We start from the raw sequence: 72,089 nt of genomic DNA on the forward strand, positions 1-72,089 counted from the left end.
ATTTGAGTCAGGAAGGAATTTATTTTTTTCTTCTTATGAGACATTATTGGATAATGTTTGACTGGGGTTTTGTGTTTGCCTTCCTCTGGATCTATATACTGTAAATACAATTAGATTGTAAGCTCTTCGGAGCAGGGACTCCTCTTCCTAAATGTTACTTTTATGTCTGAAGCACTTATTCCCATTATCTGTTATTTGTATTATTTGTTATTTATAAGGCAGTCACGTCTATTACTACTGTGAAATGCTGTGTACATTAAAGGTGCTATATAAATAAAGACATACAATATAGGAAAAGTATCTGTCATCTAAATTTAGCATAGGTTCAATTCAATGGACGTATATCTTTTTTCAACCTCATCTACTATTTAACTCTGTGTACCGCTTTATAACTCTATGTAACTATGTAATAATATCTAACTATGTAATAATATCTAACTATGTAATACTAGTATAACTATGTACCCTTTGGTCCCATGAAAATAGTTACACTTTATTTGCTACGTCACTGCGACGGAGGAGCTTCTAAGCAAACAACGCTGCGGGCTGTAATATAGTGCGCGCACTTACGAGCGTCAATGGTAAGTAGCTGTGTAAGTCAGACGTTTGTATACTTGGGACGCGCGTGAGCATGGCCGTGAGTGGTGGCGCGGCAGACCAGAGAAAATGCAAGAAAATTTTATTTTCACGTTTTTGCCGCGCCATGTGACGCTATGAACCAATCACAGTGCGGCCTATTGCTGTGATGTCATAGCCACGCCCCCTAGCTGTGCGCATCACAGCTTGTCCTATACAAACCAAACGCCCGCGCCACGAGCACGCGCGGCCAGCGTCTACCATATAACAAGCCTTAGGCTGGGGCCATGGTGCCGCAGACCGTGCGGAGGCGTCCGCACGCTGAGCGATCAGATTGCCTTAAGGCAGTGATCGCATCCATGCGGCGTGCGGGCGTGTGCGGAAGCAGAAGCGGGCGCGCGTTACGCAAGAAATCAGTTGAAACTGATTTTTTGGCGCGACAGGCCGGTCACGTGAGCGGTTCGCCCAATGAGGGCGGAGCAGATCCGTGACGCCCCTAGGCACGTTCCCCACGGCCCGTCCACCATGGCCGGTGAAAGCGCCCTCTTCACGCGGGTCACATTACAGCCTCCGCGCGCTCGAAGGCACCATGGCCCCAGCGTAAGGAGACTCCGTAACACGTCATTTACTCTATGCAAAGAACACATTACAGATGGAGGATGTGTTCGTGTAGAAGTAATTTATAAGGACAGGAATACACTTGGTGTTATTATAGGGCCCCAGTGCTCTCCGCCCATCAGTGCTGTGCAGATCATGAGCCAGCGCCCTCTATCTGCAGCGAGGGAAGCTGCACTATGCCTCACGTGCCATGCCTTCCCTCGCCGCCTCAGGCGTCACGTGCTGGACGCGTCACGTGACCCGGGCTCCGTCTCACGTGATCCGGGCTCCTAGTCCCTCTCACGTGACTTGGCGCTGAGAATGGCGGAGGGAGAGGAGCGGGAGGCGCTGCTGGCCGGGGCCGGGGACAGCAGCGGCGGGCCCGACCGCACCGAGAAAAGGAAAATGGCGGCCATCTGCGACCCAAGCAAGTTCGCGCACAGGGTTGTGGTGCTGATGCTCATGTGCTTTCTGGGCTTTGGTAAGTGCGGCAGGGGCCGGGGGGGGGAGTCACAGTGTGAGGGGGGACCGGGGAGAGAGTCTTCCTGCACTGTGTAAGGTGGGGGGCCGGGGAGAGAGTCTTCCTGCACTGTGTGAGGGGGGGACCGGGGAGAGAGTCTTCCTGCACAGTGTGAGGGGGGCCGGGGACAGAGTCTCCCTGCACAGTTTAGGGGGGGCGCGGGGAGAGAGCAATGTTGTTGCTGTTTTGGATACACATGGACAAGTTTGTCCGGTATCGTGAGCGCCAAGGCTTTTTGTGTTTTACCTCTGTGTTCTTTTAGGTGAGGTGGCGTTCATTGTAGTATAATGTTGTTCTGCGTCTAAACCACAGCTTTTTGCTTAGCTCCTTAAACACATTTTATCTGCGTTGCTGTTCTAGAAGTTGTTTGCCATGAAGCAACATAAAGCTTGCTAAGCCCTGTCAGTACATAGATGACTCAACTTTGGCAGGAGATAATCGATTGTATTGATAACATATATCAGCAAGGTTCAGTATGACCTAGCAGCTGAAAGTTCAACACTAGGATTTTTTTTTCTTGTATCTTTCCTGAAATGAAAGTGCAGTAAATAAGCATTGTTTTGTTGCATGTTTTGTTAATACATCTTTTTGAATTCTCTTGTAGGCAGCTATTTTTGCTATGACAACCCAGCAGCACTGCAAACTCAGGTTCAAGGGGTAAGAGTCTGTGTAAATTGTATTTTCCTATCTGTTTTCAATTCCTGTGTTTGAAGGATTTGGAAAATGTATTTTTTTGCAGTACAACCCTAAATAAACAAAACTTAAAGGAGCAAATCTGCATGGAAAACATAAATGTACTTGTCCATGAAAAAGGTTCTCAATCATTTTAAATACATTTTTCTATTGTTGAATGTTTTGCTGCTTTGCAAGTTTTAGACCCAAAAGGCAAACTTGAAAAAGCGCAGTGAAAACCACAAAAAATCGACCGCATGCACTGATTTAGCAAATATCTAACAGGAAGTCAAGTTTCTGTGGTTTTCAAAACTGCAGTGCCCAGTCCTAAGTTATAACACCCTTTTGTAGAAGAGCATAATGGCAACTGCTTTCTTTCCAAAAAGTATTTTACATTCTTTTTTTTCTAAACACAAAACTCGGGTGAATTTCACAATAAAGTTAATTTCTGGCATTAAAATGAGACTTCACCTTTATTAGATTTGACTTAATGCTGTGATTTATTTCTCCATACCGGTTATCTAATACCTCACTATATCACATTTTGTAATGTTGGGTTAATTCAAAGCTTCTTTTGTGTGTGGACAAAAATCATAGGTGTTAAACAGTGTATTTTGGAAGGTTCCTCTCAGTAAGGGTTTAATACCAATTCCTCATCAATGGAATTTAAATTAAATTGGCATACAATAGACTAGTATTTCCTATATATTACAGTCTCACGTGAGATATTGATAAATGGCCATTACATGTCATACAGGAACAAAGGCACGAAACAAACATGACATTTTTATTGAGCCATGAATTCAAAGTGCACCGCTGAAATCCAAACCATTCCGGTTGGATAAATGGTTTCCTGAAATGCGTTTTGAGTCATTTAAGATTTGGACCGAATATATTTCATGATCAGACCGGTTTTGAGGTTCGTATCTTAAGACAGGGGTTCTAGACACCAGTCCTCAAGACCCTTCCCCACCGGCCCCCAGCAGGTCAGGTTTTAAGGATATCCCAGCATCAGCACAGGTGACTCAATCGACTGAGCCACTGATTGAGCCACCTGTGCTGAAGCTCGGATATCCTTAAAATCTGACTTGTTGTGGGGGGAGTCTTTTCCATTTTTGTGTTTTGAAAGGAAGTATAACGCCATCACACCTATTAGCGGAGGGCAGAGAATAGGTAGGAATTACAGCAGGAGCCCCTGAACCGAGAGGACCAGCTGGGTTACCTGGGGAAACAATATGCCTTCTGGGGTCAGTGCTTTCTCCAGCACCCAACGGAAAAGCAGCAACTGCGGCTTTCTATTAGTAATCGCGGTGGCCCTGTTTTGTGTTCTGCTGCCGTATTTGTGTCATCCGGCACAAAAAAATTACAAATCTCTGAAACCAGGGATTCCCCGTACACCGGGCGACAAACTCAACAAACCTTCCAGTTCAGGTAAAATAAAAGACAGCTGGGAGTGATTTAATTTCACAAGACGTTAATTTTTTAAAAACAGGACGCACAACTAAAGTTTTTGCTTCATGGGTTATTGAATCTTCCATGACCATAGTGCAGGCGTCGGACGCACCTGCTGCAGAGGTGATCTGTGGGATGGGGAGGTGTGCCCGTGATGTCATGCGAGCGTTTCACCCTCATTGGCTGAACTGCTCACGTGACCCAGCCGTCGCCCGACAAAACCACATATTTTTGTCTGCCCGAGAATCGTGTGGTCGCGCTCTCTATGGCCTTCCTCATTGAGGTACGGCCTTTTGTTCATGGCGTGCGGTTGCACGGAATATGGACGTGGTCTAAGGGAGAAAATTTGGGGAGAGATTTTTTTTTTGTTTTCTTGACCATTTTTTAAATCATTTGGCTGCTGAAAGAAATGTTATAAAACGAAGAACCATTCTTACCGTCAATGAAATCTGTGCTTTCAATGAGAGCTACGGGAAACACTAGCGTGAACCATGGCTTATTTTAACTTTTTTCTTAACAGGACATGAAGGTGAACACTGCAACATTCATGCAGTTATATGCATGGTATTCTTGGCCTAATGTGGTCCTCTGCTTCTTTGGAGGTTTTCTGATTGACCGGGTATTTGGAATACGGTAAGTTTTATATACTGAAAGCATATATACAATATATATTGTGTATGTAAAAGAAGATTTAGATCAGAGGTGGCCAACTCCAGTCCTCAAAGGCCACCAACAAGTCAGGTTTTCAGAATATTCCTACTTCAGCACACGAGTGTGCCACTGATTGAGCCACCTGTGCTGGAGCAGCGATATCCTCAAAACCTGTCACTTGTCACCCGTGAGCAAGTTTGCAGCGTATGAGAGTCTGGTTAAGTCCTAATGACTGAGCACATCCTGATCCTCCAACCCCAAAACAATGTCAGGTTTAATCCAATGATGTTTACTCCTACAAGATACATTTTCTGAATGTTCATGATCTGTTTTGTAGGGGATACAAATCCTGGACGTGAACTTTTATATCTGTTTTGGGATACATTGGTTAATGCAGTAAATTGTTACAAACAGGCACTGTGTAATTTGCTGGTGATTCTGACCTAATTGTCAGTAGCTTGTTTGAACACGTAATGTGGTTTCGTAGTTAGGACATTGAGTGGAGGTTGAAAAGGGAAAAACATACATAAAAGAACATAAAGCAATGGGGTTTAGAGCCAGAACCATAAAAATCTGAATTATCTAGGTACATACACTTAAATGTAATTGTTTGCTAATTTTTATATCCACAGGTTGGGCACAGTAATATTTAGCCTGTTTGTTTGTGTTGGACAGGTAAGAATTACTTCATGTTTGAAAGTGCAGATAAGTCACGTCTTACCTCTTTAATTGTTGTATGGCACAGGAGCGATGGACGCCAGCTTCTATACATGTAACACGTTTTTACAATCTGTAGCTCCTGCACAGATATTACCTCTCAGTAACTGGATTACTGTAATGTAACATTCTGAATGTGAGCAAGCCGTGCTCGTATAAACTTAAGGCCATATGTCGTGCTCGTCTGTTCAGAGATCTTAAATGGACAAGCTCTGTAATGCTGGCTGAGAAGCTGTTAAAATGGCTACCGGATTCTTACACTGGGCGAAGAGCAATAGAGGATTAAGAAAAGCAAAAATGGTGCCAGGGACTTTTAGAAACAAAAGTTCTTTATTACAAAATCTTCAACAAAAAGCACTAGTAATCCATCTTCATAAAAATAAGTGCAGTCCAATTAACATCCATGATTATTCTGCAACAAAAGTAATTGTAAGCATATAACTTCCAGATCCCCCAAATTCTCAGAACTCTGCCGAGGCTTGATAAGGTGATCCTATGAGTGGCTCACAAGACCTCTTCTCTGACTTCAAGCACAAGTTCCTGTATACCCATATTTAGTTTGTCTTTTGTCTTTTCTACCTCATTGGCTCAATCCCTTGGCTTCCTGCTCCATCCAGTTGCAAATCATAAAATCCTGGCTCGGGACCCGTTCAGATTCTTTCTACTCTTCTAACTCTCTGCTTACTCTAATTCAGTTCTTACTTTTGGCTCTCTTAGCAAAAGCAAAGGGACTTTCCCCTAATAGTTACCCACTCAGTGTTGCACAACTCCCTTACTAAAAAATAAATCCAACGTTTTATACACTTACATAGCCATTCACACTTATTATACTCCACGCAGGAGAAGTGAAGGCTTAAACGTCATAGATTAATCCTTTAAATACCATACAGATGCTACACTGTCAATAGCATATTTACCATATACAAAGTAATGAACCATACTCCGTAGTATAGTACAGTACATTTGAATATTGGAAAATTCTTTACAGCAGCTGCTAGAACAGAGTATTCATTTATTAACTGAATAATGCGCACTTTTAAAGAAAAGCAGTGTCTTCCATTTTGAACTTCAGTTAGTAAAACAATGAAAAAGCACAATACTGTATAAAACAATTACAACTTAAAGCTGGTATTGTCTGTGCCTTGTCCCTTGCTTTGTCCCCTATCTATACTGTCATTATTAAACATTACGTTGTAAGCGCTTCTAGTTGTTATCCTCCACATTATATTTTTTTAGAAGTGCGTATTATTAATTTTCCTGTATTTTACAAAATATTTATTTTCTTCTCAGGTTATATTTGCAATGGGAGCTTTCTTTAATGCCTTTTGGTTGATGGAAGCTGGCAGACTGGTATTTGGGTAAGTGGACAGAATGAGGATTGTACCATTTCTCCCTTAACACTGCTATCAGGCCTGTTTCTTTGCTGGAGCTGCTGTGTTAGGAGGTGCATAGCAGATTGTAGCAAGATCCACTCACATGGAATCATTAACCTTTACAGTATCGGGGGCTCTAGTGGCACCAAAACTCTGGCACTTCTGCGTTATGTGATCGCTCCTCAGGCGATCAGATGACGTGCCTGGATGCCGGTAACAGAACAGGAGCTGACTGCACTTCTGTTTTGATCGAGCTGGCCGCTCCATTGGCGAGTTCAGATCTTTCTGCCCCATGAAAACTAAAAGGTGCCCGTGAGGTACCGGGTATGTCATAAGCGCATTGCAAGGGTTAAATAGCAACAATACCCAGTGCTGAATCAACCACAGTCTGTTCCTTTGTTTTTATGTGCACTGTGATATTTGTTATTTCTACTTTAGCATTGGAGGCGAGTCGCTTGCTGTCGCCCAAAATACCTACGCAGTCAGTTGGTTCAAAGGGAAGGAACTGAACCTGGTGTTTGGATTGCAGCTGAGCATGGCCAGAGTGGTGAGTTCTGCGTGTGCAGGCTGTAATCGTGTGCTCGCACTAGTACAACAGAACAATAACATTACCATATCAGAAAAATGTCTGTTTCCCAAGAACATGTACCAAAGTGACACAAGTGTGATTTCATTTTTCTGTTGAAATAAAGATTAGTGACACTAGCATTGTAGCAGCAAAAGTTAGCTTCGAGCATAGGGTTAATTGTTATAAATCTGCATATAAAAAACGCGAAATACAGATCCTTGTCTGGAAAGATAGTTGCATGTGACTGAATCTCATGGTGTTTTTTTCTACACAACATTAATTTACCTTTTACAAAACCAGAGCCAAAATAAATAGTTTGTCTTCCTTTTCAGGGCAGCACAGTGAACATGAATGTCATGGGATTGGTTTACTCGCAAGTTCAAGCTCTTATGGGCTCTGCTGGTTACAGTACACTTGGCTTAACGCTCCTGATAGGTTTGTAACTCCATTTCTTGCGATTTAGTGATGGGCAAAGTGAACACATCCAGATAATTTGACCGCTGAGAGAGAAGAAAAAGTAGAGGTTTAATTCACATTACATTTTTAATTTTTTTTTTTTTTTACTTCACCTACTCTAATGAGGTGTTTTCTGTATGGTAACTTTTCAGAAGGTATTGCTTCATACGGTTGAAACGTAAATAATCTCTGTAATAGGTCTGCTTCGGCATAAGATGAATGGCACACGTGTGCATGCTCGTCAAAATACTCATACATATGTTCTCTTCCAAAAAATCAGTTAAAATGTTTATGTATTCTTAACCTTCACCATTTGGGATAATTGTGCTCAATCAGTCCCTGCATGAGCACAGGTGGCTCAGTCTTTGACTGAGCCACTGATTGAGCCACCTGTGTTGAAGCTGGGATATCCTTGAAACCTGACCGGAGGGGGAGGGAGGGGTGGGGGTGTGTTGGTGGTCTTGAGGACTGGAGTTGTGCATCACTGCTTTACAGTGTTGCTCACAGATTTTATAAAGCGCTGCTTCCATTGTCTGTGCACTGGGAACTTACCAGCTGTGAGGACACTGAGCAAAGTGTCTCCCGGTCCTGCATAATAGCCTAGGATCGCATTCTAATTGGCCTGATGTAGTCTGGAGAATGCCAGTCTACTGCATTTCTATGCAGATGTTCACATGCCATGTTTTGTGAGGTGGCAAAAACACAAGATGCCAATGTAAATGCGCACATACATTTTTGTATACGGGTTTTGCATATGGTGAGTTAGTAAATCATTCCTTCCATTTTGGGCTGTACTGTGCTATATATTGTTTGCCACAATGTTGCATTTTCTTAATCTTTTCGGCATAGTGCGACCCTGGAGTTGCGATTGGTACACTTTTCAGATTGTGTAAATAAGTGTACAGTACTTTGCTTTTTCATGTGCAGGGTCAGTAACGTGCGTGTTCTCCCTGATCTGCGCACTAGTGCTCGGCTATCTGGATAAGCGAGCAGAAAAAATACTAGACAAAGAACAGGGGAAAACAGGTCAGTACATGTCTACGTCCATGTCTGCTTCCTGTACTGCAGGGAATAGGTTGTCCATGTCTGCTTCCTGTACTGCAGGGAATACATTAACAGATGTCTGTATTTGTGTGCACAGGGTTGGAATGTAAACAATTTAGATGTACTGTATTATGGCTGTAATCCAGGTTTTTAATTGTCTCTAGTTTTGCATAGAATATAGTGTTATTTATTCCTTGGAAGATTCTGTTTCTATACAATACATGGGGAAAGCCTTTTATTAAAACCCATTGGTTTTCTTCATAATCCTTTTTCTTGTACATAGAATTTTGCAGGCACAGTGAGGACCTAACACCAATCTAATTTTTGAGGCACAGGTAGATAAAAGTGACTTGGCCAAGGTCCCAAGGAGCAAACACCAGGATTTGAACCAGGCCGCCCTGCTTCAAACTCAATGTCATTTATTTTAGTTAGTGCCTTTACTCCTTCAGCCCACTCCATGTTATGCTGCTCATACCACCTACGTATACACTAACCTAAAGCCAAATGCATGCCACTAAAGCATTATTTGGTTGACATCTCTGTGGCTATAGATTTGCAGAAGCAAGATACAGTGTACATGGTAAAGCCATTTTGGGTGAATGGGAAGGCTAGCAGAATGATCATTTGTATTGTTGAAACATGACGTTTTTACACACGGATACACAAATCATACAACGCTGTGTGTTTATTTCTCAGGTGAAGTTATCAAGCTGACTGATGTCAAGGACTTCTCTCTGTCCCTGTGGCTGATTTTTATGGTCTGTGTGTGTTACTATGTTGCTGTGTTTCCTTTTATTGGACTTGGAAAGTAAGTGTGTTTTTTTTTTTTTTTTTTTTCAACATTCTGTTTATTGTGTTTTTCAAAGTGTATAACATACAGTTGTCACATTGTCAAAATAAAAAGCTTTCCATGGGACAAACAACATACATACCGCCATTCATACCAACCTGGGAGAAGGGAGACAGGAGGGTGTGGGGGTAGGAAGGGGGGGTGAGGGGGAGGGGAAGGGGGGGGGCAGAGGAATCCTTTCTGATGTACGATGTTCTCCGCTCCTGGTCCGTAGGTCAGGTGTTACGTCCAACTGATTCGGTGAGGCACCGGGTAGTGAATATAGGGGGTAATGGATCCGTGTTAGCGTCCTCCCGTGGCGGGCATACTGTCTCTCTCGTATATGGCTGATTGCAGCTTCTGCTCGCCATCCAAGGAGAACTCACCTGCCGCTATTAAAGCCAGATGGAGGCATTGCTCACCCCTGGGATGTCTGTCTGTGCCAGCCAAGGCAACCAGACTTTTTGAAACTTTGGGCCAGTGTCGTTGACCAGACTTGTCAATTTTTCCATCTGGCAAACAAACCAAATTCTATTCCGAATTTTATCTAATGATGGAATTGCATTCTGTTTCCACAATGCTGCAGTCTCGCATCTCATAGCCGTAGCAAAGTGTGCGATCAATTTGTTCCCTGATCTAGATACGTCTGTCGTGGGTTTGCCTAGAAGGAACACCCACGGATCTAGTTGAATTTTGAGGCCCAGAAAGAGCCTCTGTAGCCAATCTCTAATTTGGATCCATACGGGTCTAATTCGTGGACAAGACCACAGCATGTGTAACAGGTCCCCCTGTTCCCCGCACTGCCTGGGGCAGAGCGGGGAAGCTCCCGGCGCGAATTTTGCCAATCTAACTGGGGTGAGGTACCACCGCATTAGTACTTTATATGAGTTCTCCTTTAATGTTGTACAGATCGAACTGCTGGCTGCCGCCTTAAAAATTTCAGCCCAGTCATCGTCCTCCAGTGGCTCCGTCAGATCCGTTTCCCATTGAGTCATGAACCTGGGTTTGTGTGAACCGTCACTGTCAGAACCGACCACCACCCCGTACAGAGCAGATATAAGTCCCCGTGTGTCGGTGCCTCGACCACAGAGCTTCTCAAAATTAGTTAACGGCGGTCTAATAGTGTGTTTGGTGTAAAATGCCCTGACCTGGAGGTATGTAAGAAATTCTGTGTTGGAGATGCCAGTTTCTGACTGTATTAGATCAAACGGTTTAATGGTGTCGCGTCCCTCCAGGTCTTTTAGTTTGTGGAACCCCCTGTTTTGCCAATGTGTGAAGTTTTTGCCAACTAAACCCGGAGCAAAATCTGGATTCCCGTATAATGGGGCCATTAAGGTGTGTTTAGAGGTTAATGAGTGATTAGTTTTGGCCGCTTCCCAGACCGACAGTGAGTTGAGCACGGAGGACAGAGGATCCTTTAGGTCTTTCAGTCTAGCTTTTGGGTACCAAATCAGGTTTTCGATTGCAAGCGGGGCGCAGACCTCCTTCTCTAATGCCACCCAGCGTCTCAGCTCTGGATTCCCATGCCACTGTGTAATTTGGCATAATTGGGCCGCTTTATAGTATGCCAACAAACTCGGCACTGCCAAGCCTCCTGTCTCCCTGGATCGTTGCATAATTGTCATTTTTACCCGTGGTGTTTTATTTTGCCAAATAAATTTTGTGACTGAATTTTGTAGTTCTTTAATCTCTGATCGTACCACTGGTATCGGAAGAGTTTGAAAGAGATATAGTAAACGTGGGAGAAGGTTCATCTTAACACAGTAGATTCTACCAATCCAGGAAATTCCGTAAGTGGACCATATTTTGAGCTCCTTTGTTAAAGCCCGTAGGAGCTGTGGATAATTTGCCTGATAGAGAGTGGAGCTCTGTTTAGTAATATGTACCCCTAGATACTTTATCTTTTTCGGCTGCCATTGAAATTTAAAATTAATTTCTATTAATTTCTCCATGTCTCTCGGCAAATTCAGACTGAGCGCCTCTGATTTAGCCTGATTGATCTTAAAACCCGATATGCTACTAAATTTTTCCAGTAGGGCGAACAGATTGGGTAGCGAGGTGAGTGGCTTTGTCAGTGTCAGAATAATGTCATCTGCGTATAGCGCCACCTTGTGTTCTTGCGACCTAATTTGGATTCCGGAGATGTCCGGGTTGCTACGAATGTGCGCTGCTAGCGGTTCCACGCATAAGGCGAACAACAGGGGCGAAAGTGGGCAGCCCTGTCTGGTTCCGCTTTTGATATTAAACAGCTCCGATGGGAAGCCTTGGTGTACTACCTTAGCTGCCGGGGTTGTGTATAATGCTTTAATTGCCCCTAATATTCTCCCTCTGAACCCAAATGCTCCAAGCGTAGACTCCATGTATGGCCAGTCAATCCTGTCGAAGGCTTTCTCCGCGTCTAAGCTTAGTGCTATGCCACGGAGCCCGTTGGTATTGATGAAATCAATAATATCTATTATCCTTCTGGTATTATCGGCCGCTTGTCTATCCCTAATAAATCCAACCTGGTCTGGGTGAATAAGCCTTGGCAGGATCGCACTCAATCTGTTAGCAAGTAGTTTAGAATAAATTTTGATGTCTGAGTTGATTAATGATATCGGCCTGTAACTTTGGCAATTTGTGGGATCTTTGTCCTTCTTATGTATTAAAGATATCAACGCCTGGAGCATGTGGGCCGCGAAGGGTTCCCCCGACAATACCCCATTGAACATTTTGAGCATGTGCGGTGCTAAAATCCCTACAAATTTTTTATAGTATAAATTGGAAAATCCATCTGGGCCTGGGGCCTTGGAGGGTTTTAGGTTCTTAATAACCCCTACCAACTCCTCTAATGAAAAGTCCCTCTGGATTGCCTCGTGCTCCAATCTGCTCAGCCTAGGGAGATCCGCCTCTCTCAGGAAAGACTGGAGTGTGGCGCTAGTTTTTGTGCTATGTGCAACCTTCTCCCCGTTATATAACTGCTCATAAAAAAGTCTAAACTCTTCCACTATTCGTTTAGGGTTGGAGGACATATCTCCTGTTTTGGTCTTGATTGCCTGGATGTTATAGTTTGGCTGCTTATTGCGGATCCGGTTAGCTAGCATGGTGTCCGGCTTGTTGGCTTTTTCAAAAAATTTCCTCTTTGTCCAACTCATGTCCCTCTCGGCCCGGGAAGTAAGGAGGAGGTTAAGTTCAATCCTTACATCTTTCAACTCCTTTAAGATATCCCCTCCACCTGATCGGCTATGGAGTATGGAGAGCTCATGTAGCCTCTTATATAGTTGGGTCAATTTGGCCTCCCTTAGTTTCTTTCGTCTTGCTGCAAGACTGATCAATGTTCCCCTCAGCGTGGCTTTGTGGGCTTCCCATAACGTTATTTGAGAATCCACTGTACCCATGTTCAGTGAGAAAAACTGTCTGATCTCATCTTTAATTGTCTGCTCAATTTCTGGGATCTTAATCAGGGATTCATTTAGTTTCCAATTTGCTCCGGGACTAATTGGTCTAATTTGTGTGCATCGTAGCTCTATTGATGCATGGTCCGACCATGTAATGTCATGAATTATAGTGTCGGATATTTGGGGGACCATTCTGCCCGAGACAAAGAAGTGGTCGATCCTACTATAACTGTCGTGGGGGTGTGAGTAAAACGAGTAACTACGTTCGCCGGGATGCTGCTCCCTCCAGATGTCAACCAGACAACCTCTCCGTAGTCCTTCCAGCAGTGCTGTGACTCCTGCCTGTCTGTCTCGCTCTTGTCTAGGGGATCTATCAATGCGGGGGTCCAGAACTTTGTTAAAGTCTCCCGCTACTATAACGTTTCCGACTGCCCATCTTTGAAGTTTGAGGAAAAATGCGTCAAAGAACTGCGGGTCACGCTCACATGGGGCGTAAACGCATGCTAGGGTCACCCTGCAATGCTGCAGAAGACCCACTATAATGAGATATCGACCCTCTGGGTCACGCTTTATTCGTTCAACCTCAAACGGGACTCGGTTGTGAAATAGTATAGCGACACCTTTTTTCTTTTCTTTAGCTGAAGCTAGGTAAAATCGTCTGAAGTTTTTGTCTATGAACCCTGGATTTTTACTTGAACTATAGTGTGTCTCTTGAAGGAAGAGAACATCCGCTTTCCGGCGTTTAAATTCTGCGAAGGCGATTCTACGCTTTTGTGGCGAATTAAAGCCCTTAACATTTTGTGATATAAACGTCAGTGCCATGGGTGTGTGTATATGAAGTCTAGGTCTGTAGCAGAAGGAAATAACCTACCCGGGCCTCGTGTCTGCGGGTACCGCCGGTGACGGCTGGGTTGAATCCATCTTGTCTTTGCCTTTGCTTTTCCTCTGGGGAGGTCTGAAGGTGGGGGGGGGAGACAACGGGGGGGGAAACAAAAAACACAGAACCACACAACATTCACACATAAAACCAAATTGATCCTAAACGACCTATGGTTTTCTGCCTGGGAATAGCAGTCACGCCTTGGACTCTCCCTCCCTCCTTTCCAGGCTCGTGGGGGGTAGTTCTCCCCACGCCTTCCCAGGTCTTTGACTGAGCCGCGGTGTAGGACCGCAGCCCCGTCAGAAAGGCACATGCCAACAGGCGGGGACAAGGGCCTCCATCTGCCCCCCCGCCGGCGATGCAACAGTATCTGCATAATCAGTAAGCTAACTATAGTGTTAGCCAAAACTTAACCCATACTTAACCATTGAGTAATCCCTTGTTAACGCAGCTGTATAGTTAACTGCCCTATACTGCCTAAAGTGACACTCACTTGCTACCCCCTTGACTGTGTAAAGGTGTCAGCCTAAACTGCAGTTGACCCTGTCTCTCTTTCCAGTTTCAATATCTAACATTCTATTTATATATTTAACCATATATAACATTTTTTAAAACTTTTCGAACAGCTCCCCGAGCCCCCCCCTCTTATCTAAAGAGCTGCCGAGCTTAAACCCGGCCATAAGACCTCAGCCAGCCACGTTGTTATGTCCCTTCAGGGGTCTTGTCCCATTCTCCAGCTTCTTCGCGGGGGAGTGCGCGTACCCCCTAAGAGCCTTCTCCGTCGCCTTCCATGGCTGTCCGTGGGACTCATCCGCTTCCGCGGCTGTCACTTCCGGGTCGTCCATGGACCGGGCGGGTCCGCCTCCTGACGTCATCGCGGCAGCGTCCTCATATCCGCCCGTGAGCAGCAGAGAGGGAAGGCGTGCCCTGCAGGTGGAGCCGAGCAGAGCTCCCAGACTTCGCGCCAAAACCGCTCCTCCATTGCTCCTTCGCGCTTCTTCATCACCCTGACCCTCGTGTGTTGCTGGTCCGCCATCTTGGTGAGTGGAAATGCTTATCTGTTCGGATTTTTAATTTTTTTCCCTCTGTTGTCCTGTGGCGGGTCCAGCTTTTGTTAAGCTGATCGGGTCATCGGGTGCCCCGCAGGCGGGACGGGGGGGGGACGGAGCCGAGCCGAGGGGCAGGGGGGGGGGGGGGGGAAGGGGAACCGGAGGCGGCAGAGGGAAGCCATTCAACGTGGCCCTCCCCTCCTCACCCCCACCTTCAATGGCCAACAGGGGGGCAGGCCAGGGCCCGGGGCAGGCAACACCCTGCAACTGTGATTATTGTCCTGAACCTCAGACTGGTCTCGACGGACCTGCTTTGTCTCTCCGCTGTCCGCTTGCTGCTCCCACCTTCTTCCACTCAGCGGGACGGGGAGGGTATGTCTCTGGTGCCACTGGCAGCTGCAGCGTGTCCGGGAGCCCCAACCTCTTCAGGAACTCTGGCCCATCAGCTAGATATTTCAGTGCCTGGGTCCGGCCGTTCTGCACTACGACCAGCGCGAAGGGGAAGGCCCACCTGTATCTGATCTCCTTGTCTCGGAGGAGTTTTGTGATGGGTTGGAGGGCCCTCCTTCGCGCCAGTGTGACTGGGGAAATGTCCTGAAAGATGGCCATTTCTATCCCCTCGAATGGCACCAGTGGGGTAGCCCTGGTCAGACGGCAGATTTCCTCCTTAGTGGTGAAATGATGCAGGCGGAGTATGATATCTCTGGGAGGGTTATTGGGCAATGGGCGGCCTCGCAGTGCGCGGTGACACCGGTCCATAACTAATTCGGCCTCAGATTTCCCTGGCATTATAGATGTCATCCACCTGTTAATCAGCCGCTCAGGGTCTAGGATTTCCTCCGGTATGCCCCTGACCCGAAGGTTGTTCCGCCTGTCCCGGTTTTCGCTGTCTTCGTGGCGTTCCTCCAGCTCGGCCACCCTCCGTTCCAGCCTAGCAATTTGGGCTCCCATCTCTCCTTGGCACTTGGAGGTCTCCTCCACCCTCTCCTCCAGTGTGCTCGTGCGGTTACCGATGCCCAGTATGTCCTTTCTCAGCTGGTCCACCTCCCCTCGGAAGAAGGTCTTTAAGTCGGAGAGTAACTGTGCAATCTCCTGTTTGAGGGAACCCGTGGGCTCCTCCGTAGTCATCTCTAACTCCGGTGCGGAGTCAGATTCAGATGCCGCCATATTAGCCGTCTCTCTGGGCTTTTTTGCGCCGGTGAAGTAGGTGCGCACATCTACCCTCTGCTTAGGCTTTTTGCGAGTCGCTGCCATCCTTTTGTGTCCAGCGCTGTTAGCTGAGTCAGGGGTGATATTTTATTTTGAGTTTTATTGGGTTTTTATCACTGTATCGTGCTAAATATCGCCGGCGGGAAACGGAGCACCCAGATCAAGCCTCCATCTCCGATCCCGTCGCGCATGCGCCTAGTAAGTGTGTTTTTTAAACCTTTTATCCTGCTAACATAAGACATGCATACTTGTATATATTCTACCCATATACATATTTATGTTTGACATCTACAGTACCAACTAAATACAATTTATCACCTTTTTATAGCTTATATGTGATCATTTTAATGCTGTAGCCTATGACTTTTGGGTTAGCCGTAGGCACCTCCACCAATCGCTGTTAATATCTCCATACTCCTCTCCCCCCATTGCTGTTTGTGTCCTCCACCCTTCTCCCATTTCTACAATCTCTAACCCAGTGGGGCCTCTTTCAGGCCTAACCTATATTTAGGCCCAGGCCAAAGTCTATTCCTGTTCAGATCGTGCTCAGTCTGCTGTAGGTCGCACACACAATGAGTATTACACACTTTGTATACATTGCTTGCATTCCCTTGGTGTTCCTTAGGCCATATACAGTACTGTAAGGTGCTTTTTATTATTTTTTTGCCAGAATCCCAAGTCCCACTGTCTGTCTGGTTTTCTTCACAGTTGTCCTAATTGGATTAAAAAAAAATGGAATTTACGAGCATTATAGGTTTTAAAAAATACATAAAAATGGTCAGCTAAATGGAACTGCACTTTTAAATGTTTTGTATTTTTTGCATTTGTTTCCAGGGTTTTCTTCATTGAGAAATTCAATTTTTCCCCTCTGCAAGCGGGTGCAATAAACAGGTAGATTTGTAACATTGATACTGTATTGTGTGCGGGGCTATAACCTATCTACCATGAAATTACACCCTTCTTAGATTAAAACCATTGCCAATTTTTAAATGCATTTGTTTCTGTTTGTAGTGTGGTGTATATCATCTCTGCCCCAATGTCACCGGTGTTTGGCCTTTTAGTTGATCGAGTTGGTAAGAACATTATCTGGGTAATGTGCGCTGTGGTAACCACACTTATTGCTCACATCATGCTGGCCTTCACCTTCTGGAACCCCTGGATTGCTATGGTAAGTTGTCATTATTTTAAAGAAATTGGATTTATGTCGTTGTGAAAGATAGATATATGTATATTTGTAAATAGGTCTGAGACATGCAAATGTACCCCAAGTTATATTTTTGTTTGCTGTACATTGGAAGGGTTTTGTAACTTTTTTTTTATCCACCATAACTTATTTAATGTGCGGTTGAAACCTTTTCTAGCTTCATGTTGCAAAGTGAACCAGCCTCTCACTGATGAGACCCAAAATGTCGAAACTGCTGTCTGTGAGTAGGGTTACTGGCTATGCACTTTAACCCAGGCTGTGCTGAAAAGCTGTGTAATGCGGCAGGCATACGCTTATAGGGCTCCCATGTTAAAATGGATGAGAAGTAATGAGTGACACTGCTCATTTGCATGTGATTACCCAGAATCCCTGGCTGCAGAGGAAGCATTGTTTGCTAAGCGTTAGTGGGGAGAGACAGGATTGCGGACCTGTGTGAGACATGCAAATGCACCACAAGTGGTATTTCTATTTACTGTAAATAGGTCGTGTATGAGATTTCAGCTCCGGGGACCCCTTGGTTTTCGAGATGCTTATCAGGGAAGGTCTCGCTGTCCCCTCCAGGGGAAACAAAATGGAAGTTTAAACCTCCATGAAGTACGGGAGGCATTTTCTCCAGTAAGTATCTCGGGAAGCAGGTGGTCCCCGCAGCTGAGATTAATGCAACTCAGGAGACCCTCTGCTTCATATACGTGTAAAAAACAATAAAAGGGGGGCCCAGAGGGAACTGTTGCTTTAATTACTACATGAATTGTCTCTTCTCATTAATTAAATTTATCAAACTTGTATTTGATTTTTGGTGTGGCCTTCATAACAAAATATATTGTGTGGGTAAATTAAATGCGTCCTTTCAATTTCACTGGAGCTAGAGGCCAACATATTCTGTCAGTGGTGGCCAACTCCAGTCCTCAAGGGCCACCAACAGGTCGGGTTTTCAGGATATCCCTGCTTCAGCACTGTCGAAGACTGAGCCACCTGTGCTGAAGCAGGGATATTCTGAAACCCCGACCTGTTGGTGGCCCTTGAGGATTAGAGTTGACCACCCCTGGTCTATGATTTTGTTCAATGCATAATAGGTGTATCACCTGAAACTTTAAAGTTACTGTTTCAAAAGCAGAGGAAACAGAATATTCATTTTGACAGAAGTGCAGCGACTCGGTCTCATGATATTTGCTGAAATTACACATGCATTTTCTCTCTTTAGAGCTTACTGGGTATCTCCTATTCTCTCTTGGCCTGTGCTTTGTGGCCTATGGTTGCTTTTGTGGTTCCCGAACATCAGCTGGGTACAGCATATGGATTGTAAGTATAGGCTGCTCTCTTTAGGTAAACGGTTTAGTCCTGGAGATACCAGATGTGCCTAATATACTTACCTGAAGAAAATAAAACGTAAAGATATAAAAATATATATCAAATCTGTCCAATCTTTCTCATTGACACTGGGAATGATTGAAATAACCTTACAACTTCAGTTGGTTTGTGTGTGTATATGCACATATGTCATATACACGTTTCAAACCCACCACACCATATATACGTGTCAAAATGTGTGCTACTGGGATTGTGACTGTGGGTGTGTGTGTCTCACCAATCTGGTTCACTGAATATATCTTCTTTTTAAAGCATGCAGTCGATCCAAAATCTGGGTCTTGCTATCATTGCCATCGTCGCTGGGACCATACTGGACTCTCGGGGATACCTATTTTTGGAAGTCTTCTTCTGTGCGTGTCTCTGCAGTAAGTATCTTCTTGCACTCAGTACAGTATATGCTTTTCTACAAGCAGGGTAAAAAGTGGCTAAAGCTACAAGCACATGTGAATTCTTCCAGATCTGTTTGACTCTTTGCAAACCGCTGGAATGTTTCTTTAATCTTGTGCTGCTTGAGGGCCAAACATTGATTCCTGTACTGCATGTCTCTCAACTGCGAGAGGATTTTAATTTTTTTCCTGCATATGCTGGCTCTTTCTAACAGGTTTTCTTCTTTTCCCCAGTGTGCCTTATATCGGTTGTTATGCTGTATTTTGTGGACAACATCAGAGGTAAGGGAGCAATGCTATGTTGCTTATTCATTTCATGTTGAGTCGCAATGGGTGGTTTTGTAGTTCTCTGGGTGTGTTCGTGTTTTTGGAACTGCTCTGTATTTGGGGAGAGGAAGGGGTTCACAGGAGTAATGTGTCCTTTTCCAAGTATAACAATAACTGGGAACATTGGGGAGCTACTGGTTTAATAATAATAATAATAATATTTCATATAGAGCTTTTCTCCCAATGGGGCTAAAGAGCGGCACAATTACAGTATAGTGCGTGTTACACAGCACACAGGAATATTTAAAGACACATGTTCATCGTCTTCCCCCGCCCCTCGTTTATTCCTCCAAGGAAGTATCTGCTGGCACCACTTAAATTCAAAGGAAGTGTAGACATTAGTGTTCCTTCTCTCATTTTTGTTTTCTTTTAGTAAATATTCCAAGCATATGAGTTTTTTTGCCTCTGTCATCTAAAATTCCTTTCAGATTTATGGTGACACTTTCAGTATGGCACAGGTGGCCAAAGCCTGATGCTGCTGCCATGTACGTTATTGCTGCATTTCTGTAAGGTGTATTATGTATCATATGGACAATACATGTGAAGATCAAATGTACACATTTGAAGAAATATAATTAAAGTTCATTTATTGGTGCTAGGTGGTGAACTTAATTTATCTGCGAGTAAGAGGGACAAACTGCAAAAACTGTCCGTCACGGAGTAAGTATTGTCTTAATTTTATTTTAGTTAAGGCAAATCTTTATACTACAAACTTTTGTTAAGTCTATGTGTAGATAATTTCATTTGTTAGGTTAGCATTTCATTGTGTGCAGCATATGAGATTCTTGATTTTGCACTGTAGAACTGCTGACCTGTCTAACATGTCTTTCAAAATATATATTTTTATTTATTTATTGCAACACCTAATCTCCATAATCCATTTAGCATAGAGTAAAAGGTTCTACCCCCCCCCCCCCCAAGTTTTGATAAAATAATGTGCCGAAATTGCAGCATAATCAACACTCGGTGTATTGGGTTAACTGGTGTTTTGCACATGTCCCTCTGTAATTTGATGAAGCACTACTGTAGCTAAGTAGTAAAGATTGACTTAAAGGGGCAATCTCGGCTGCTGAGTTAATTTTCTTTACACAGATGGCAGTGGTGAGTGTTCTGACTCATGCACACTGTGGCTAGTGAGTAGAGGCAGACCGCTCAACTCAATCACTTTACCTACCAAGGGAGGCTTCTATTTTCTGAAATGTTTACTGGGGGAACAAAACAGAAATAAAAGGCGGATAAAGGCAGGGGAAGGACTGCACCAAATGGCAAGGGGAGGAGCAGCAGCCCAACTCAGAAGAAAAAGGGGGGTTTCCAAGGCAACAGGGGAGAAACCAGGAAGTAACTAGAACTTTAGACATAACAGTGATGTTTATAGCGCTTAAAGTAGCACGGTTCAGCTCCAGGGAACCCACCGGTCCCCAACCTGAAAAGAGGAGGTAAAAACGTCAGGATTGCTACTTTAAGCAATGAAGCAAACATTCAGCGGCAGGGAAGTGGTGATATGGCTGTGGGCATTCACTTTGTTACAACACTAATATATCTTGGTATATGGCACGTCTCTGTGAATAATACATTAGTTTCACACTTCAAAGTAAAAGGATAAATTACAAGAATGGAGCCAACTCGCACGAGCCGAGGATTACTTTGAACCTCATTTCATTGCATTTCTAAACATCGAAGTATTGTCTTTCAGATACTTGGCTTTGACATTTAAGATCTTTCATTACAAAGTGCAACCAATCACTCCAGCTCCTATGCCATTTTCTTGGATAATAATGAGCATAATATCAAGTTTGTGCCAAACTGTGTGTTTGTGCTGAACTCTGCAATGAAGACACATTGTACACATATTTAACTCATCACCTGAATGTACCTCAGGTGAAGTTGTCCACTTCTAGCCTCAAATGCTGGCAAATCACTCAATTATTAAACAGTGGGGATTTGTAGAGTTTTTCCTGGCTTGTGATTTCTACAAAAATGTTTACATGATACAAAAGCAGCACAATCTTAGGCCTCGGCCAGGCTCCCCGCTGGCGTGCTGAGGATCAGGGAAAGCGGGTGCTTTCCCTGGCCTTGCGGGTGCTTTCCCTGCGCGCCGTCAGGGGGCGGGCCAGTGGTGTCACGGAGCTGGTTCGCCCTCATTGGGCGAACTGCTCACGTGACCGGCCCTGTGCGTCGGCATGCTAGGAAATTTTTTAATTCCCTAAGACCTACGCTTCCGCACGCTTGCGTAGGCGAGCCCGTACTAAAGCCGCTCTAATTGCGGCTGTAGGGGCTCAGTGCTGAGCGGGAGTGTGCCTCAGCGCGCCTCGCCAGCAAGCAGTAAGCATGGCCGAGGCTTTATTCTTCTCTCTTCCCTAGGACTGGGCATCAAAAGATTTCAATATGTAAATACCCTGAGCTTGTTGGTGTTCCACAGGTGTTATATTAAAATAGCACTTTTTTAAAAAGCTGCATTTCATTAAAAAAAAAAAAAATATATATATATATATATATATATATATATATATATATATATATATATATATATAGACATGTACATAGACATATACATAGACATATACATAGACATATACATATACATATACACACTCACACTCACTATTTGACAAACCTATACATTTGCACGCCCCGGGCGAGTGGATTTAACATCGTGGCGAGCTCCTATTGGCCCAAGCAGCACACGTTTGGTACTCGGTGGCGAGTAGATTTTTTTTTGTTCGGCGAGTAGATTTTTTTGGTGATTTGTCGACCACTGTGTGTGTGTGTGTGTGTGTGTATATGTGTATAATATATATATATATATATATATATATATATATATATATATATATATATATATATATAAATAAATTCACCCCCCCAGGCAAATCCATTGTGTAGTATTAGATAATACTTCATTAAAAAAATATATTTTTAATGTGTTGCACTTCCTTGGGTTGCTATAGCAACAACTAAGCCACGGCACTTCCTCCTTTTGAAATAATTGCATGCCCTGGGAAGCAGGATCTTCACCAATCGCTCATGGGAAACCGGATTGATCGCTTAGATTATTGCATTGCCGTAAAGTAGGGGTTCCCAGCCTTTTTTACATTTGTTCTTTTAACACACCACATTGCAGGACTATCTTATCTCTTCTATCAGCATTTTAACCTTGCCCATAACCATATATTTTACCTCTGTCCTGGAAATGTAACGTATTTCTACTATTCATTTAATGCAACCATTTTTTTGTCATAACTCTGTGCCCAGCACATACTTGAACACGAGGTAAAACTCAATGCATTGCTTCCTGGTAAAACATTTTCAAAATAAATACATTGTTCACTGCCTGCTAGAAAATGTGTTCTCCGAACCCCTAATTAATCTTACTGCCTACTCATCAGACTATTGCTAACAAAACTGTTAGACCAGTCGCAGGCAGTATAGAGTCCTGACATGGTGGAAACACATCATAAGGCCCCAAACTGCACCTCACTGCATGCAGCCAGCATGGGTGGTATAGCTGTCAATCACTTTGGGAGCTGCCAAAGTCCCTCCCCACAATGCCTTCCCACTGTGGATGCAAAGCATTGTAGGGAGCAACTTTGGAAGCTTCTGCGGTGGTCACTATACCACCCATGCCAAGGTGCAGTCTGGGACCTTTTCTAAGTGCGCAGTCCCTTACATCGGCTTGGGAACCCACTATACTGCCTGGGATCCGCCATTTTAGAGGGTTTTTTTTGGGGTGCGTTCCCCTTTGTGCCACCTCATGAACCCCCTGTTGGGAATCACTGCCATAAAGGCAAGGAACTGCTGCATGTATTTAAAAAGGTATTGGTCAGGAGGAAATGTCCCTTAAGATTAGGAATGTTTCGGAATCTTTATGTATCTGCACTTAGTGCTACTTAATGCCGCTTGTTCATTTGTATTCTGACTTTGTTTTATCATGAGTGGGTTTACGATAATGGAAAACATAGCTACTTTAAGTGCTCTAAAAGGATAGGGGCTGGTTACAGTTGCATGTATATGCAGGCTGTGCGTTGACATCCATTCACCAACTGTAAAATAAGTATTCAATCACAGCAGGGTGTATTCATTGGGCGTGGGATGTGCTGGTTACAGTACAATACATGTTCAATGAATCTGTCTTGAAGAGCTTACAATCTTATTTTGGAAACTCGGAACCCAGTAGCAATTTTTTTTTTTTTAAATAGGTTTGAAGCAGCGGGTCTCTGAAGCTGAATCGGGGTGGTTTTTAACTCTGGGAACCCCCTGCTTCCTGAGATACTTACCTCCTTTGTCGGTTGAAGCTTCTGCTGGGCTAACAATGGCGGCTTAAATGTCCTGCGTACTGCTGGCCAATAGGAAGCCGTGATATCCCAAAAAATGACATTTAAACTGCAGAGATACCGGCACCCCCTACAGAGTTAATTATCTCGGGGTGCAGGGGGTCCCCGAAGCTGAAATCAATGCAGTGCTGCTCCGGAGACCCCCTGCTTCACACCAATTAAAAAAAATAAACATCTGGCTTTTTTTTTTTAAACAAAGTAATCTTTAGGCGAGTGTCGCTGTACACTTTGATGTAGTGTTATTTATATTGCCCAAGGATGCCTCTTGCTGGGGTAAGTTTGCAAATCACATGTATGTTAAGTAAATGCAGTGTGTATATTGGCTATTGTCCCTGCTATTGCCGCTCACATTCAAATCGTGCTTTATTCTAGCTTATAGTCCCGCCTATTTGCAAGTTATAACTTTTAAATTTCACAACAATGTTTTGCAGAAAAGAAATTTGAATAGCAAATGTCATCATCAAGTATGCAGAAGTGCGGTCAGCAGCATGTCAACTCGAAGAGTCTTAGTGTCTTCTGAGCTTGCTACCGTTAGTCAATGCGGGTGTGATACATGTTTACTAATCTGCCTTATGCAAAGTACTTGACAGTAAGACTGGTAACGGGTTTTGTAAATGGAGACGTTTGGTTTTAGACCATCATGGATGTATTTAATTTTTAATACTCTGTGCCAAGGGGGCATGCAATGCATTGCTCTGTTACATTGCTCTGTTACCCTCGTGGCACTTAAGAGATTAAGCACTTCAATTGCAATATATAATATATATCTCCTGTAAATGGTACAGTTTGTCAAAAGGCATAAATGGGTTAAAATATATTTCTTTAGTTATTTTTCGTTGGATCAGACAGCACTTAGGGGGGTTGTTCTGCACCCAATTCTTTGATTATACTGTATTAAAACGTACAGTATTTCCTGATGTGTTAAACCCCCTTCTCAAATGGTTGCTTTTTATGCCATTCTGTTGCTAAACTAGCAGCACTTAAACCTTCCTTAGGGACTTCAATTCTATTGTGCGTGTTGTTTTTTTATGTGCGTTCGTTTAAATGTAATGTCCTAAGGCTCAACTAGTTTTTAATTTTAGCGGCATAATGGTTTTTATATGGTGTAGTCAGACTGCGCTGCACTTTACATGGCGGCACTTAAGAAGGATTGTGGTTTATTTACAGATTTGTGTTTTGGCAGAATTGATTCTGGTGTGTATTATACAAGCAGCACAAATACATCCAGCTAATCCACTACACCAGTCTGAGAATTGGTATCTACAAATCGTGTCCATAGAAGTTTTCAATAGAAATATTTTGAGCTTGGGAAAACCTTGTTGGTCTACAACGTATATTTTTATATTGCCTAAAGTAGCAATGCCCATCTGTTGAATTTTTTAATAATGTATTTTTAAAGAGTTTTCTGGTGCTGAACTGCAGCACTCAAAGCTTCAGGGACTCCCCGATTTTGCCAAAATATTCGTTTTTGTTTGAACTTTTTCTAGTACTTGCAACAAAAAGCAAAAATGTGTGTGGGGTTACACAATCAAAACTGCAACGTGATCTCCATGAGGATGAACCCAGTGACGATCTTATTTTTCCAAGATAATAATTGAAATCTTGGGAACCTGGGATGGTGTTACCGTACAGATGGTGCAAACGTTCTCGCAACCCGTGGCATAGACCAGGGTTGCAAAAACTTTTTTTGTCTCCACCTCCTCCATATAAATATAAAAACAATCACGGCGTGGGTCGCTGCTTCACATTTTTTGTCTCAACATTTTTTGCAATATGTTTTCTGAGCTATTTTACTTTGCAGTACAGTATAAGCTTTAGCGCAAACTGGCTGCTTCAGTGTAATTTTGGTGATTGAGATGTAACGCTAAGGTCCATAAAACTTGAAATTGGTGTAAACCTGTGTTTCTGTATTTCATATTTTCTGCATTCTATCACCTGCCACAGATTAGCATTGGGAATGCTGCTATTGCATAATAATCCCGATTGCTTTGAGTACTGTTGTGAATATGATAGCCACAATTAAAATAAATAGAAATAGAAACTTTAGAGTAGGGGTGGGCCACTCCAGTCCTCAAGGGCCACCAACAGGTCAGGTTTTCAGGATATCCCAGCTGAGCCACCTGTTATCCTGAAAACCTGTCCTGTTGGTGGCCCTTGAGGACTGAAGTGGGCCACCCCTACTTTAGAGTCTCTGATTTTCAGAAATGAAGCAATGGCAAGAAAGTTTGTTTTAAAAGCAAAACGTTGATGTGGAATCCTGCTAATGTTACATAATCTGACATTTCACACCTCGGACATACAATCTACCTTTAATGAGCCCTGGGAATATTGTTGCAATAATATAGGTCACCGTTTACAGTGAAGGCTGCTGTGAGGATAATAAAGGGACACCGGATAAGCATTCCTGGACGTTGATCCACCCGGCATTTCTTTTCAGTCTGAGCTTCTAGTCTACTTTACAGCTTCAAAGAGCAACAAGTACATTCTGTTCAGACATCCAGTACAGCGCCCTAACAGTCGTGAAAGCTAATCCATTCCATGCTTACCCAACATTACACAAGCGGTTAAGAGAGTTCTACTCTGCCCGATTGCTCAACACGATCATTTCAACTCTTTCTCTGCCAGAGGGGCCAGCAATGCATTTTGCACGGCTTTCTGGGTGAGAAAGTGTTTAAATAAGATGGGAAATCCGCTTGGACATAGAAAGTGCACTGTGACACAAGTCATTACAGCGGCAGTATATGCTCCTTAGGGTTACTACTTCCAGTTAACTCCATTCCAAGATGCAAAAAGTAAATACCAGATACTAGAACCACTGTTGCCCCAAGCGAATTCGGGTTTTGTATTCTGTAACATGTGAAATAGTTAACACACCATTATAGTAAATGAGATAATAATGAAATGGGACCACTTTTACTTGGAGCATACACTCTTGTTTAGTATGCGATTAAACTGCTTTCCTGTGCTGGAGAAGATTCTAAGTCCGATCCATTTCAATTGGATTAAACACTTCCTCTGCACAGAGAGAGGCTTGGTGTATAGAACCTGAAGACGTTGTCTTCCTATAAATGGTGTTTACAGCTTTTCTTAAAGTGGGGTTTTCTTTTTGGGAGGGTAATACTCTTTTTGTTATGCTTTATCCAAGTTGGAGTCCTTGATATATGTATGTTTTACATATACAATGTCTGGGGGGGATTCCATAATCTCCAATATGGGTTATCCCATTGCAAACACCAACTGTTGTTCACTTTTATTGCAGTTGGTGCGAGATTGCGGTGAGAACAAAATGGGAGATTTGTGAAATTCCCCCTCCTAATTGTCTGGTTAACTAATATTTGAATGGATTGAGTTTTTATCATTTACTGGTTCACCTTGTGGGATGTCCATACATTTGCAGTTTCTTAATAGTGCAGACTTCATGTAGCAAAGTTGTTCCTGGAGAAAATGAGAATTGCTGGTTGTGAGTTTTTGGATAGCAGCACCATGAATGTGTTTGTTGATCCTCACGTGGCAGCTCGAAATCTCATGTACAAGAGCTGCAAGTACTTTTCATGTTGCTCGGAAAGGCTTACAAGTTAGCTGAGAATATAATGTGGGAAAATGTTTGGCATTGAGCAAATGGTCTACAATCAGCCTTGCTGTGAATAATAAACCAATATTGTTTTAAATCAATGGCCATCAACAGGTCAGGGTTTCAGGATATACCTGCTTCAGCACAGGTGGTTGTCTTTGACTGAGCCACTGATTGAGCCACTTGTGCTGAAGCAGGCATATCCTTAAAACCTGACCTATATATGGCCCTTGAGGACTGGCGTTGGCGTCCCCTGATTTTAAATGAAGGCGTTGTGTAACTTTTGAGTTTACTCGAGCTGAATTTATATTGCTTATATAAATACTTTGATGTTTTCCGAATCCAAAGTAAATGTAATTACTCCTACGTGTAGTACTGCTGCATTGCATTCTGGCACTTGTCTCTTTGCTTGCTCTGTTTCTTTATGGAATAGGGTTACAATAGACCTTTAATTGATGTTAAAAACAAACAAAACACTTTTTATATAGTGACCTAATGTTTTACAAACTAAAACTGCACTTAACTATTTTACTAACTTAATAAAAATATCGTTGAAGGAGATTTGTTGTATTGTCTTTTATTCACATGCACATTAATAGTTTCTCTTACTATTCCAGGTAAGCTTTCTGCAGATTGTTAGCCCATCAATGCTGCGTTTCTTAGGCTTGGTTTAAACTGTTCAATCTTATTTATTCAATCTGATATTCCTCTAGAAATCCTAGAACTGTGGTTGATTTACAGTATGTGTATGTTGACATACATAAGACCTGATCTCTCTCTCTCTCTCCTCCTCCCCCCCCAACTATGCATTTACCCATGTAAACTGTCGTCGTAGGTCTGAGAGAGACAAGGTCCGACGTCGAGCGGAAGAAGACTTAGCCAGGTTACGTCCAATGACTGCTTTTGCTGTGAGGAATAGATATCTTTCCAGGCTGGGAGCCCAGGTAAGGATTCAAGCCATCGGAAACCTGCAACGCATTCTTGCTTCGGAATTCAAAAAGAGAAGCATATAATGCACTAACCCATTTAAATAGTGCTCAACAAATACAATCAGTGCAGATATATCGCAACCCTTGTTTTATAGGGCGATGAGAAAAAGCATTGTCGGGGGTAGGCAACTCCAGTCTTCAAGGGCCACCAACAGGTCAGGTTTCCAGGATATCCCTGCTTCAGCACATCTGACTGTCTTCGACTGAGCGGCCTGTGCTGAAGCAGGGATATCCATTGTGACGGGAGCTTTGTGACAGGTTATTAATAATACACACCCAAAGATATAACTGGGTTGAACCGGACGAGGCTTAGATATGATAAAATATTTATTCCTTGATAAAGGTGAACACACGAGATATACAAATAACAGACAAAATATGGACACTTACTTAAAGGTTAGGACAAGAAAGCCATCAGGATACAGGATGGGCCATTTCTTCCATAATTCAGTTGACATCACAGCAATACATGCAGATCATGAAGGCACATGAAAGACATTTGAGTAAGGTGTGACTCTGACTTATATACCATTTCAACCCTTCTCTTACACTCAAGGCGCCGAGCTGTCTAGCAAAAATCTCTTTGAAGGAGATTTTGGCTTCCCTGTAAGTGTGAAGACCGACACTTAAAAAATACACAGCCCCTTTGTTCTTGCCCTTAGGATAAACAATCAGGACAGTTAGCCTTTGATCACCGGGCTATGCTAATTCTTGCAGGATGCTCTTCCTGCCTTATTTAACATAACAGATGGAGTCTGCATTGTTCAGAGCAGACCCAAAACCCATATACATTTTAATACCTACACATATTAAAATACCCGGTTATGGTAGGTCCAGCGTGTCCAAACTTTCCAGACCTTAATGCCGGAAGTGGTACACTATAGGGTCCAAATTTCAGCCCGCTACGACCTATGGAACCGGAGTTATACAAATATCACATAAACCGTTTCATATTTTATTATAAAAATCTCCGCTAAAAAGAAATCTCAGCGTTTCACTAAATCCCCATTGAAAACAACGGGCTCCGCCGCCATGGGTTTCAATGGCGCAACTCCGCCGTTGTAGTCAATGGAGTTTCCCGCCATAGACTTTCAATGGGGAAACCGCCGCCATTGAAGTCTATGAGAAAATCCACAAATCTTTACCGTCGTCCACACTCCGTCTGGTTGGTCTGAGGGGGCTGGGAATGGGCATGCATTAAAGCCGGAACATTGGCTATATGCCACCCAAATCCCATCCCTCTGGTCATTCCAGAACCGGAGATATGGACGTACACATTTCAACATTTTACACTTAGTCGTTTTTTCGCCATGCGGCTTTTCCCATTCGAATCAATGGCCGGCGCCGCCATTGACAATGCATGGCGCCCGCCGCCATTAGATTCAATGGTGCGACCCTCCTCCGCTCGACCCTTTACGGGGTCCCTCATTCCCGCACCCGGTGTGGATCGTGTGTGGGGGTTCCTAGGGGTTAGTGACAAAAAGAACTTTATTCCCAGGGGCCCTAGAACTCAAGATTCCCATCCCAATTGTCGTTGAACTTGACCGTAGTGATTAAACTCTTTTAAAAGACATTGTATCCGCTTTTGCGGTCTGCGGTTTGGATGGCTGCCAACCTGTTCCTCGAGGCCGGCGTTGAGGAATCTCCTTTGAAGTCAATGAGCCCATTGACTTACAATGGGAAACCGCCGCTCCTCCTCTCGGACGCCACCTGCTGGTCGTCGCTGGAAAACTGGTCCAAAACCGCTACTTCTGCCATTAGAAAGCATGGAGGCTCAATGGCGACCTATGGACGGCTGCAAAATGGAGCCTGAAAAGGCGGGAAAATTACACAAAGGGCTATAATCACTATTTTAACATTAACCCCTTCCCTCCCGCATCAACCCTAGTGTATGTGTGAGTGCAAACACCAGGATAACACAATACATTTACACAGGGGAATAAACATTTGGATATTGAAGCAAGGCAAAACACATTACTGGACCTCAGTCCAGTTAACCCCTTGCTTCCCTGATGAGTAGAGGGTGGCCAAATGGGGGTGTAACCCCTTTAATCCCGGGCCAAATCCTCTCTATCATGACATCCATCCCTTGAGGACTGCAGTTGGCCACCTCTGCATTATGTGCTGCAGTCCTGTGATCAGCAGTCCCATTCTGCATTCTAGTTAATATCGCAAATGTCATTCACCGTTCCCATCAGTGTATTTATCATTATTAATCTTTTGTATTGGTTAGGTCAGGGGAGCGCAATCTCTTCCCTGTGCCCCCCTACCGGCTCTTCCCCTCTCAGCGCCCCCCTCTTACCTTGGTTCCGGCGTCATGACGCCGCGTTGCCATGGCGTCGCGTCTCCAGGAGCAAGGTAAGTGCAGTTACAGAGGCCTTCGCCGATTCCCCGGCACTTCATTAAAGTGCCTTCGGGAAGCGCGCGGGACCTCTGTAAACCCTGCGCCCCCTGCAGACAATCTCGGAGGGCGCGCCCCCCAATTTGCACACCACTGGGTTAGGTTACAGTTTGCAAGGATATTTCAAATGTTTTGCAAATCAATGTTGACTGCTCAAGCAGAAAACATTGCTTTGTACTATCAGTGTCACATTAAAGAGTCAGTTCCTCCCACTTACATTTTTTTTTTTCAGCCCCATTTTATTTACAGAGTGGCCCCTGAGCCAAATCCCTATTTTCAGCTCGCGAGTTACTTACCATGACACTACCAGGTTTTACATTTACATCCCTTTTAAAGGACAAATCCATGCCGGTTTAAAACATTTTGGATTTTTTCCAGTTCTTTTCATTTTTGTTTAATACAGGTTTTAAGCAGGGGGTCCATGGAGCTAAAACCCAGTAATTTCAGCTCTGGGGACCCCCTGCTTCCAGACATACCTCCGAAAGGGAGTGCCGTTATCTCTCTGCAGTTTAAAGCTTCCGGTCAAATGGGCCAACAGGAAGTATTTGATATAGTTAAAGGCTTAAATGATATGTTTAGCAGTCATTTATTGACCATTACCGCATGTATTTACATTACTTAAGCTTACACGTGAATTTCAATGTAGAAAATGACACCTGAATTAGCAGAAGCAGACAGTCCAAGGCTGTTTGTACCACAGGCTGCCTGTCAGAGCCCTGCATATGTATGGAACGTGCAACAATTCCAGCAAACTTTTTACGTTCTAATAAAGATGGGGGAAACCAGGTTTTAGAGATGGCATGTACGTAAAGACTCTGCAGTCTTAACACACCAAGCCGTATCCCAGGATCCGTGTGTATACGTACATATACATGCAAGGAATTCGCAGAATTAAAAAACAACAACTTTGGACCAACAAGGTTATATATTTTATGGGGACTAAAAGTAAATCTGTAAGGTTTTCATTGTATACCATGTTGTTTTTGTAACTCCGTAACACGGGTTCTCAACTCCAGTCCTCAAGACCCCCCCTAACAGGGCAGGTTTTCAGGATATCCCAGCTTCAGCACAGGTGGCTCGATCAGTGGCTCAATCTTTAATTGAGCCACCTGTGCTGAAGCTGGGATATCCTTGAAACCTGACCTGTGGGAAGGGATGGGGAATTGAGGACTGGAGTTGAGAACCCCACTTTTAACTAAGGATGCATCAAACACATATGTATACCTGTATTTACCATCTGTTTTTCCTCCCCCAGCTGCCGGATCATTATTGCAGCCACCTGTCAGCGCTGGCCCACAGAAGTGTTCTGAAATAATGTAGCCATGCTAATGGTAGTTATTGATACTTCACCCAGTTTACATACATGGGATGTGATTTACAAAACTCTTTTAATGCTGCTTATGGAGTTTATATAGAAACCACATCAATGAAGTCATCCTGTGTCTGACATGTATTACATGCTATACAAATGTCACTACAATTTAAATGGTGTTAATTTTTTTTCCTGTTTACAGATGGTTTGTGTTACTATACAGCATTGGCGGGCAACGGGTGACCCAGGGGGTCTTCATCTGCAGCCCCCAACCAGTGGTCACTATAGTGGCTCACTCTCCCCAGTGCAGAGGGAGCAGAGATGTTGCTGGTGTGGATTGTAGCTTCTCCCCACTCCCCGAGCCGCCTATTAAGCGCTGATAAATACTTCCCCGCCCCTCTCCTGCGCCAAGCATTAGTCCCCTGTGTAAGGGGAGGAGTGGGACAGTATTCACCAGCGCGCCGGCATTAGGAAGCTGACGGCAGGGGTCGGAGAGGAGCTTTTACCCATGGCTGTGACGTTCCTTGTGCCCTGTATAAATATATATGTATGTAATGTGCGGCCCTTGAGGTATATAGTGTTGCTTAGCACTGCTATACAGAATCGTTCTGCTTCATCTTTTAAGCGTTACATTTCTGACTAGTTGTGCAGCTCCTTGCACATGAAGTATGGGTTGGGCCACCTGAAGGTTCAGTATATTGCAGAAACCCATCAGCCATTGTTACATCGCTTGTAATGGTTTTTATTTAATAATCAACACACTGAAAGATAAACAACGCAGCTGTGTGAAAACCCCATAGAACCTGCATTAAAACAGGAATACAGGTTTCAATTTGTATTACAGTATCAGGGGTCTTTTGAGCTGAACTGTGCTAAGCTATGGGGACCCCCTGCTTCTAGCGACACCTCTGTAGATGGTGCCGGTATCACTGCTGTCAGAGAAACTGTATGCCTAACAGTGGTTTTTAACCTTTTTTTGGTTGGGGAACCCCAGAATTCAATTTTGAAATTCTGTTGAACCCCAACCCTCACCCCCCCCCCCGTCTCTCGCCCCCCATCTCCCGCTCCCCATCTCTCTCCCCCTTGCACGCACACACACACACACACACACACACACACACACACACACACACACACACTTTCTTATCCTTTGTGTTAAAACAAGAGGAATTTGTAGGAGACGAGTGTCCCATCCCTCACCCTTGCGAGAGCACGCGCCTGCCGGGCCAATCCCCTCTTCCTCTTGTCAGCGGACTGCGCCCGGAGCAGGCAGGGAGAGGAAGAATAGCTAGGGAGCCGCCGGTCACTGCAATGTGTGGGTGCCACAGGGTCTTGGACAGCTGGGATTGTTATCCCAGCTGTCCCCCCCTTGGCGGCCGCGGAACCCCGGTTGAAAACCACTGGCCTAACCTAATGGCAGCGTTTTTAAATATCACACAAGACAATAGGAAGCCGTGATGTCATACGGCACAGCTTCCTATTGGCCCATGTGACCGGGACATTTAAACTCCCCAGATATACCGGCACCCCCTATGAAGGTAAGTACCTCTGCAAGCAGGGGGTCCCGGAGCTGAAATTAACACAGTTCAGCTCCACAGACCCTCTGTTTCAAACCTGTAATAAAAAAATAACTATTACATTTTTTTGCCGTATTGCTGTTTTCATACATTAAATCATTAAAATAGATAACTTAATAGAAATACATTTGAAATGTTTTCTGTTTTGTCTGAGTTAACAAACTAATTCCCCTTTTTATTTTTTTTTCTGTATCCCAGTATAATGTTTTCTTACTGACTAAAGCAGCAATACCGTATTATGGAATTTGACAAGTGGGCGCAATTGTATTTTTTGTGCCTTGTTTACAGCGATTTTCATGCTATATTAAGAAACTGCAGACTGCATCAAGGCAAAAGTGGGGCAATTCTGTGCCAAAAACAAGCTGCAACCGATGTATCAAAGAAGCAGACTGATTTTAATGGATTTCTTTTACCCCAGGCTGGCACCATTTCTGCCCTAATACACATGTCCCTTAGAACTTTCCTCTTAACTAACAATATGACCTCACAGGACTCGTCTGCTTGTTTCATTGGACCTTTGTAGACAAGAACGGGTTTCGCCGGTGTCTACACAGCCCAGTCTTGCCATGAGCCAATTATTTTTAATTAGTGACTTCAATGGTGGTGTTGAATGCATATCTTTTTAGGTCTGTGTGAGTTCATATCAGTATTACTGCATAACCGCAAACGAAGCAGGATTTCTACCTTTTTTTTTGTAATGTGATCAAAATTAGATTTTAATTCACGAATATTGTCTTTCAGGGAAAAAAAGTGTAAGAAAATGTTATGTCTAAATATTTGGTGCATTGTGCTGCAGAGCTGTGCCAGGTTCTTGTGCCCTGATGTGTGCCGGGGGTGGGGGGTTGTTATGTAGAACAGGGGTGGCCAACTTCAGTCTTCAAGGACCACCAATAGGTCGGGTATTAGGGATATCCCTGCTTCAGCACAGGTGGCTCTAATTTTAACTGAGTCACCTGTGCTGAAGCAGGGTTATCCTTAAATCTGACCTGTTGGAGGCCCTTGAGGACTGGAGATGGCCACCCCAGGGGTAGATGGCACCAACATTGTTAGGTTGAATATTCACCAAAGAAAATTATGAAGCATAGGAACAATGTGACTGCAGTTTAAAATCTTAATCTTTAGCTCAAAGTTTTATCATTTTTTTGATAAATACCCATTTGCAATGGATGTTTTTTTTTTTTTTCTACATTTGTTTTCTAAAGAAAAACATTAAGATTGTATATTGAGTGAAAGTTTTTTTGTTTTTTATTGAGGTTGCACATTTTGTTTATTACACTAATTTTGTACTTTTTGTAAGCAATGTCAATCTTTTTGGATAGTTCCCATTTGATTCTCCTTGAATGTAATATAAGCAATAACGCCTAACTCCCCACAAACTTGCACTTTCCTTCCATTATTTAGGTAGTACTTTGTCTGGCATTGATGGAAAAAAAAAATATTGTCTGTTTTCTCATCTTGCGTGTCACACACTTAATATTGTAGTATTACCATGCCAATCGTATTGTCTGTAGCTGCCTTTGCAGAGGTTTGGAAGCAGTGGAAACATACTCCGATAATACACCATTGATATCCTCAAATCTGGTTGGGAGTTGGAAGGGAATTGAGGCATACCAAATATTGAACACCTGTAACAATGTTAGGCATGTTATTATGTCTTATCCATGCAGTTTCACTTCTGTAAACAACATTGCATGTTTTTAAGACGTGCAGTAGGAAATGAGCATTACAGAAGAATTTGCATGTTGTCTCAAGTTCTAATAATTGCCCACACGTGTGCTGTGTTGATCAGACTTTAGAAATGGGGCATTAGAAGTGATCAAACATGTATTTCTTTGTGGGAATATTTTATGAGTTTTAAACTGGACAGCAACAAAGTATATAATTGTCTCAAAGGCCTTATCATGTGCTACTACTGAAATGAATTAATGACTGATTATCTCAGGTACTTGTGAAAAGTTCATGCTGCTCTCAGTAGAAAGGAAATGTACAGTAGTACTTTCAAAAAAATATATTGCATAAGATATTTTTTTTGCTAAACTTGTTCAGTTAGCCTTTACTATTCCATGTAATGTATTGTTTGACCACTGTTGTATTCCTACATGTTTGAAATTGTACTTTGTGTTTTTGTATTTTTCAATTAAATACATTATTTTGTCACTTTTTTCTTTCTGTTATACTTTTTGCATCTGTTTCTTTCCAGTACAAGTAACACAGCACAATAGGTTTGTTTCACATATTATATGGTCATCCATAAACATGGAAACATTAGTGTTTTTTGAGCTCATCACAGCTTGGGCCCAGATTATGATGCCAGCATGCACTCTGCTTTATTTTGTGACCTCAAAAAAGAAAAAAGTGAGAAGCGCAGACAGTGGGGGTTGTGATTAAACTAAAATTCTTTATTACATAAGCTAGTCCCAGGAAAAAACCCTCTAGGACAACAATGTGAGATCAATACATAAATAGTGATTTAAAAATAGTGCTAATGGAATGGATATGCGGTACCACTTAATCAGTCTCCAGAGGATTGAAAACGGGTGTTACCCGATAGATAGTCTTAGTCCTGTAGATTGTGCACTGCCCGGGCAGGTAACCGCTCCGGTGCACACAGCATGGATGTGCTGTATCGCGAGTTACAGCACATCCATGCTGTGTGCACCGGAGCGGTTTCCGTGATCTGAGGGACAGCAGGACCGTCAAGGATCTGCATTATCCAAAGGGTGAGCTTTTCCAACATTGTCTCAACCCTGGGGTACCCCTCTTCACCAATACCTGCCCGGGCAGTGCACAATCTACAGGACTAAGACTATCTATCGGGTAACACCCGTTTTCAATCCTCTGGAGACTGATTAAGTGGTACCGCATATCCATTCCATTAGCACTATTTTTAAATCACTATTTATGTATTGATCTCACATTGTTGTCCTAGAGGGTTTTTTCCTGGGACTAGCTTATGTAATAAAGAATTTTAGTTTAATCACAACCCCCACTGTCTGCGCTTCTCACTTTTTTCTTTTTTGTTGTTACACCCATACTAGGGACTGGGGGCTCCCTATTATCAGAAGCTGCACCCACCATCGGGTTGTGATTACTTTAATTCCTTTTATATTTAAATCCACCATTAGCAAACACTCATTTGCACCGGACTGGTTCATGTCACATGACTTTTTTGGTATTTTTTTTTTGCCTTTTATTTTGCTCCAGTGCCCATATTCAAATAAAACGACCCATTCGGCGCTTTTTTATATTTTTTTCTTTTTTTCTTGTTTTGTGACCTGCCTGCGCGCCTACAAATGGACAGGCGCGTTGACGCGGCCGCATTTTGAAAATACAACATTTTGTATTTTCAGGCGGCTGCCGGGTGAGCTGGTTCAGCCAATGAGGGCGAACAGGCTTCGTGACGCGTCCGCCACACCCCCGCAACGCGTCTACGATCACCTGCAGCTAAGGTCACAAATCGCTTGGGCAGCAGGAGTGCGCGCGGCCACGCACTCGTTCTCACACGGCCGCGCTTGGGACCATAATCCCTGTCTTAGGTTGTAATACTTTGGAGAAAGATGAGGATGGATCGGCGCCACAGCAGTAAATCAGTCAGAGTTCACTGAAGTTCTGGTGTTGAAGAAGCTTTGGACTCCGAGACGAAGCGCTTTACAGCGTGAAACGCGTAGAGGAGGTGATGTTAGCCTGCTGTCTAGTGTGTGCCATGTACTAATAAAGCTTCTTCAACACCGGAACTTCAGTGAACTCTGACTTATTTACAGCCGTGGCGCCGATCCATCCTTATCTTTCTGCATACTTCATCACGGACGCACGCAACGGGAGCAACAGTCAAGGAGAGCTGGGATCCAGGACGGATGAGCAAAGAGGGTTAAGCAATGTGCCCCTGAGTCCCGACCAATATCGTGGTCTCCCTGCGCCCTCCGATTACTGTTCCTTACTGTCCGCACACTGACATTATGTTGTCAGTTTCTGCAACTGTTCATCAGCCTGAGCACATGACCGTATTGTTACTTTCTGTAATACTATGGAACATATTTTGCATTGTTTATCAAATACTTTTTCTAAAACGAAAAGACATTTCAACATAAATTATAACAGATCATCCAATTTCAACAAAATAGACGGTTGGCTAAATGAAATAAGCGCAAGAGATGAGCAGGTTCTCCATTGCTTTCCACAGATAAGGGCTCTTGTTCTATAAACTGGCACCAATGCCATGGGCGTAGCTGTAGCCCACGCTCTTGTGGGGCCAGCTCTCCCCCCACCTGTGGTGGCGGCGGGCCCCGGCATTAGGCTGCACTTAAAGTGCAGATGACGGTGACATCACGCTGCGGTCGCTGGAATAATCAAATTGACGACATCCAGTGATCGCAACCAAACCGTCGCTGCGTCGTTTTTACTATAAGCGCACACGACGGCGGCACTATAAGCGCAGCCTTAAACAGAAGCCTGCAGAGAAATCGGCAGCTGTGACAATCGGAGCAAGAAAGCAGAAGAGCGTGTTCCGGGTCACACCACTAGAGCGCGCTCCTGCTCTGCTATGCAAGGGATGTATTATACCAAGTGCAGGCGCGCACTGTGGTGGGCGTATAGGCCAAAGATGACGCGTGGCCATGACATCACAAGGTTAGGCCTCGCTGTGATTGGCTCAGTGTCAAGTGGCACAGCAGCCGCTCGAAAATACAAATTTCTTTGTATTTCCACCACGCTGCCGCGCCAAGTAGGAAGACAGGTATTTTTTATCGCCATGCACACGCTTAGTATAATGCATGATTAATAGGTGCTGATTTTTTTCTGCCGGCTCCTCCGGATCACCCACAGGTAGACATAGGGTACGAGGGGGAGAGAGGTGGTGGTGGGTGGGTGGAAGAGAGGTGATGGGGAAGATATGGTGTTGGTGAGGGAGAAATGAGATGAGGATGGGGGAGGAAGAAAAAAATTGCAGTCACTATTAATATTTATGGGGCCCTGAATTTTTTTATTTTGCCTGTGGGCCTGTCCTTGTCTAGCTATGTCACTGGCCAATGCATTGACTTGAATGGGACTTTCTGCACGCTAGTTCTGAATTATTGCAGTTTACAGAATAAGGACCAAAGCTTCTTAACGGAGTATTGCAAAACTGCATTTTAATAGTGAGTCCCTCCAGTGTCAAAGTAACCTGCAATTCATGACAATTTTTTTTTTATCGAAGTTGACACGCTTAAAAGTAATATTTTTTTAGTTTTCAGGCTGGAGAGTTGAAAACAATATCTAGGATCTGAGAGACTCATTTATTTAGTTCGTTCACAGTATCTGGGATTCACAAAGCACTGATACGGAGTATTGTACGCTGATACAGCGCTTACTGCTATTGACCTGAATGGCTGCCATGGCAAGTAATGTGCTGGCTTGTGTATGATGCCCAACATCACACTAAGCGACTCCCTAGAAGATACTGTACTCACTGTATATGTATGCAGTTTGCGGGGTCGGGGAAGCTACATGTTTAAGAAACCTACCACTACTAAATGTCAATAGCTTACCCTTAGGACCAAGTTACCAATATAATACAATAAAGTGCAAAGTCAATTCCTAACTGATGGAATAAATATTTCTTAGACACTGATTCCAGCACATCTATTCCCATAATGTACTTGAGCTTTTCTATGACATTATTTGAAGGTGCTATCGCACATATACAATATTTTTTATTCGACATTTTGGTAAATGTGAAAACTCCAATTAATAAGCTGTTTACTGTGTCAGATATGCGGTCAAAGGTAATTGGCTCCATATTGGCAATTAAGGGGTTTAGTTTGGCATTTGCACACATAACGACCTATGATTCATCATGTGTGCGTCTATGGACCCTGTATAAAGTCTCCACTGGATGTCACTAGTGTCACATTTTAAGTTCGGAAAAATAAATAAATTATAAATCTAGATTTGGTGCATCACTTTAAGGCTACACGTTTTGATGCCCACGTATTAAGGTATGCCTAATGCTTGGTATTGCTGTAACTTTTAGCCACACACAAAAATGGAATCCACAGCAGTAAGTGGGGGAGGACTGGGGGTGCTGACAGCTTGTTCAGTGCTGTGGGGGAACGGGGAGCCTGATCAGTGAAGAGAGGGCCCCATCCGCTTTGTCGACCCACTTCCTGTCTGGCCACACTTCCAGGTTTGGCTGGGCGTTCCCCGATTCCCCATGATGGTAGCTTTATTAGCTGATAAAGGTCCTTATTCCGTATGATGTGATGCTGCTTTCCTGTACTGCAGAAGGTTTTAGGCCTCGTTCAGGGTGCCAGAGGCAGGAGTTGAAGGGCGGGCGTTCGCGAGGGCGGGCGGCAGTCTGCTGGGCGATGTGTGCACATCCTCCCCAGCAGACTTTTTCAGAGTTGAGGAGACGGGGCTACAGACGGCAGGTTAGGGATCCAAGTTGCAGTCTTGAAATCATTCTCAAGAATGATTTCCTTGGCTGCCGAGGTCCCAGTGACGCTGCTGCAGCTTCAGAAAACGACTTATGTTGTTTTAGTGAAACTGTAGCCAGCGTCAACTCCGGGCTTCGGAGACAGTGCAGCTGCTACCCTGACAACCAGTATTCAATTTGAATACATTGTGTCCCACGGCAGCTCGCACGTCAGCACGCCCTCCCTCCCTCCGAAGCCTGCAACCTGACGAGGCATTAGTCCGATTTATTCTCTCTCGGCATACAATGCAAAGAAACATCATCCGACGGCAGAAAGGAACCACTACGGCTCAAATAATCTAACCATTTTCCCATCTGTTACCAAATCTCAGACCCTATTTGACCGTTGGCGTTAATATTATAACAACCTTGTCTATCGCCAGCATTAATTATGCCCTTATTGTATTAGCATCTATCCCCAGCTGGAAATGTGAGAAAAAAAAACGGTACTTTTCCTGACGACGGTAGCTAATTTACTCTCTTGTATTACAATATTCAATGGGTTATATAGAGCAACAAAAAGGTACAACTGCACTTGTGATTTTAAAGTATGGTGCAATTCACATTAGAAAAGACCAACATCTGAAAACTTTTTGCAGTGCGTTGCGGCCTCCTCTGGGGCTAACAAAATACTTTCTTCAAAGCTTCCATAAATCCGTATTTACCTATATTACATAGAGCAGGGGTGCGCAAACTGGGGGGCATGCCTGTTGCAGAGGCCCAGCGCTCTTCCCCAAGGCAATTAAATGCCGGCGGATCGCGTGAGGCCTCTGCAACGTTCCTTACCTTGGGCGACGCAGCATCAAATGACCCCGTGGTGTCATTTGATGCCGAAGACGAGGTAAGGAGGGGGGGGGGGGGAGTTTTCGCACCCTAGACATAGAGAGACGATATAAATAATGCAGAGCTTGGAAACGCAGTTAATCAGATTTCATTTCCGGGTCCTACATGCTTCAGAAAATCCCTATTCTGTTTGTCTTTTAACACAATCCAGTGTGACCTTTAGGCTAAGGCCCCGCTCCCAGAGTCAGCGCGCCCGCACTGCAGACAGGCGGGGCGCTGACATACACAGACCGCGATATGCGGTCTGTAGGGAGGTGGGCGGGAGTGGGAGGCTTGAGCGGGAGGGGGGGCGTGGCTTGAGCGGAGGGACCCGCTACTCTCCCCCCCTTCCTCCACGGTTTGGGCTGCTGATTGAAGGTAAGTAAAGCAATACACACACACACAGACACAGACAGAGGCAGGCACTCACGCACTCAGGCACACACATACGCACGCACTCAGACACACACACAGACAGGCACTCACGCTGCTTTCACTCCACACTCCTCCCCGAAGCCTCCCCTCCCCATTGGCTCACAGCTACACCACGTGACGCGTCAACGCTAGGGATCACCATTCTCTTGTATCCCATAGCGGCTGACGCGTCACAGCGTGTAGTGAGCTGTGCAGCCAGGGGGGACCGGCTCCGCAGGATTCCCCTGCTGGTGGGGAACTCGCGTGTGGCTGCCCGCGCCACCGAGCGCAGCGGGACCGAGGCCTTAGGATGAGTCACCAATTAGGTTGCTAAAGCAGCTAGAAAGAAGGGTGTTCAATAGTGCATCTAATGATTAAGCAACCTTCAGGAAGTGTGCAACACAGAATTAAGGGCCACTCTGTCAGCGTGCACAGGCATCATTTTACTGCAGGGGTGGCCAGCAACAGGCCATGTTTTTAGGCTATCCCTGCTTCAGCACAAGTGGCTCAGTCGTTAACAGCCAGGGATCATGCCACCTGTGCTGAAACAGGGATATCCCTAATACCTGACCTGTTGGTGGCCCTTGAGGGCAAGAGTTCGCCACCCCTGATCTACTGAGTATAAATAGTGTGCAGTATGGTGAAGCCAAACCAGGTTTGATCTACAAAACTGATTTGCTGGTGTATTTGTATGTCTAAGATATACAATGTAAATAGTCTAGCTGTGATCACCAAATCTACTTTTATGGATATCCTATATACGTTTTCACTTAAATCCCCATGCACCCTTCCAAGCATATGTTGGATTTGCAATGGTTTCAGTTTCTTGGAAGTGGTTCACATGTGTTCTCTGTGCTCAACATATTGTTATTCTGGATACATGATTGTGATCTACAGTATGTATCTTCCTGTAATCCCTGTGCATCAACACAACTAAGGCCAGGTCCATACAGGCTTCGCCCCCGCGCGGAGGTGTGTGTCTGTGACGTCACCCGCGAGAAACGGGTGTGTTTTTCAGACATGGTAGACACGCCGTTGGTGCGCGTCTGTGATGTCACGGAGCTGGTTCGCCCTTACTGGGCGATCCACTAATGTGACCAGCCCGTCGCGCAGAGAAATCGGATTCAACTGATTCCTCACGCAACGCACGCCCCCTCCTGCTGTCGCCCGCGCTCAATGCCTTAAGAAAATGCTTGTTACATTAGAATACATTAAAAATTTAATTCAGAGCTGATTTTTTTTTTTTAAATGCTACAAGTATTTTCTCAGTAAAGAACTAATAAATAAATAAATAAATAAATAAATAAACACGTATGATATTGCTTGGACTGCAGCTTTAAGAGAAATAAAAATAAAATAAAAAAACTCGACATAAGGACTAGTCCAGGCTGAGAGCGACAATGTGTTTGACCAGCGTGCATGCGCACGTGCCCACTCTGCTGCTTGGCGAGACAAATTATTTTGAATTTGTCGCGCTTGCCCTGGTCACGTGCGCGGTTCAGCCAATGAGGGAGAACCGCTCACGTGACTTCACGGGCACGCTCCCCCTGCACGTGCAACTACGCTGGACACAAATTGCCCCTGCTCTCACGGCAGGGCGCTCGTGCGAGAGCGCGCTCACTCCCAGTCTGGCCGTGGCCTAAGATTTCACATTTTGCTGCTTTAAGTTAATGCGCAGAAATACAGCTCCTCTGCATTGCTACTGGCCCATAATGCACTGCGGTCTTCTCTAGCCGTACAGGTTGGTCAGTAGATGGGCAAAACTGTCAAATACATTTGCTAAATTTGAAGGGTTTTCTCTTCAAATTTGATTCTCTGCTAAATGTTGGGCCTCAGAAGGCTAATAATGTCGCCAACTTAATAAACTTTCTGCGCAATATCGCCACACCGTGAGAAATACATGGTGTATGTCTGTAGTGATAGTCTCCGCATTTGAGGGAATGTAGCGATTTTAGAGAATTTAGCAAATTAGCATATTAAATGAAATTGCAATGCATACCGAGTTAATTGCACGGCGAGCGAATCGCTTGCGGACTCTGACGTGCATTTTTTCACGACTAAAAAAGGGCACATTTTTCTTGGTTTGCGACCTCATGCGAAAGGTTAACACATCTCTGTTGGGTAGTTTGTTCTTGCAGTTTAGCTCTGTCCACGGAAACATAGCCAGTGTCACTCAGTATAACTTGAATTATGCTAGTATTTATGTATCCACACTATTTGTCTGACCTGCTATTGAACAATATATTAGGGGACTACGCACAAAGGTAGATTTAGAGCAAAAATGGTTCAATTTCATATTACGTGTGTGTACCAAGCGACTTTTCTCCAATATTGCACAATAAGCGCTAGCTTCCGATTTTGGGTGAAGAATAGTTGCATAACCGGCATATTATAATGGATGAATCAAATTCTCACATCCCAACCATCAGCCACAAAATGTGGCAATAATGGAAAGCATCATTTGCTTTGCCTTGATATATAGAGCCCTGTGTCCTTCTGGAAGTAACTGTAGGACACAAGGTAAGAATAAATACTACAAACTGTTAGATATAAAGATCACACAAGAATTGATTATTTTGTGTTCTTCATACTATACATCCATTTGTCCATACTACTCATAAATCTTAATTGCCTATTACACACTGACTGGATAAGCCAATATATTAGCTGACTGAGGCAAATAATAATTTAGTAATGTAAACATGTTTGCCAAGTCAAAGAGAATCAATCAATCACATTTATGTTTGAGCTTTAAGGATGGGTTAGACCAGTGTTTTTCAACAGGGGTTTCTAGGAGCCCTTGGCTTCCCTGTGCATCCCTAAAGGGTTCTCTGCAATTTTCAAACACAGTACCAAATGCAGAAGAATTTACAATGCATCTGACCTCAGTCACGCTATTAGAGAGGGTTGAAGTTCTGCAAAATGTCACAATATAATGATAGGGTTCCTTAACCAAAAAAAAATGTTTAACACCACTGGGTTAGAGAATTATCTTAAGGTGCTGCAAGAGCCTTGACTACTCAAACCATCAAAATCTTTACTTACCAGCTGACTGGGCGTATGCCTTCAAGTTGGAGTAATGTTACGTTTATCCAGAAAGATAGTGATGTACCAGATCTTGTAAATCACATTTTTACACTAAAATAAGGCCCTTTAGGTATTTAAAGGATTATGTGAAATCACAGATGGAAAATATTCGGAGGGTTGCATTACATTTTAGCTGCTAAAGCAATGTTCCTCTTCACTCGACCTGTTCTTTATTTTGGCGTCTCTGGTCCTGAATACATAGATATGTGCTCACAAAATCCCAAAGGATGAAGGGAAACACTTTATATTAGAGTAGTGGTTAAATCAGGCTTGTACATGCCTCAAATTAAGATGTTGGGGCTTCATTTTCCGAATGTTAACTATTACATAGTACTGTATACACATTACAGTGAAAATAAACAAGTTATTATATACTGTACACAATAAGGAAAAAGCGTTATTAACTCTGAGAGAGCAATATAGAACAAAAGTCCAGAAAACCAGTGCTACAGAAATGAAGAAGGGGGGGGGAGAAAGAGAGAGAGAGTTATATATAAAGTTATATACAAAGTCCCATATGAGTCAAAGAAATTGAATGCTATATTCACGGAGTTCATAAAAATCTTTCAATCCAGCGTATTTGATAGATGATGTGTAGTAATATTGTCCCTCATGATTTAGTGAAAAAAGGAGCAGTAGTTGTTTTTATCTCCAAAATGGGGATTTATGGATAATAAGGAAAGAGAGAGCCTATTAGACTGGTCTGACCTGTTCTCCACCCCACTTATATAGAGTAACTACTTATATATTGTGATTAGCTTCACACACTCTTATCATAGAACACTGATGATGGAGAACAACCTTAATGTTGAGTGGTACTCACGGCATATAAATGTTTTTTTGACTCCTTTTGGCGTGCTTCAAACAATGAAATAGCAATTTTGTAGTCCCAGTGCACAGCAGCAAGGACAGAAAAAATTGAGCGCAGCACATCAAAAACATTTTAAACTAATTTATTAGCAAAGGTGACATCAGGGATAGGTGGGCAATGGGTAACTCCGATTAACTAACTAAACTCTACCTAAATTATCTGTGACCCTGAATTTTCCCTATAAATACTGTGGTAGGTGCTGCTGGAAAAAGTCTGTTCCAAATCCAGAAATGTTAAGTAAAAAAGGAGAACCAGCACAACTTCCACGAAAAACATGATTTTTTATTGTTTATATTAATATTCTGTAGAAAGATTTCCAGACTCTGGATAAATACTATATCGTCTATAAACCTCCAGAGCACCAGGTTTGCACCAAGCAAGCCATCTGCCCAAATGTGGACAGAGCTATGCCAATCTGTTCATGGGCAGCGGGAGGATCACCACATTTGGGCAGATGACTTGCTTGGTGCAAACCTGGTGCTCTGGATAGACTATATAGTATTTATATGTAATGGAAATATCCAGAGTCTGGAAATCTTACTACAGAATATTGATATAAACGATACAAATCCTAAATTCACCTCTCAGTTTAGTAAAGAAATAATCACATTTTTAGATGTGTGTGTGTGTGTGTGTATATATATATATATATATATATATATATATATATATATATATATATATATATATATATATTAAAAAATCTATATCTATCGGATTTCATAAACCATGGATATAACCACAGAATTGTAGACGAGCAAATCCACAAAGCCACCAGAATACCAAGAAGTGATCTCCATGAATACAGACAGAAAGAGACATGCGACAAGGTACTTTTGGTGGTCACTTATAACCCACACCTAGAAGCCCTACACAAGATCGCCAGGAAACTAAAACCCATTCTCCAGGAAGATAAAAGACTGCAACAGGTCTTCCCTGAAACACCCTTATTATCATACAGGCAACCTCATAATCTCAAGAAAATGATGGTGAGGAGTAAAGTATTCAACAATACAACTGAATGCCGGACAAGACCATGCCAGGACGCAAGATGCAAAACCTGCGCAATGCTCCACACAGCGGGCACAATACACATACCACACAGGAATCTGGAGTACAAAATCAGAGACAATAGAAAAAATGTGTGATGCTCCAAAGACAAATCTGTAGTATGTAGCAATGAGCAATTGATAGGAAAACAACCTGTAAATATACAAATGTCCTGTTGGATCAGGTAATAAGCTATCCCACAATGCGCTGAGGTAAGGATAGTTACCAATTGTTGATCCCTGGAATGTGATTGAGGTAAAGCTGGAACGGACTCACTTGGGAAAGCAGATTCCACGATGAGCAGTAAGTCCCTTTGGATGATCCAGCACCTCCAGGTTGAATGTGCATCCGTTTTCAGAGTCTTCACAGAGAGGCGAGAGGGAAATGAACGAAGCACTATGTCCAGTGCTGTAAAAAACAGCCAATGAAACCACAGGGTGTACGTTCCCAATAATAAAGCTATTTAATGGATCAAAAATCGATTACAAAACACACCTAGGTATTGGGAACGTACACCCTGTGGTTTCATTGGCTGTTTTTTACAGCACTGGACATAGTGCTTCGTTCATTTCCCTCTCCCCTCTCTGTACAAAATCAGAGGGAGGTTCACCTGTTCCTCCAGCAATGTTGTGTACCTCATGTGCATGACATGCCCAGGGGGCTGCTACTACATAGGTGAGACGGGACAGGGGCTAAACAAGAGAATGAACCTGCGTCGCCACAGCATCACACGCGGAACAAGAGACAGTCCTGTTGGTGAACATTTCTCTGACTTTGGCCATAAGATGAACAATCTGAAGGTGGCCATTCTAAAAGGTAATCTTAGAACACTGAAAGAGAGACGGTTACATGAATACAAATTTATGCAACTGTTCGGGACACTTAGCAGTGGCTGATGACCATGACCAAGGCATGACAATGATGTAGCTTTGAGCTTCTTTGTTTTTATTGTATTCATTTAGCCACACCCAGTAGCACTCCTTTTGGCACTTATATACATACAGCAGGGCCCCGGGTATACGGCGGGTTCCGTTCTAGGGCCCTGCCATAAAGTGAAAATAGCCGTAAAGCGGATCCAGCGATTTTCAGTTCTCTGCATGCACAGAACGGCGTTTTTTGCCGTTCTGCGCATGCGCGACCTATGGTCTGCACGCGCAAACTACGGTATGCGCGCGCAGACAGCGGTCTGCGCATGCGCGCCGGGCGCACCCGCCCGTTCTGCGCATGCGCAACTGCGATTTAAAGATGGCGGCCCCCTTCTTGGCGCCGCCGGATAAGCGGAACGCCGGATAACGCAGCGCAGAGAAGCGGGACCTTCCTGTATATATATATATATATATTATGTGGTCATTTTGGGGGTTTCTTAGAGCTTGCTGGGTATCTGTGTCTTGTGCAAAAAAAAGTGATTATTTGGCGCTCCTATACAAAGTGTGAAAACAGTGATAAATAATATTAAATATATAATCACTAAGAGGTGTATACAGTGCACTAATATGACGTAAATAATGATAGTGCAAATGTGTAAATTATGTAAAATTTTGTGAATACGGTGAAAAAGTCGCAGCTCAACCCAATGTAGGAAAGGTCCCATTTCTCTTCTAATCAGATTGTAGTTGTAGCTTTGGGGAGTGCAGGTCTCACCATATAAAAAACAAAGAAATAGTGCAATAAGTTCCAACATTTTGTGACTTCTAGCTATCAGCCAAAAATGGGGACTCACACTTTCCCAGCAAATAGATAGCAGTTTCTACATTGGTGTAGTCGTAGATGTCTTCAATCTCAGGTGAATGACAGGGGTCTCTGCATTATGTTCCTGGACAATATCAGGAAGAATACTCTCTCTGTCACAATCAGCTGCATGCAAAGACCTGTGCATCATAATGCAGAGACCCCTGACATTCACCTGAGATTGAAGACATCTAAGACTACACCAGTGTAGAAACTGCTATCTATTTGCTGGGAAAGTGCGAGTCCCCATTTTTGGCTGATAGCAAAATGTTGTGACTTCTAGGTATCTGTGTATTTGTTAACTTTGTTCAGCTGGTCTCAGCTGTTTTGGAGCCTCCCTCCCAGGGTTTAAGCTCGCCCCTCCCCACTTTCAAGTGAGCAGGTCTTTCATGCAGCTGCTTGTGACAGATCCAATGCGATCATTCTTCCTCTGATTATAGGAGGTAAATAAGAATTTTAATCAGTTAGTTTTAGGACCTGCCCTGATGTGGCTAGCAGGCTTATAACGTTTTGGCCAAAGTGTTCAACTAAATTGCCCTTTTTCAAGAGATATATAGGTATTTCACAGTGTATTTTTATCATATTGAATGTAGCTTTGGGCATGTTTTTTGTTATATAGTGTATACTGGAGGCAGTTTTCAGAGTCTCTGGTAGGTTATTCCATAGGGGAGGGGCACACTAACAGAAGGAGTGATGGGATTATTTGTTGAACCGTGGGACCTTGAACAGTCTTGGAGTCAGATCTCAGGAGATAAGTGCAGCGTGTGGTAGGGGTGAGGAGCTTTGTCAGATAGGCGGGTAGCTTGTCCAGAAAGTATTTGAAGGCAAGACAGGAACAATGTACTTACTTTGCGTCTTGACTCAAGGGATAGCCAGTCTAGTTGTTGGAGCATTTCGGAGTGATGTGTGTTGTAGGACAAAGCGGCATATTGAGTTGTAGAGGGTGCCTAGTTTGCTAAGGTTAGTTTGGTGTGCTGTACCATATACTATGTCCCCATAGTCTATAATTGACATTAGTATCTGTTGTGCGATGTGGATGTGACATGACTTATCAAAACTCGTTTTTTAGCCCCTGCCATTTTTTTACATTTTTTTTAACGGTTTTATGGAATAAACACGTTTGCTACTTTAGTTTGTGCCATCTGTATAGAAATATTCCCCCTTTTTTCCCCTCAAATAGTCAGAATAAGAATTTGGGGGCTTTTTTTCCTAAATACTTCAGTAACTACCACTGCCAAGAGAAGTAGTCATCGGTAGGTGGGGTAAGTAAGACTGAGTGCAGAGAAAACCCTTTGCTGTTGCAGGTTTACTACCTTTGCTTGCCAACTTCCAAAGAAGGTAAGTAGGGACGCTCCGGATTTTATTTGAAGGCTGTTATAAAACCGCATTTATTCAGGACTGATATGATTGTGGATGGCTAGCAAATGTTCCCATTGCTATCTGTCTTCCTTTCTCTCTCTTCCTTCTGATTCCTTTCTCGTTCTGTCTCCAGGCCCCTCAGGCTCATTAGTCAATGCCATAGGTACATGTTGCTGTCCCATACTGCATGAATTGACATTCCTGCAAAATTTGGCTCCGTGGGCGGCTGAATTATTACCTGAATCATAAAGAAAATCAAGTCAATATTTCCCAGTGAGCATATTCTTTTGTGCATTCTCTCAGATTTATTGCTCTGTTCCCTTTGACATTAATACATGTTGGATAAATCAGATTGATGTGTGGCATTACTTTTAACAACATTTCTGTGCTAATATACACATGGTTACGTACTATCTGCTCTGGGACACGGATAACTGCTTAGCCTGCAAAATGCTGCAATACAAATCAGTGATATACTGTATGTTGTTAGAATAAGTTGCTGAGGCAGGGTGACCAAAGGACTAGGGTACCGCTGTCAGGCAGCTGATATTGGCTTGTAAAGTATGTTTGTTTGCATGTTAATAAGATCATCTGTTTGTAGTTGTCAGCATAAGCTTGGAGGCTTATTTTCACCATGTCAAATTTCCTGTAGTTAGCACAAACAAGCAATATTTAGACCAGCTGTACTAGGTAACCAGCAAATGATTACATTTTCCCCTACTTAATGTACTGAGATTCCCTTATTTTCATATGGGGAGGGTAATTTATTAAAGTATGGTAGATCTACTACGGACAATGGGACCCTTCAATCCAGTGGAGTTCATGTCTACTCCAGGCTCTTCACTGGAAGATCAAGGCAGGGGTAAATATAACTTCAGCAATGATAGACATTTCCCCCACGTTATCCTTCCACTATGCCTAATTGAGCTCTCTCCTCTCTTCACTCTCCTCAAGACATAGGTGCCACATACAACATAATCGCAATATATAACCCCTAGAGCAGGCCTGCACAACTCCAGTCCTCGAGGGCCGCCAACAGGCCAGGTTTCCAGGATATCCCTACTTCAGCACAGCTGGCTCAATTAGTGGCTCAGTATGTTGTTTCCCCAATGTTCACCTGTAAAATAAAATGATACAGCGTAAATAGGGGGGTCTTTGAAACTTGTGTGCGGCGGAGACTATCTTTAATTTTAAAGTGAAATCTTCACAGCTTTGGTGCAGTCCAGGAAGACCATGTTCAAGTATAATGATCCGGTTATTTGTATTGGAGACACTGTGACCTGTGACAGGTGACAGGCGACATTGCACACTCAAGTGTCATCAACACGTGCAATGAGTTTGCAAAGTACATGCAATATATCAGGGCCTTTGCAAGGTGATGGGTAAATATGTTCATAGTTAGAAGGAGGAGGTAAATCGGTTAGAAAGCAACCCAATAACTCTTTCATTCAACATCCGAGAGGTCGGTGTCCAACAACAACAAAAAATCCACCAAGCTTCACCGCGTAAGAGGAGATTAGACCAGTGGCCACCTCTCTTTGATTGATCAGTTTGATCAATGATCATATAGCTTAGTGAAGGTAGTTGGTGTCTGGTCTTGTAGATATGCAGGACAACCGGTTGCTCACTCTGGTGGTCTGCTTGAATTGCACCTTCAGCTCACGGAAGGTGGGCTCGTCTTTTGGTCATAAAGGCCAAATGGGCACATTATAATGTATATTACAAACTGACTAAGAGAAAGTCCCATGTTTCTTAATTTTGATAGTTGATCTTTTTTGTGATGCTTAATGGTATTACCGGATACCATATACTGGTAAGTGGTACCACCAGTACTTTTATAGCATCCTGGTTTGAGCATTAAGCAGGATGATGTTGGTACTGTTCGGGGGGTGTCTGTATGTATAAGATGATCCCTGAGGTTTTGGCCCGGTGGGTAACAGAATAGAGGCTTAGCCTCAAAAGTACCAGCTACATTAGAGCCTGCAGAGAGGATATCCAATGGCTCATTACTGATTTTAAGAAGGGAGAATGATGATGCTGTAAAAGTAGTCAGTATCAGGAAACGTTCTGAGGTAGTCGCTTTGGTAGATGAATGAAGAGATTCGGGCTCAAACCTCAATTGGGATACCTGTGTGATACTCTTCTGTACTTCCTGAAGATCATACCCTCTATCAAGTAAGCTGTGCTCCATGTTTTTAAGCTCTGTACCAGCCTGAGTGCTTTAGGGCAGGGATGTGGAAGCTAGTCGCATATAAAAGCTTATTTCTATCTGTTTGTTTTCTGAAAAGTATAGTGCCCAAGATTGTAGACTCACGTCTATCAAGTTGATGATATGGGGTCACCAGAAAGGGTCAATTAGATGGGTAAGGACAAACTATTAATTTATGTGATTAATCTGATTTCTGGTGCCATCACAGTATATAATATATATATATATATATATATATATATATATATATATATATATATATATATATATTTATTCTATATATAATCAAACTGTTTGTATTAGAAACATAGTAATAAGTGTCAGCTTTTTATATCATCAGCTATGGGTTGATGAGCCCAAATTTAGGGATGTTCATTGTTTTTTTATATAGAGCTGCCTATTTTTCTGTATGCAGGAGGTATTAGACTAATTATCTGCACCTGATCTATTAATGATTCTCTCAATCATTCTTTGATTAGACAAATAGGGTTCGAGGGTGTATATAAACGTGAGTTACTCACCCAGAATCCATCCCGATGAAAACAGCTTATGCTGTTGAAACGCGTAGGGACAAGTGTGCTGTAGGTCCTGTTAAGCGTCTCTTTTGAATTCTGGCTGTAATCCTCCTGCTCGATACCAGTGGACTTTGTGTGGTGTCATCTGATCGTTCCGCCGCACACAGTGCCCCCGGTAGCAACCTGGATCATCGGCTGGTGTGTTCCCGGGGGAAGGAAGCTGTGGTGAGCCCAACATCGTCAGTTTCTGCAGGCAGAGGCACACGAGGGCTGTACTTTGATGCGGGAGTCACGGAGTGCAGCAGAGGAACAGCAACGCCTACAGAACCATGGAGCATGAGTATTAACTCATAAAATGCTTTTTTATTCTCCTTGTTTGTGAGTTCAATTTGAACATTTTTATTGGGAAATTAAATACTTTTTGCACAGTAATGCACTAGGATTGGGCGCTTTTTTCTTTCATTTTATATATATATATATATATATATATATATATATATATATATATATATATATAATTAATGAATGATTAGACACAAGGAAACCTACAGTAATACGAGAAGGAAGTCTTAAATCTGGTGGAATATATATATATATATATATATATATATATATATATATATTCCACCAGATGTAAGACTTCCTTCTCGTATTACTGTAGGTTTCCTTGTGTCTAATCATTCATTAATTATCATTAATTATTTGACTGTATTTGACCTTCCCCCACTTCTGCTGTAAGATGGTTCCATGTATCTGGTCTTTCTATAACAAAAAAGTTTGTCTTAAGCCCTGGGGTTTATTTTTCTTTTAACCCTTTCAACGTTGCCATGCAGTGCAGGCCCACCGAGCAACGAAAGTGTTAAATACGACACTGGGCTATTGGAAAGTCTGTTATAAGGCTCTTTCCTTCTCCTTTTCCACGATGAAAATATGAACGTGCTTATACGACAGAATGCCTACATCGATCATTAAATGTCTATTAACTTAAAGAAACACATTTCAGTAGCAACTTAAAGCACCTAGAATGATTTCAGTGCTAAAGTACATTGATAGGGGATGCTGAGCAAGTGATGTGATATTCTCCTGCTTTGCTATCATTACATTAACACAACGTTGTTTTCTTCCATATACACTTACATAGTAATTGTGCTAATTTAGAAGCAACAACAGAGCCTTCTTATTAAAATATCTGTAAACCTTTAAACCACATGAAATTAACAGCATTATTAATATTAAACATGTCAAGGTATAATACTGCAAACGTTTCTATTTGGTGCGAAAAGCATAGAGACGGAATCATCAATTATTCAGAATAATGTCACTAACTTTGCCAATTTATTCTAAAGGTTTATTACATTTCTCATACACGGCAAAGATTGAACATGCTCGAAATGATATTTTCCAGAAGGATATGGTCTCCCTTTGGCACATTATTGGGGATGCTAATTACATCTGATTTACTCCTGCGTCGTATAGCACAGTGCAAAGTATTTTTTTCCCACTGGTGTATTAACCTTCACAGCAGGTGTAGGTAGCAAAAACAAAGTAACTAATAAGCGGACGCCTTAGTCGGTGTGTCGGTATTAACCTTACAGAGCACCTGCCAATAACATTTCATTGTACCGCTCACTATGAGAAACACTTTCTGGCAGGGTTTATATTAGCAGTGTTGTTGCTATTTGCTGCATGTCAGTACATAGATCCAGACCCTTATACACTAATAATACCTGCTCCCTAGTTAGACCGTCAATATGTATTTTTATGCTGCTAGCGGTCACTGTATATTACAGTGTGAGACACTTATCAGTGATACAAATGACTGAATCTGCATGTTTAGCCTTTTCTACAGCATTAGTTCTCTCGATCACAGAGCCCCTTTGTTGCTTTGTTTCACTTTTAGGTGACTCTAAATGCAGTCACTGCCAGACTGTGAAAGTCCCAGGCGGGGATTCATCAGGCCGCGGGGATTCATCAGGCCGCGGTGCCGGGTATCGTACCCAGATCCCATGGTAACTGCCATTGGCTTGAGTGGCAGTTTACTGCCATTGAAGTCAATAGCAGTTACCGACAGATTAGGCCGAGTCCCCGCTGGCGCTGAGCTTGCGACGCTTGGCTCGGTTACTTGCATATATATATATGCAAGTTCCGGCTCACGCGATGCGCGCGCATGTACGGGCTCACATGCTCTGTGCTTCTGTTAATTTTTATACTTTCCCGCTTGCTCATATAGCCCGCAATTGCGCTCCCCCCTCCTCCCCCCCGCACGTGCGTCCGCAAGTTGCAGGACACCCGGCGCTCATGCTCTAAGCATGAGCGCGCTCAGCGCCAGCGGGGACTCAGCCTTAGGGTACCACACGTTGCACCGCATGCTCCCAGCCAATGAGTAAGGCTACCAAATACATCTCAGTCTATAATTCACTATCAGTCAGAGGAGGATTGAGGTCTGCCGTATGCTGACACGTCTCTGCTCTATTTGCAAGGACAAACCTCTTTGGATTTCACGCGCGCTTTCCATGCCTGTTTTTGTATCCTGAATGTTAGAGGTCAGATACACTGTCACTATTGTTTGTAAAGTTATAAACACAGACAGCTGGATTGATGATTTTATATCCATAGAAGACTTCAGTAGTGTATGACATTATTTACCATATTATTGCCAATATGGCCCAGCAGCTAATTCTTTACATCATCTCCCAAATATCTGGTATGTTAATTAAAGCAGCAATCCTCCCAGAAGCCTTTGCGTTTAACTCAAAATGTTAGCATCTTGTCCCATGAGCATGCTGGAAATGCTGATTTTCCTGATGTAATAATAATAGCATGTTCTTGTATAGCGCTGCTAGTTTTACGTGGCGCTTTACAGAGACATTTTGCAGGCACAGGTCCCTGCCCCGTGGAGCTTACAATCTATGCTTTTGTTGCCTGAGGCACAGGGAGATAAAGTGACTTGCACAAGGTCACAAGGAGCCTGAACCAGGTTCCCCTGCTTCAAACTCAGTGCCAGTCAGTGTCTTTACTCACTGAGCCGCTCCTTCTCCCTCCTGATGTTGCCATGGCAACCTTTAGATGGCACTGAGCTCCAGGAACAGCTCCATTTTAAACTCCCAGAAACGTACTACAGTATTTCAAAACACATATATCTTCAACGGAGCATCAAATAAAAAATAAAATAAAAAAAAACACATTCGAAAGGGCAACAAGAGGAAGCTTTTAGTCCCTATATTTTGCTCCCGTGTGTAGTTTCAAGAGTGTACGTACCAACTAGATATGTGAAAAACCTTGCACGTTAGTGCATTAACACTTACAGAAGAATCTAGATTTCCCTTGGACCTCTGCAGCGACCATCAAATACACAGTTATAAAAACCCACCAAACCTCTGGTGAAGACGGACAACAGTTGAGTGTGATGATTGTAGAGAAAAGTCTAATATCTGGACACATTCACAATTTAGGAGCCAAGCACACGAGCACATATTAGCTCCTACGCCTTCGTTTTCTGCAGGTTTTTTGAGGTTACGTTCAAGAGGATCAATACAAGTAAATAATAGAAGAAACAGACGAGTCCCACATGGTCTGTTTTTGTCTCCTCACCATAAAACCCCTTAATATATTTCTTAACCCATTTACTGCCAGACAAGCCATTCAAGTGTCTTGCTGCACCTCTGGGAGTCAAAAGGCTAAATTAAGCGTGGTACCTACATATAAAAGATCCATGTGTGACCCTTTTAGTTTTGTATTGTTCCATTCTGTTTTCTATTGATGTTTAAACGTATACATCACTGTAAATCTTGCAATTGTTAAAGGGCCCCTGGGTTATTTCTGTTTCAAACCCCAAATATAATCTGTATATTAAGTGAATCCTATACATCTTTTTTTGAGTGTATATTAGCCATGTAATGCAGTTTTTGGTTTATTGTATATTTCTCTAAAGACCTTAAACCAACCAATACCTAATAAAGTGAAGTCATGCTACTGTGAAAGCAGGAGACACTGTTTTATGTGATCCATAAAACACCGTTTTAACTGGCCTACTTTGGCTGTTTTATGATATAATTTATAAGTAGCTGTGCAGAACGCACTTATACACATGGAAGACCTTTATAATGACGTATACATCTTTACCTGCAGTCTTTTTATTGGGATACTCTTAGGTCACACAATTCAACGGGTTTTACCATCAAAAGAGAAATGATTATGTTTTAAAAATGAAGAGAATTCAAACCATTTAATTGGGGTGTTTTTTTTTTTTTTTTTTTTTTTTTTTAAATATCATTAAATTGTTGTTTTGTCATTTTTCATGAAATATGATCTCCCCTCAAATAACATGTTACCCCTCCCCTGCAATTAAATGAAAGCCACAGTGATTACCACAAGCATTGTGTGTGCATTGGGAGAGAGACAGTTTCTTCAAAGTGCAGGTCTCCTCTAGGATCGAGATACAAAGTACAGGCATACCCCGCATTAACGTACGCAATGGGACCGGAGCATGTATGTAAAGCGAAAATGTACTTAAAGTGAAGCACTACCTTTTCCCCATTTACCGATGCATGTACTGTTCTGCAATCGTCATATACGTGCATAACTGATGTAAATAACACATTTGTAACAGGCTCTATAGTTTCCCCGCTTGCACACAGCTTCGGTACAGGTAGGGAGCTGGTATTGCTGTTCAGGACGTGCTGACTGGCGCATGCGTGAGCTGGCGTTTGCCTATTGAGCCATATGTCCTTACTCGCGAGTGTACTTAAAGTGAGTGTCCTTAAACCCGGTTATGCCTGTACAACTCTACTCACAGGTTCATAATGCAATTCTCCATGTAATGTGACAGCCAAGAACAGCGGAAAGACAACATTTCAGGTCCCTTATGGACCTTTCATCGGGTGGTGATTAAATGGAGAATTGTTTGTGTGTGTTGTGTTGGCTGCACAAGCAGGATTCTCCTCGCCTGAGGCTGTTTCCCCGCACTGTGGAATTGCATTGGGAGAGAGCTGGAAAGTATCGTATATTCTGGGATTCTCTGACATGGATTCACTGGCCAAGGGGTTTGTTGGATCTAACTTTGAAGTGCTATATATTTGACCATTTCTATTAAAATATACAGTAGTGTCACATTATTTTTTAATGAAATTGTAACAATGCTTTACAGCAAATATAAATGTGGGGCATTTGCAGGTCTCAGTCAGGTCTGCAACCCTTTCTTTCCCCATTATCCCTTAGGCTAGGTCCCCGCTGCAGCCGGTGGTACGCATGGCTGCGTGCGCGCCTCTCACCATCCCCTTACCTCCTCCCTAGCTGTCCCCGGTGACGCCTCGCTTCCTGGCTCACTGCGCACTGTGATGCGTCAGCCAGCAGGGGATACAACAGGATTGTGATCCCGTGCGGTGACACGTCACATAGTGCGCCAGGGAGCCAATCAGCGGGACCCTAGCCTCTGCCTCCTTTCCCCTTTCTTTTAATTAAGTGCTGCGCCTCCGTCTTGTATCTGGCAGCTGGGTGAGTGGGGTGTATTGATTTTCAGCCCCTATTAGGGGCTGGTAGGCTCACAAGGGCAGCTCATTTGTGTGTGTTTTTGTATTTACCTACAGCAATCTCGCACATTACCCCGTCCATTATGGCCACGCCCACCGCGCCTAAACAAACTCCCTACAGATCGCGGTGAAGTGCCGTGCACGTGCCATCAGGACGCAAGGCGGGCGCGCCGGCGCATGCAGTGGGACCTTAGCCTTAGCAAGCAGTGCTTCCACTGCAGCCAGGGATTCTGGGTAATAACATGTAAATTAGCGGTGTGTCACTCTTTACAAGGTTTTAAAACTTAAATTGTTTGTGAATTAATATTTCCATGAATCATCCCCCCCACATCCCCCATAAAATATTGAACCATTACAAGTAAATTCTCTATGTACAAATTCACCTTTCACTGCTCTACATATTAGGCCCTTTGAGGTTGAGGGACCTTGGTGGTTTCACCTGTGACCCCCAAGCACTGGCCACCCCAGAATCCCACTCTCCTTATTTCCGCAGTGCAGAGGGAGTGGAGATGTCGTAGCGTCTTCCCCGTTGCATTGTAGCTTTCTACTGATCCCCAGAGCTTGCCTGTGCAAGTATTCGTGCCCAGTGGATAAAACTGCTCGAACAGGGTTCACTTAATGGCTGCCTTTCAGTTTCAATCAATCCTTCAGTCAGTGTAACTCAGTAGCTACAATGTATTCTTAAATTACTGAGGTAACATTATCTATTGTTGCAGTTTGCGACATAAACTGCTGGGAACATTGGCCACAAATTATCACAAACAGGAAAGTGTTACAAAGATCTTGCACTGCTGGGGAAGTGGGCTAGAACCTGCTATAGAAATCAAAGGATGCTCAGTATATTAAAACTCATTAAAAATGGCATCGAGGTGGTTCCAATTAAAAAAAAAACGCAGTAAGTATAATCTAATACTACAGAACTGATTTATTTTAAAAAAAAAAAAAAACACATGTAGGATATTGCTTGGATTGCCTCTTTAAAACCCTTTTTCTGACGCCTCCAACATTGTAGTTAAAACGCCAATGGATATTGTGACCTTAACAGACATGGCAACTAATTTATACAGTGCACAAAAAAACAAAGTGGGAGCAAAATGAAACGTGGAAATATTACTGTACACACCGGCCCTTTGTTTGATGACAGAGAGCTACAAAAATTGACTCAATTCTGCAGTGGTTCAATAACCAGTAAAAAAAAAAAAAAAAAAAAGATATGAAATAAAGATTGAGTCGTCAAATTCTCTGAAAAATGAGATTAAGGCCTGGTTTACAGGTGATAATCTTATTATTATTGTTGACTGCAAGGAATGTAACTGGATGTAAGGCAGCTTGCCGGCGAGTGTAGGTGAACATGGCTGTAAATCAAACATGCTGGAAAGATATTACACCTTATCAGATACCCCAATACTACTGATAAGTGTTAATAGAAAAATATGCTTTAGGACAGCGGTGGGCAACGTCCGTCCTCAAGGGCCACCAGCAGTTCAGGATTTCAGGCTATCCCTGCTTCAGCACAGATGGTTCAATCAGTTCGTCAAGTTGAGGCCCCTGTGCTGAAGCAGGGATATCCTGAAAACCTGCCCCATTGGCAACCCTGGAGGACTGGAATTGCCCACCCCTGCTTTAGAAGATTAGTTTTCAATTATGTATCACCCATCATGTCAGGGAAGGCTCGGGCGCACGGAAAGTGATGGGTTTAATCTGTTTTTCGCGGTGTAACGTTCCCTGCACAGAAACAAATGAAGCAAATTGCATGAATGACAAGGGAAGATTAGTGACTCTCTTTAGGTGTTGAAGGGGAAAACAAGATCAAGGAAAGATTTCATGTTACCCAGGAGGTTTTTGCGAATGTATAATATAGTGGCAGGAAGCGAACTCTTGCAGAATAAAATTGAAAGCATGCAGTTTTTTTTTTTGTAACACGTTGTTAACTCCTTGGCTTCTAGAGAAACCAGAAACACTGCAGGGTTACGATTTAGGGAAGGATTCATCAAGACTTTATTTTTACTGTTATTTTGTTTTTCGTCAACACATCTTATTATATATTTGTGAAAGCACTGTATGCCTGTCTGCATCTTCCTGTGTCCCTAGGGGAAATCTCATTGGTCCCTTGGCCCGCCCGCCCCCGCACCTCTCATTGGCCTGAGGCGGAGTGACGGGCCAACACACACACTCACTCTCTCTCTCTCTCTCCGCGGCGCTCATCGGGACCCGCGCGCACTTCCTCCTCTCCCCGGGTCTCCCGGTTTCCCGCGCATTTTCCTCCCCTTCCCCCCCCCCCCGGGGCCGCTACAGTCAGCGGGGGAGCGGAGCAAGCGCCTGGGACACAGCGGGGGACTCTCACCCCCCCCCCCCACCCACACACACAGAGCACTGAGCGGCTCTCCCCTCACCCAGCACTCCCCCCCCACCCACACACAGAGCACTGAGCGACTGTCCCCCCCCGGCGCTCCCCCCCCCCCACACACACACACATAGAGCACTGAGCGGCACTCCCCCCCCCGGCGCTCCCCGCTCCCCGGCACTCCCACCCCCCGGTGCTCCTCCCCCCCACACACACACACACAGAGCATGCGGCTCTCCCCTCACACAGGCCGCTCCCCGTCCCAGAGGCCTCTCCTCCGCCTGTCTCCGCCTCTCCTCCGGCTGTCTCCGCCTCTCCTCCGGCTGTCTCCGCCTCTCCCAGCGAGAGGCACAGCACCTCCTCACCGGAGCATCTCAGCCTCTCCGCGGAGGAGCCCGAGGTGGAGGAGGAGGGCGGCCGGTACCCATAGGAACAGGAGCGTGGCCATGTGCAAGGTGAGGAAACGCAGGGGAATGGGTTATTTAACGCGTCCAAGACTCACCCTGCCCTTTGCCCCCCCTGCCCTTTGCCCCCCCCGCCCTTTGCCCCCCCTGCCCTTTGCCCCCCCGCCCTTTGCCCCCCCTGCCCTTTGCCCCCCCTGCCCTTTGCCCCCCTGCCCTTTGCCCCCCCTGCCCTTTGCCACCCCTGGCCTCCCTCCCCCTGCCCTTTGACGCCTGCCCTCCCCCCTGCCCCTTTCCCCTCTGCCCTCCCTCCCCCCTCCCCCTGCCCCTTTCCCCTTTCCCCCCCGCCCCTTTCCCCTTTCCCCCCCTGCCCTTTGCCCCCCTGCCCTTTGCCCCTCTGCCCTTTGACACCCTGCCCTTTGCCCCCCTGCCCTTTGGCCTCTTGCCCCCTGCCCTCTTGCCCCCCTCCCTCCCTGCCCTCTTGCCCCCCCCTGCCCACTTGCCCCCCCCTGCTCTCTTGCCCCCCCTGCCTTTTGCCCTCCTCCCTCCCTCCCTCCCTGCCCCCCTCCCTCCCTCCCTGCCCTCTTGCCCCCCTCCCTCCCTGCCCTCTTGCCCCCCTCCCTCCCTCCCTGCCCTCTTGCCCCCCTCCCTCCCTGCCCTCTTGCCCCCCTGCCCTCTTGCCCCACTGCCCTCCCGCCCCCCTGCCCTCTTGCCCCCTGCCCTCCCTGCCATCTTGCCCCTCCCTGCCCTTTGCCCCCCTGCCCCTCCCTGCCCTTTGCCCCCCCCGCCCCTCCCTGCCCTTTGCCCCCCCCCCGCCCCTCCCTGCCCTTTGCCCTCCCCGCCCCTTGGCCCCCCCCGCCCTTCCACGCCCCTCCGCCCTTCTACTCCATGCCCCTCCCCCCCGCCCTTCTACTCCATGCCCCCTTCCCTTCTACTCCATGCCCCCTGCCCTTCCACGCCGGGTATATCAGCTACTTATTTCTAAAAATGTTTTACCAGGAAGTAATACATTGAGAGTTACCTCTCGTTTTCAAGTATGTCCTGGGCACAGAGTTATAAAAATACATGGTTACAATAAAAGAACAGGGTTATACAGTCAATTCACAGACATTTCATGGACAGATAGAGTTGGAAAATTGGGTACAGGGGATAAAGGGTTTGTGAGTTTCAGATTGAAATAGAGCAGCTTTAACATCACCAAACATGAGCAAATAGCTCACACCCTTTGGCTGCGCCAAAGGCTGTCCGCCTTTGGGGTAACGCAGATGTACACTGGTGTGATTGAGATTAAATGCAGCTGTGAACAAACAGTTCTTTGTGTCCTCTTGGCTCATTAACATTCCAGTGGGTGGGGTGAACATTCCACAAAGTATAAACAAATGTTAACCCTTAGCCCGCTGGTCCTGTGCAGAGGGGAGCAGCTCTTGGGGAGCCCCATCAGGCTGTCCGCCTTTGGGGCAACGCAGATGTACACTGGGCATGTCCCTAGGCAGATTCAGAATTCCCGCTTGCCCGGCTTCACAGGACCGGCTTCGCTGGTAAGAAAGTTCCCACACTGTGATTGGCTGTAGTATTTTGTGAATGAACTCCAAAATACTATAAGAAACCTCTCAGCCAATCAACCAAGAGATTCTCAAGCGCTAAAACAGCGGCAGGGTTTTTGAATGTGGACAAAAATGCTCTTGCGCGAATAGCAGAGCCCCGGCTTCAGACAAACCAACCCGGAATATTTTCCAAGGCTGGCCTTTTTTGCGACCAAGTTCTGAGAATTGAACGTACACTGGCGACACACTTTATTCGAGCTCGGCTAGTCCCACGAATTCGGGTATACCCGGGTGTATTGAGGTTTGTGACTGTTTTCTGCCCGAGTGCATTGGGTTATTTTCCAGGCAGGGATTGAAGCATTTTATTCCCGCTGGCTGCAATACTGCACAGTATATATATATATACTGCATTACAATTCATGAATTTATGCCATCTGGTAGACACGCGAAGCATTGCAGCCTATTAAATCCTAATCATTATCATTTAACAGATCAGCCGCCCGTCAGCCAGGCATGAACCCAGGCTGGGAAGGCAAACGCAACGGGGTTTGTCAGAGGTGAGGAGCGGCGCATTCCAGGTATCTGCCAGGTACATACTGGGTATTTGCTCGAATAAAGTGTGTCGGTGCAGTAGCGGTCGTGGCTGGGATTTCAAGCCGATTTTAGTTCCATGATGTTTGGAGCGAAGTCCCGGTCAAGCAAAATCAAGTCCTCCGGAGAGAAAGGAGCGGTGGCGTCTGGAATTGCATGCCGATTTGGGTTCCAGGACATTTCGGGCTAAGTCACGGTCACATAAAGACTCTTGTTTAAAGTGCCATTAAGCTAGGAAAGTCTAGTTTTTTTTTTACCCCAGTTCCCAAGTAAGTGTGTCTCTTCTTATGTAGTTTGTGTATCATTGAGTGTATGCCTTTTCCTCTGAATAAATTTGCAATGAATTTCACTTTACCTGTTTTGCTCAATGTATGTTGGCTCATTGGAAAGTAAAATGTATTCTCTATACTGCAGAACCGTGGCAATACTGGTATAAAAAGCAATATTTGTTTTATTAATGGGAGAAAACAAAGCTTAGTTTTTAATGGGATTCTTTTTCTTAAATACGTTTTCTTAAATTGAGAAAACTGACATATTGCTCTCCTAGGGGTTTTTATTCCCTACAAAGCACTAGGTTAACCCAGAGGTGCTCAACTCCAGTTCTGAAGCCACCCCCTTCCTCCCCCCAACAGGGCAGGTTTTCAGGATATCCCAGCTTCAGCACAAGTGACGACTTGAGTTGAGCACCCCTGGGTTAACCTATGTGTAGCGCTGCTTAGCAAATAAGCCCCTTCCAAATATGGAGGTATCAGCTTGCCAAGCCACTGAACTGTTACCTCCTATTCCATGGTTTCTTAAACTTTCCATAGTGCGAACCACTTCAATGTTAATAATAGTTTGGAGCGCCACCATACTTAAAAAAGGCTTTGTTCAACCCCCTATTTGTACAACACCAGGAGTGCAGGAAGTACTTTTTGGGTAAGGGGGCTGCACATATGAAATCAGTAACATACATACATTACCATAACATAAAAATGTATAAACCCAGCCCTTTTCCCCCACCCCTCCCACTCTTTCCCCACCCTCCCCTCACCCCCCTTCCCACCCATCTCCCCCATGAACACCACCCATGGTGGGTGACCCACAGCTCTCTATTTACCATTGGTACTTGTCCTGATTATCAGACCCGCACTGCAAATATGTGATATGCCCACACTTGCTTGGCACTGTAACCTCTACAGCTAGCCCAGGAACACGAGCTGTTGCAGATGTGGAATTCACAAGTCTCTTTCCAGCAGAGGTCAAAATGTACTACTCGAAGGGGCATGAATAAAAGACCAGGCTTTTTAGTACCTTCACATCAAAGAAGGGAAATGGAGAGCAAACAGACCGACAATCAAAGGATGGATTCCTATCAAACTGCTCCGGCTGCAAAACCAGGGTAAAAGGTTTATCAAAGCCAAAATATCCTCGGGAGCACAATGGAATTTTTTTTATCTGTAATAAATCGGGTGTCATTTTCAATATAAAAACTGCCCCAGTTTTGTAGGCAGCAGTCTTTTCTAACAACCTCCCTAACGCAAGTCTGCTCTTATAAACAGAATTTATTTATTTATAAAATGTTTTACCAGGAACAATGCATTGAGAGTTACCTCTCGTTTTTCAAGTATGTCCTGGGCACAGAGTTAAGATGACAAATAATACATGGTTACAAATACAGTTACATAAGGGAACAGGGTATACAGTATATACAAGACATAGCATGCACAGTTAGAGATAATATATATTACAGGCGTATGTTGCAGTTAATCCCTCCGATTGTTTTTTTTTAACATAACGCTACAAACTGAAATTACAAATCATACAAAGAGAAATTCAAAATTAGCAACAAACAGACATCCTAATGATAGAAACCGGATGAGCTGAGAATTGTGTTTGATGCTTTTCTGTTTCATCTTTCACCTTCCAACACCCCTCTGTGTTTTCGTTTATAGACTTTATCCCACCTTGGTCTCTGACCTTCTGCCTGAAGTGATCTGTTGACTTAAAGCCTTATTGATTCTCCTGTCCCTGCCTTCTAAACCCGTGTGAAGAATTCACTCCTTCCCTGCCTGACACTACTAATTGTATTACACGGCACTAGTGATTTACATTACCGGAAGGCTTTTTCTTAATGGTCTCAACAGGTTAAATAAGAAACTCCCATACAAATATAAATGCAGGTTATTTACACCACTTATGGGACTAATAGGCAGTAACATTTGATAAGATTCGGGGAAAAATAAAATGCAGGCATGGCATATATCTATTCTTAGGCTGCTTTTCCCCCCTCCTGATAGTTTATTGCCGTTAAGACAATTAATCACTGTACAATCATATTGATCAATGTAGAATGAAACTCTGCTGCTCCTCCTGAAGAAGGTATACCCTTGTAGAGTCTGGTAGTAGATGCGGACACCTTGTTCTTACATTGTAGCAGGCAGGTCTGTCTGATTATCTGTTGGTCTCACAGATTTAGAGCCTCTTGTTTTCCTATATGGCTCCAAGGAGTCATACTGGTAATGCAGCACTTCTCTCTAAAAATGCCATTTTGTTTAAACCCAGAACCCCCAAGTCTTACTGGATTTTGGTTTCTTAGAGGTTGAGATCTAACTCTGTTTCAGAGCATAGGTTATAGTCTTTCTGATTGGAAAAGGGCTAATTAATTATGGAACAAACACAGCATTTCCCTGCTGCAGAACTGGTGCCGTATCAGCACAAAACAGCACTTGATTGATCAAAATGAAACATATCCCATTAAACAGCTGACAAAGGCCATAATTGTTGTAATTCCATTATGCAGTATTAACCTGAGAAACCATATTTATGTATGTATGTCTATCTTTGTGTAGCCATGCTGTAAAATGGACTACAGTCATCTCTCCTGCTGGTAGTAAGGCCTGGTAAGTTATGGGAATGCCAGCAGTAATTATGATTGGTGAGGTGCCCTATGTATGGATGGGAGTGGCCACATACTCTGAATCCATAATTAGTGATGTCAGAGTTGTGCCTGCCCCCAGAGGATACATAAGGCACAGCACTGCTCAAAAGTTAGTGTGGGTTGTAGATGTTGAAGCAAGGAGCAAGTCTGCGTACAGACTTGGGAGGAGGTGGCTCACTAGTGCTGTAACTAGTGGCCCTGGAAATGATAAAGGGACATTAGATTACTGGAGCCTAGACTATGACCAGGGACATGGCACAGGGAATATCTCCCTGAGGGGAGATAGGGAATCCACCAGATTGGAAAGACATACCTTTCAAAGGGCGGTGCAGTGATCATGGGCGGCTGAGCACAACCGCTGTGAGGGGCAGCTGGCCCACCTCACCTCAATAAAGATGACCTTGTTCAATTATACCCTCGTGTGTAAGTGTGGAGTGATTACACCGAGGAGTGCACCACAGAGGAGTTCCTCACCAGGACCATCCACAAGCGGACGCTGGGATCCTGATGAGGTGGAGGCGCTGCACTGGATATAGGTAGGACTCATGCACACTACCTCAGCTGCCTGTCTGGGTTGGCATTCCCCACACAACATCATGTGGGAGACTCAGGAGTCCTGTTGCCAACAGGTGCACCACCAGACACTTCACTGTAATGGGGACTGGTTAGACCACAGGGGCCAATGTGAGATTGGGTGGGTCAGGCTAGGCCAGAAAATCCGTTACATTTGGAGGCGCTGCTGAGATGCCTGTCAACAGGACAGGCTTTTGCTAGGTCACTTGGAAACAGGGAGAGTGTCTGCTGCCACTTTGTGCTGTGTTGGGACGGACCTAGGGGTAGTCAGGGGGCTGATGGAGTTTGTCAGTTCGCAGGGATGACCTAGGGGCCTGAAAGGAGTTGGGTTTGGAGCCGGGCTATAGCTGTCCTAGTCACCTTGAGGCAGTGCTAGTTGGTAGGATGCCTAAAGGGATAGCCTGTTAACGTGGTCAGGAATTCTGGAGAGGGTCTGCGCTAGGCTAGCCAACAGTAGGTAGACGCTCAAGTACTGCATGGAAGAGCCAGAGTACTCTAGCCCATTCCAGACCACTTACCAAAGGGAGCACAGACTGGGAGGAAGGAGATACAGCAGACACAGAGAGAGTGAGCCTAGCCTGAGGTAGTGCAACACGAGTCCAGCCTACATTAGGTTCACAAGGTGGTGCATCAAGGCAATCTTTATTGTACTGGTGTGGTAGCTGCCCCGCAGAGAGAAGCTCCATGTACAATCACAGTAAATACAGCAAACAAATGGCGACCGCAAGAATGAAGGATCCGCGCGGTGCGGAAGGTCCAAGATGGCGGATGGAGGCTAATGGAGAGAGCGCACATGGCGTGTGTGCGGGTGAAGAGCATGCTACGGAAATGACTTTCACGAGCCTGCTGTGGAGTGGTGCTAAGGCTGTGGCCACACCGTTTTGGTCCTGCCTAGGACCCCGGGGTGCTACCCTGGAGGACAGTATTGAGGACATTGGGATTGTGGGTGGTGGAAATGGAGGATCTGCTTGCCAGCCGGCGAGCACTATACAAAAAGCTACCTCAGTTGCTAAAGTGATTGGCAATGCAAATCAAGATGCTTCCCTGGGAGACCGCGTGGGCTCGTTGAAGAGAATTCTGAAATTGCAAAAGTTGCAGACAGTTGGCCGGGATTGGCGCCAAAGAAAGAACCCCACCTTGTTGGGGGTAATGGCGCGAAAGCTGTGGCCGTGCCCTCCAGGACTGTGAAAGGTGCGGCCTCAATTACAGGACATCCTATTAAGCTGTGGGACCCGCCCATAATTGCTACTAGTGGGGGTGGTTTCCAGCTTTTTCAGATGAGGGTGGAGCTAGTCAAGGGAGTGGCTGGTAACTCAACCCCTGCTTGTCAGTCACGCGGAGCCAGTGCACAGAACAGACCGCTGTTACGAGTATCTCCTACTGAGACAATAGCCTGTCAGTCAGGAGTCAATACCATGGTCTCCACTCAACCATATTCAGCACCAGGAGGCTTACTGGTGATTCGGGTGGCGGGCACCGAGACTGTGGTGTGCCTCTGCTTGCAATGCAGGCTACCCGGCGGTACCGTGGGTACGGCGGCGCGCTGCCCGCAATGTGGTACACAGTACTTCTGGCCTATGCCTACGTTTGTGCCCATCCAGACTGTCGAACCCGCGGGGGATACGGCTGGGCTGTCCGCCGGGTCCCCCGGTGCACTGTGGAGGGAAAGTGTGGATCCCGGAGAATGGGGATCGGGGCTGGTTGCTAAGGCCGAGCCCGAGGAGAAAGGAGCGGTCAGTCAGCGTATCGACCGAGAGACTAAAAGGCGGTCGCCGCGACCGATGACCCCGAGAAAAGGGGAAGCGAATTCCTCCAATGAGGAACCCAGGGTGTCGTCCGGTGTAGTGATCAGGCCCTTGGCAGTATCCTGTGATGACAATGGGAGGAAATTGCCACTTACCGGGAGTATCGGTGAGAGGAATCGGGTGTCACCAGTGGAGCGGAAGGCCGAAAGACGAAGTCCTTCCATTCCTGGGACCGGCGGGTCCAGTGGTGACGGTCGATCCACACCCACCCTTCGGAGCGGTAAGAGTAGCCCTTGTTCTCACCAGGCTCCGGTGACGGCATCCATGGAGGAAAGGCGGTGTCAGGCCCAGGCGGCGCAAGAGAAGGCAGCGGAACTTCCGGATGTCGTGTTGGAAGAAGAGGTCCCGTTTGGGGATCCATCTCAAGATGGCGGAGTTTCCGGTTCCGGCGATGACATCACTTCCAGCGGAGGTAGCGGAACGACAGGAGAGATGACAACGACGCCTCGTCGATCGGGCAGTGCTTCCCGATCACCTGTGTCAACGAAGAGCTGGCAGGCTGTGAGGAGAGTCGAGAAGGGTGAGGCTCAGCCAGCGAGAGTCCTCACAGTGATCCTGGACACTATAGGGGTAGAGAGCAGGTCAGAACCCCGCGGATACCCACTGCCCGTCCATATGCCCAACCCCATGCCCTAGTTAAAGCCCCTGTCCCAGTCACCTTTTCCCGTGGGTCCTCGTCCAGTTTGGGAATGTCGGAGGGTCCCAGGGAACCTATGAGGAACGGACTGGGGAGAGACTGGCGAGCTTTACGTCCGATGATGGGTCGGTGGGTGGAGGCTATTCGGGGGAGGCATCCATGTCTAGTTGGAGCCCTAGCGTGGCTAGTGTGACGTTAGAGGATAGGCCAAAGCGTGTGGGGTGGCCTAAGTCCCGATCTACTGGGACATCGGGGGTGTCTTCTTGGGGGGACACAGAGGAAGGAGACTCCATAGAATCAGGGCCCGAGAAAGTTAGGGAGACCCAGTGGTGGGCCCCATTATTCGAGGGTTATGTGGGATGGATGGACCGCACTCGGTTTCTACTAGTCAGGGAGGATGTAGTAGATTACTGGTGGGCTAAGGGAGAATTTACGGCAGAGAAGCAGAAAAGGGAGATGCAGGAGCGGTGGTTTCAGATCTGCCACAACAATATAGAGCCCATGGGTCCCAGTATATTGACAGACCCCGTGGACCCAGACGAGCCCCTGTCATGGGTGTTGCCAGGGAGGGCAGGGAATGCTAATTTGACACGGTGCAGCCGGGCTGAGAGGGCTATTACCGCCAAGTACAAGAGTTGCCATGGCTTGGAATATCCCTACGTTCAGGAACCCCTCATGCAGGAGATCGAGGACAATAGGGACAGGTGGTTGCGCGAAACCATAGAAGAGTACATAGTGAATAAGGGGGGTGCTATTAAGGGCAGCAAAGCCGAGGAAAGGATAGCGCACCTTATGCGGGTGTGGAGTATAGGCAGGAACGTCTATAAGCATAAGGTGGTGTATAGGCCAGAAAGGGGGTTGCCACGTGATTACAGTGTGACAGTCCTGGACATGGGGGGTCGGGAAGTTAAGAAACCCGATCCTCGTCACTATTATTAGGGGGAACAGGATGGCTTTTGCGTAAGTTAGTGGCTGCTGGTCGGGGCTTGCTTGGCGCAATATGTTTTGTGAATCTGTCAATGTTGTGGCTAATTATGTATGTCATTTTACAGAGCTTCCTGAAGAAAGGTACTTCAAATTTAGTTCCCAGCCGGGATGGTGGGATTCACCAGGGGGAGAATGTAGCCATGCTGTAAAATGGACTACAGTCATCTCTCCTGCTGGCAGTAAGGCCTGGTAAGTTATGGGAATGCCAGCAGTAATTATGGAGGTTTGCCCTCATACCCTGGTGAGGTGCCCTATGTATGGATGGGAGTGGCCACATACTCTGAATCCATAATTAGTGATGTCAGAGTTGTGCCTGCCCCCAGAGGATACATAAGGCACAGCACTGCTCAAAAGTTAGTGTGGGTTGTAGATGTTGAAGCAAGGAGCAAGTCTGCGTACAGACTTGGGAGGAGGTGGCTCACTAATGCTGTAACTAGTGGCCCTGGAAATAATAAAGGGACATTAGATTACTGGAGCCTAGACTGTGACTAGGGACCTGGCACAGGGAATATCTCCCTGAGGGGAGATAGGGAATCCACCAGATTGGGAAGACATACCTTTCAAAGGGCGGTGCAGTGATCATGGGTGGGTGAGCAGAACCGCTGTGAGGGGCAGCTGGCCCACCTCACCTCAATAAAGATGACCTTGTTCAATTATACCCTCGTGTGTAAGTGTGGAGTGATTACACCGAGGAGTGCACCACAGAGGAGTTCCTCACCAGGACCATCCACAAGCGGACACTGGGATCCTGATGAGGTGGAGGCGCTGCACTGGATATAGGTAGGACTCATGCACACTACCTCAGCTGCCTGTCTGGGTTGGCATTCCCCACACAACATCATGCGGGAGACTCAGGAGTCCTGTTGCCAACAGGTGCACCACCAGACACTACACTGTAATGGGGACTGGTTAGACCACAGGGGCCAATGTGAGATTGGGTGGGTCAGGCTAGGCCAGAAAATCTGTTACATTTGTATAGCACCATCCACGTACTTAGCACTCTACAGCAGTAATACACGTGACAGTAATAGACTGTTCATGGTCCCAAGGTTCAACCAAGTATCCGGCTGCTCCTCCTCTTACCGTGCACCCCAAAACTGGAACAGTCTACCGGAGACTCTCACAGTCACCACCAGTCTAAGTTCTTTCAAAACTAAAGCTCTCTCACATTTTAATCTGGTCTGTAACTGTTACATACGTCTATAATATATATTATCTTTAACTGTGCATGTAATGTCTTGTATATAATGTATAACCCTGCTCACTTAATGTAACCATGTATCTGTCATCATAACTCTGTGCCAAGGACATACTTGAAAACGAGAGGTAACTCTCAATGTATTACTGTACTGTCTGGTAAAACATTTGATAAATAAATAAACATACAAATAGGAGATACTGTATAATGGGAATAAGCATTTTAGACATAAAGTAAACATCAAAAAAAGGCATCCCTGCCCCAAATAACTTATAATCTAAGTGGTAAGTAGGTATGCAATGGGTCATGGAAAATGTATACGAGATGAATAGTACTATTCTGGTAGGGTTAATTTGCAATATGTTCTTATAAAATATTAAACACAGCTCTGTATCGAACAGACTGCAGTAACATTATTTAGTTCCACATCCTAAGAGTCTCATTGAGTAAAACAACCCACTTTAAGATATTATCACCATTCGTTGCTCTCTTGCTCTCTCTCCATACACAGAGTTATTCCTCCTATATATTTAATTCTTCATGTGCAGGTCATATTTCTGGAATGCTGGCTATCATTGTTATTACTGTGAGCCTACCAATAATGGAAATGCTCTGTGGGTGATATATTTCCTGTGGTGGGGGGATGTTGGATTAGGTAAAGTGCTGATGTAATGTCCAAGCCATTCTCCAATTTGCTCCATGCCACTGTCATCAAGCGAGTTCAAGGCCCCAAATTCTAGGCTTCAAGCTTTACACATAACTCCTAAAGGTCTATGAATAACGTTTCTTGGTGAGGCTTATACTTGTGCTTGTTACTTTACTCTATGGATCTTCATTTCATATTGACTTGGACATCCAGCCACACCAAATGTGATCAATCAGTGCATAAGTGACCGACTTGGCAGAAACAGTTCAACATTAACATAACTCTAACTTAATCTTCAGTGGCACCTACACAACACTATGGAGGACTCAATAAAGTGTTTGCAAATGTTCTACATGCCATGACCTTACCATCATTTGATGTCAGCTAATGATGTATTGAAGAAAATACAATCCATCACGCATCACATTACTTACCAGACGCTTGCAGTTCATGGATCTTTATCATTTTTCCATAAATGTATTAGTTATTTTGTGCTGCTGGTGGTGTAAAAAGCACCTTGATTCTGATTAAAGAGCAAACGAGAAAATATACAGTTTGTGTGCAGTGTACACGGTTCATTACCCTTGGGTCATTCTACAGATTCATTACGTTTGAACATAGAGTAATCCAATCACTTTTTTTTTTTAACATGTACTTTTATTTATTTATTATTTTTACCCGGGATCGTAGCAGGGGCTTCAGCTGCCGATAGCCACTCTGGGTGAGCAAGTTGGGCTTTAAAGTTTAATGCTCCTGCGTCACGCGGGCCAATAGGAAGCCAAACCTGATGACATCACGGCTTCCTATTGGCCTGCATGGCGCCACACGGGAGATTTGAAACGCCGCAACAATGTGATCCTTGGTAGCCGAGCAGAGTGGCTACCGGGAAACCTACTATGGGGGTAAGTAGCTCCAGAAGCAGGGGGTCCCCAGAGCTGAAATGAATGGGGTTCAGCTCCGGGGACCCCCTGCTTAA

General features: G+C 44.5%; 1 protein-coding gene and 1 long non-coding RNA gene across 5 annotated transcripts; one reads left to right on the forward strand and one right to left on the reverse strand.

Moving 5' to 3' along the window:
* Nucleotides 1-1,437: 1,437 nt before the first annotated feature.
* MFSD1 (major facilitator superfamily domain containing 1) lies at nt 1,438-35,593 on the forward strand. 4 transcript variants are annotated; one of them, XM_075570575.1, is made up of 17 exons: nt 1,438-1,654; nt 2,298-2,350; nt 4,338-4,450; nt 5,101-5,143; nt 6,476-6,543; nt 6,997-7,105; nt 7,459-7,561; nt 8,510-8,608; nt 9,323-9,434; nt 16,805-16,861; nt 16,982-17,138; nt 18,376-18,473; nt 18,795-18,907; nt 19,163-19,210; nt 19,855-19,915; nt 27,993-28,101; nt 31,803-35,593. In XM_075570575.1, exons 1-17 carry the CDS (start codon nt 1,495-1,497, stop codon nt 31,860-31,862), a joined length of 1,563 nt encoding a protein of 520 aa, XP_075426690.1. In that variant the 5' UTR covers nt 1,438-1,494; the 3' UTR covers nt 31,863-35,593. The 4 variants fall into 4 exon arrangements, with proteins under 4 accessions (XP_075426690.1, XP_075426689.1, XP_075426691.1 ...); XM_075570574.1 differs by having other exon boundaries at nt 27,993-35,593; XM_075570576.1 differs by lacking the exons at nt 27,993-28,101; nt 31,803-35,593 and adding an exon at nt 24,018-27,718 and having other exon boundaries at nt 1,441-1,654.
* A 13,638-nt stretch (nt 35,594-49,231) lies between these two features.
* On the reverse strand, nt 49,232-52,092 carry LOC142465413 (uncharacterized). The gene is made up of 3 exons (XR_012787878.1): nt 51,946-52,092; nt 50,208-50,332; nt 49,232-49,453 (listed from the first exon to the last, which is right to left on the reverse strand). It is a non-coding gene; the product is annotated as an uncharacterized LOC142465413 (long non-coding RNA).
* Nucleotides 52,093-72,089: the final 19,997 nt, after the last annotated feature.

The sequence above is a fragment of the Ascaphus truei genome, chromosome 14 (assembly GCF_040206685.1).
Source record: "Ascaphus truei isolate aAscTru1 chromosome 14, aAscTru1.hap1, whole genome shotgun sequence".
In the NCBI taxonomy this organism is placed as follows: Eukaryota; Metazoa; Chordata; class Amphibia; order Anura; family Ascaphidae; genus Ascaphus; species Ascaphus truei.

What these genes read in the sequence shown, in the direction of transcription:
- MFSD1 (XM_075570574.1), top strand. Translation starts at nt 1,495, where the DNA reads ATGGCGGAGGGAGAGGAGCGGGAGGCGCTGCTGGCCGGGGCCGGGGAC. An exon ending in TGTTTGTTTGTGTTGGACAG is followed by an intron (nt 5,144 to 6,475) that starts GTAAGAATTACT and finishes TTTTCTTCTCAG; the next exon opens with GTTATATTTGCAATGGGAGC. An exon ending in CAAGCGGGTGCAATAAACAG is followed by an intron (nt 16,862 to 16,981) that starts GTAGATTTGTAA and finishes TTCTGTTTGTAG; the next exon opens with TGTGGTGTATATCATCTCTG.